General features: G+C 32.7%; 4 protein-coding genes, 2 long non-coding RNA genes and 1 pseudogene across 6 annotated transcripts; 2 read left to right on the top strand and 5 right to left on the bottom strand.

Moving 5' to 3' along the window:
- Window positions 1-6,507: 6,507 nt before the first annotated feature.
- LOC112490113 (sulfite exporter TauE/SafE family protein 2-like) lies at window positions 6,508-7,708 on the bottom strand (annotated as a pseudogene).
- A 6,147-nt stretch (window positions 7,709-13,855) lies between these two features.
- On the bottom strand, window positions 13,856-16,300 carry LOC107406722 (cytochrome P450 78A9-like). The gene is made up of 2 exons (XM_016013895.4): window positions 15,165-16,300; window positions 13,856-14,781 (listed from the first exon to the last, which is right to left on the bottom strand). Exons 1-2 carry the CDS (start codon window positions 16,170-16,172, stop codon window positions 14,158-14,160), a joined length of 1,632 nt encoding a protein of 543 aa, XP_015869381.2. The 5' UTR covers window positions 16,173-16,300; the 3' UTR covers window positions 13,856-14,157.
- A 20,569-nt stretch (window positions 16,301-36,869) lies between these two features.
- LOC107430052 (mediator of RNA polymerase II transcription subunit 10b) lies at window positions 36,870-39,423 on the top strand. Its single transcript, XM_048463995.2, has 6 exons — window positions 36,870-37,216; window positions 37,883-38,166; window positions 38,311-38,391; window positions 38,486-38,588; window positions 38,714-38,803; window positions 39,009-39,423. Exons 2-6 carry the CDS (start codon window positions 37,940-37,942, stop codon window positions 39,078-39,080), a joined length of 573 nt encoding a protein of 190 aa, XP_048319952.2. The 5' UTR covers window positions 36,870-37,216; window positions 37,883-37,939; the 3' UTR covers window positions 39,081-39,423.
- Window positions 39,424-40,088: 665 nt separating this feature from the next.
- On the bottom strand, window positions 40,089-41,191 carry LOC107430068 (homeobox-leucine zipper protein ATHB-12). The gene is made up of 2 exons (XM_016040854.4): window positions 40,643-41,191; window positions 40,089-40,518 (listed from the first exon to the last, which is right to left on the bottom strand). Exons 1-2 carry the CDS (start codon window positions 41,030-41,032, stop codon window positions 40,204-40,206), a joined length of 705 nt encoding a protein of 234 aa, XP_015896340.1. The 5' UTR covers window positions 41,033-41,191; the 3' UTR covers window positions 40,089-40,203.
- A 4,373-nt stretch (window positions 41,192-45,564) lies between these two features.
- On the top strand, window positions 45,565-49,127 carry LOC112493418 (uncharacterized). The gene is made up of 2 exons (XR_003057894.3): window positions 45,565-46,682; window positions 47,882-49,127. It is a non-coding gene; the product is annotated as an uncharacterized LOC112493418 (long non-coding RNA).
- Window positions 49,128-56,220: 7,093 nt separating this feature from the next.
- Window positions 56,221-58,577, bottom strand: LOC107430051 (WAT1-related protein At5g07050). Its single transcript, XM_048464182.2, has 6 exons — window positions 58,387-58,577; window positions 58,055-58,234; window positions 57,331-57,583; window positions 57,041-57,199; window positions 56,719-56,870; window positions 56,221-56,578 (listed from the first exon to the last, which is right to left on the bottom strand). Exons 1-6 carry the CDS (start codon window positions 58,557-58,559, stop codon window positions 56,419-56,421), a joined length of 1,077 nt encoding a protein of 358 aa, XP_048320139.2. The 5' UTR covers window positions 58,560-58,577; the 3' UTR covers window positions 56,221-56,418.
- Window positions 58,578-64,933: 6,356 nt separating this feature from the next.
- Window positions 64,934-69,451, bottom strand: LOC107417460 (uncharacterized). The gene is made up of 3 exons (XR_009639465.1): window positions 69,331-69,451; window positions 66,460-66,550; window positions 64,934-65,335 (listed from the first exon to the last, which is right to left on the bottom strand). It is a non-coding gene; the product is annotated as an uncharacterized LOC107417460 (long non-coding RNA).
- Between the last annotated feature and the right edge of the window lie 2,638 nt (window positions 69,452-72,089).

Consider the following 72,089-nt stretch of genomic DNA (forward strand, 5'->3'; position numbering starts at 1 on the left):
AAGTTACCCCTTTTGGGTAGACTGTGTTAAACGAGTCCTTTTAACAATGGGAAGTAGTCCAGGATTTCTTCAAAATTTTGGTTGACACAGATGAGAAATAGACTTTGCTTAGAAAACAATTTGAATCTAAAACACAATCTCGGAAGCGTTTTTGTATTTTTATAATCCCGTTGAGCAGATATTTTGGCCAATAATTGTAAAAGAGGTTATCTTTTACAAGTTCTTTCAAAAAAAAAAAAAAAAAAAGAAGTTACCAAAGGGATAATCAACCATGAGGATGGATGGTGATTAGATTGTTTAATTCATTTAGAGTTATACATGACCAATATGGCTCCTCAAAACTTCATTTTATACAATTTCAAGTTGCAATTGAACTTTCAGTTTTAAGTTTTCAGAGTGAAAATAAAGTTCCAACAAGGTAACTACAAAATCGATTTTTTTCAATTAGTTTTGAAATATTTGATGTAGTATCATTCAAAATCCTTGTAAAGCCCATTTGATAAGCCCCATGAATTATTTTGCGATTAGGCCTATTGTGGTTTACAAAAACCAAATTCATGATGGGTTATTTACATGTGCTTTAGAAAAAAGATAACAAATAAGTGTGTTTAGGGAGAATTTGTTGTGATATACTTCCAAGAACAGACTAAAGATGAAAGTTACTATTTTGTCGATAATTAATTATGCAAGCTAAAATTTCCCCAGCCACAGTGAAAAATAAATAAATAAATAAAAAAGTGTTAGTGAGGATGATGGTGGTTGATGTTAAAAAAGGGTCTACCTTATGAGTGCTTAAAATTTGCCCTGAGGTCAAGCTTGATCAGATAAATGGACTTTCTGATGGATATGCATGTAAATTTCACCTTCTTTTCTGGGTAGTTTATTGGATTATGTATTCTCCATTACTTTGAATCATTTATCCAGCTAGCTTAGCCCAAAAGGAAAAGAAAAAAAAAAGAAAAAAATAGAAAAATCTTAAAGTTTTGTGCATACTGAGAAACAGTGAGAACTGGAAACGTAAGAAGGGAAAAAAAAGAAAGAAGGCTATCCACTTTTTTTAACTGTTGCCTGCCTAAATTGTGAGGTCCAATGGTAACAAATTTAGTATATAGAAAAGTGGTAAGTAGGAATGTCAATTTGCCCCGCACATCTTGAAAATTGCGATACACTGCTTCTAACAAGGCGGTTGGGATAAATCCTTATGACCCAAAGTGGAGACTGACCAGGGAATAAAGAACTAGTCCAAACCGTCCCGTATATATTTACTTAATTTTTTTTTTATATTTTATATATTTGAACTATTGTAATTTTTAAGAATGTAGCTTATTATAATTGTAAATTTGGACTTTAATGTATTTCATTGTATTTTTATTACATTGTAGTCACTTTATTTACATTTTATTCATACATTTTTTTTTATATAAATTTCTCAAAAAAAAATTATATCAATTATATATAAAAAAATAAACTGGGAAAACTGCCCTGCCCCGTTCCCGATTGAGAAATCCCCGTCCTCACCTCGCCTCTAAAGAAACGGAAAAAAATTGTGGGGATAGGATGAAAAATTTCCCGCAAGGATAGAGTCGGAATTTTAAAAATCGACTTCGTCCCTTTGACATTCCTAGCGGTAAGCCTTATGTTGCGTGCCTAACTATGGCATAAGAGGCGAACAATAGTGGGTCACAGCTTTGCATAAAGTACCAGAACACTCTATTTGAACACTCTATTTCTTCTTAAAAGAGAGGCAAGATTGTGTCCCTTCTCAACCATATTTTATTTTCAAATAATCCTGTTGAACAAAATATTTGGCCCGTAAAAGGTGAATTTGTTGTATTTAAGGATTCCCAAGTTTCAAAAGATAGTGAATCATGAGGATTGGTGATTAATGGATTGTTAATAGTCACTGTGTCTGGCTCTACATATTAACTTTTTTTTTGTGTAAACTTACATATTACCTATTTGGTTTCTCAAAATTACAGTTTTTTTTAGCAAAAAATACTACAGCAAGGTCACCACTCACCCAACAACAATCCCCCTTGTTCAATAAAATCTTTTTAAAACATATTTCATCCACTTAAGAGATTCATAATCCCTATTAAGCCTGATGGGTCTTGCACCCAATTGGTTAGCTCCTATCACAGGCCCCTTAGAAATCATGGCCCATGTACAAGGTTTGATACAACCCAAAGACCCAAAATTATCAACACAATTGAGGTTGGAAGCCATAGTTATCAAACCCAATAGCTTTCAAATATTTTCACGAGATACACGAAAATATTCCAATCCATTTCGACCCAATCAAATATAGCTAAGCAACAAAAAGTTATGTGAAGCATTAGCACAGCTGTTTAAACAACCACATGTAGTTTCCAGATGTATGGTTCTCCAAACATAGAGAACCCCTTAAGCAGTCATGAAAATAGTACCCAGAGCCATTGCAATACTAACCGAGAATATAATAGAAGGGTCTCTTCTATGTCCTTGAATTGCTTTCTGCACAACAAGCACTCTAATAAGTGATGCAGCACAACAGATGGTATCAAAGACAAGGGCAATTTCTTTGTGTTCCATTCCCAACAGTAAATATTGTAATGCGAAATGGTTGATGAGAATAAAATCATGAAAGAAGTAGTCGCGGTTGTTACCTGAACCCAAAACCATTGAAAGAATAAAACCATGGTTGATAAGAGAAAAACCATGAAAGACAAGTACAGATGGATCTTAAATTTTATTTTTTAGAACCAAAATAATAATAATATGTGAAAAAATAATCCTCAAGAGCTGAGGAAATATAAGATATTGCCCAGCTTCAGATACTCGAACTTGTAATCTGAAGAAAGAAGGAAAGAGGATGAAATGACGGCATTCTGGGAGGAGTTTAAGTGATTCAAGAAGGAATGACAATGTTTTGGAATTTGTTTTAAAATAATGAAACACGTGAATGGCAGGTGTGGGTGTTAAGTCAGTTATGAGATGCTTAACTGTGATTGGTCCACGCCAGCGAGTTTTTCCATGTCAGCTCTAAACAGTTACATATAAACAGTTTTTCTTCTTCCTAGATGATCACAGATTTTGCAGAACATATATTGAGTTGAGTTTAGGGTTTAAGAGAGAGAGAAATTCAAGCTTTTTCTTTACTGGTTCAATTCATTGAAAGGTTCTGTAAGTTTTCTTTGTAGTTTTTTTTGTGAAAACATTGAGAGATTGGTGAGGGTGTAAAGGGAACACAAGGTAGTATTTGGGTGTTCTTTGTATAAACACCATTAGAGACTTTGTGAAGCTTGTACTTCCTCATCAAATAATAAGAGCAAAGGCTCAGACTTAAGCATCAAGGACGTAGACACTTTCTTGGCCGAACCTCGTTAAACTATTTGTGTTATTGTTTTTGTGTTCTTGATTCTCTGAATTTCACAACAAGTGGTATCAGAGCTTGGTTCTTTCGTATCCCTCTGAGTGTTTAGAAAGATTCAACTCTCGGAATCTTGGGTTTCTTGTATAAGCAACAATGGCTTCGAAGATAGAGGTGGAGATCTTTAATGGCAAGGGAGATTTCTTGCTATGGAGGAAAAAGATGAGGGCAGTTCTTGTGCAGATGAAGGTTGCTAGAGCCATAGATGGGTCATTCCCTGCCGATCTTCCAGAGGAAAAGAGGATACATATGAAAGGAGCATCCTGAGTCTAGAACCTCTTAGGTTATTCTCAAGGTGTTAAAGGTTATAGACTTTGGGATGGGGAAACCAAAGGATTCAAAGTCATTATCAGTAGGGATGTTGTTTTTAATGAATATGTTATGCCCTACAAGGTTACTAACAGTGCAGGTCTTAGTGATGGACAAGAACTGGAGACACGACAGATGGATATACTTGCTTTAAATTTGAGATGCTAGATCATCAAGCAGAAGGGGCATTAAAGGAAAAAGAGTCTGAGGTTCAACATGAAGGTACTTCAATTCATACAGGATTTGATTCAGATGGTGAAGGTGAGAAGCAGCAGGATTCACCATAAAAAACAATTGCCTCACCTAGATATTTGTTAACTCGAGATAGAGTTAAAAGGAGAGTGATACCCAACAGAAAATATAGCTATGCTGACTTCATTTCATATGCTTCGGTTGGGTTTCAGGATTTTTTTGACAATGAACCTAAGAATTATAGGGAAGCTATAGAATCCACATAGGCAAGGAAATGGAAATAGGCCATGGATGAAGAAATGAAGTCTCTGCATGACAATCATACTTAGGATCTAGTTTCAGCTCCTTCAAATCAAAGGATTGTGGATTGCAAATGGATCTACAAAGTGAAGGAAAGACTAACTAAGGCTGATCTACTGAGGTTCAAGGTAAAGTTGGTAGCAAAGGGATTCACACAGGTTGAGGGTGTAGATTATAATGAAATCTTCTCACCTGTGGTGAAGTACACGATTATTCGAATTATGCTCTCCTTGGTTACACATTTTGATTGGGAATTAGAGCAGTTAGATGTAAAAACTGCTTTTCTTCATGGAGGCTTGGAAGAAACCATTTATATGAAGCAGCCATAGGGATATGAAATTATTAGAAAGGGTCGAGAGCTTGTATGCTTGCTAAGGAAGTCACTCTATGGTTTAAAGTAATCCCCAAAGGCAATGGTATAGAAGGTTTGATATTTTTGTGTTGAAGGCTGGTTTTGCAAGGAGTAATTTCGACAGTTGCTTGTACTTCAAGGATAAAATGAGTGCAAATGCTGTATATTTACTTCTCTATGTAAATGATATGTTGTTGGCAGGGCCAAATGCAAATGCCATTAATTCTGTGAAGCAACTACTCAGTTCTACGTTTGAGATGAAAGAAGCTTGGGCAGGCTAAGAAAATTTTGGAGATGACAATCGCTAGAGAGAAGAAATAGGAAGATGAAGCTACAACAAACTTCATATGTTCAAAAGGTAATCACCAAGTTTAATATGAGGGAAGCAAGAACTGGTAGTGTACCGTTGGGTGGACATTACAAGTTATTTGTGGATTAATGTCCAGTTACTGAACAGGAAAAGGAAGATATGAATGATGTGCCATATGCTAGTGCTATAGGATCTGTTATGCACTTGATGATTAGTACAATACCAGATCTGGCATATGCTGTAAGTGTTCTTAGCAGGTTTATGTCAAACCCTGGAAGAAGTCACGGGGAAGCTGTGAAATGGCTCATGAGATACTTAAAGTTCACTATGAATGAAGGATTGTTGTTCAAAGGTAGTCAAGGTGATATTGAGTTACTTGGTTACACAGATGCCGGCTATGGTGGGGATCGGGATAAGAGAAAATCAATTTCTACATATGCATTTACTGTTTGTGGAAATTGTGTAAGCTGGAAGTCACATTTGCAACCGGCGGTAGCTTTATCAACCACTGAAGCTGAATACATGGCAGTGATAGATGTTGCAAAGGAGGTTATTCAGATCAAAGGACTGCTGGTGGAATTGGGGGCATTAGATATGACAGTTGTGATTTATTCTGATAGCCAAAGTGCAATACACCTTTGCAAAAATCCTGTGTTTCATGAAAGATCTAAGCACATTCAGATTAAATATCACTTTATTCGTATGGTGGAAAGGAAGGAATTTCTATTGGAGAAAATACAAACTGAGCTGAATCCCATAGATATGGGAACTAAAGTCCTACCCGTGAGCAGGTTTAATACATGTAAAACCTTGCTCGGACTTGGGGTAGGTTAGTGTTGAACAAGGTGAAGTTTGTAAGGAAGGTCTTTAGAGTCTCTGCTATAATTCATGCTCTTAAGGATTAGGTAGAGAAATGTGAAGAAATAATCCTCAAAAGCTGAGGAAATATAAGATATTGTCCAGCTTCAGATACTCGAACTTGTGATCTGAAGAAAGAAGGGAAGAGGATGAAACGATGGCATTCTAGGAGGAGCTTAAGTGATTCAAGAAGGAACGACAACGTTTTGGAATTTGTTTTAAAATAACTGAAACACGTGAATGGCAGGTGTGGCTGTTAAGTCAGTTATGAGAAGCTTAACTATGATTGGTCCATGCTAGCCAGTTTTTCCATGTCAACTCTAAACAGTTATACATATAAACAGTTTTTCTTCTTCCTCGGGCTAGAGAATCATAGATTTTGCAGAACATATATTGAGTTGAGTTTAGGGTTTGAGAGAGAGAGAAATTCAGTCTTTTTCTTTATTGGTTCAATTCATTGAAAGGTTCTGTAATTTTTTTTTGTAGTTTTCTTTGTGAAAATGTTGAGAGATTGGTGAGGGTGTAAAGGGAACACAAAGTGGTATTTGGGTGTTCTCTGTGTAAACACCATTGAAGACTTTGTGAAGCTTGTATTTCCTCATCAGATAATAAGAGCAGAGGTTCAGACTTGAGCATCGAGGACATAGGCACTTTCTTGGCCGAACCTCGTTAAACTATTTGTGTTCTTGATTCTCTGAATTTCACAACATAATAATAATCAAAGCATGAACTGTGCTAAAGGTTTAGATATAAACATAGGTCATGATATATTGTATTTATTACCTCAGGTAGTATTCCAACTTGTAGCAGAAGTGAACATATAAGCATTCCACCTCCAATTCCAAATTCACCAATTAAAACTCCTGCTAATAGTGTGCCATTACTGGTAAAGCCAGTTTGTTTGTTTCTACTACGCCTCCATTGGTGTCTTCTAGCTCGTCCTAATTTCACCAATTAATATTATTTAAAAAGTAAGTTAGAATTGTTAAATTGCAAAAAAATCGTCAATCACTTATGGAGAATTGTTAAATTGCAAAAAAATCGTCAATCACTTATGGCCCTCAAGTACGTAAATTAAGTACCTTGGGGTATAAATTTCGATGTGAAAGGCTGCTATCTTTTTGGTATAAGATCAGGCAGTATAAAGTATGCAATAGGAATTTGAAACGAGGAGATGATCCAATAAACCACTCCACAAGGCTCTATCGGTATAATACCCGGAAAAATGACTAATTTGGTTAGTTTTATAAATTTTAATTAAGACGTACTTCAGTAGGTCCATTATAATTATATATATATATATATATATATATATATTAATATATGTAGACACACACACACACACACACACACACACACACACACACACACACATATATTACCTGCCTGCCTTCATCTCGACGAAGAAGGTAGAGAAAACAAAAAGAACGCCAAACTAGAACTAACAGGACAAGTTTCATCGATGGAAATGTGATCAATTTAGAAATTCCTTGTGCACCCAAAAGGAGTTCAACCTTTTCATCAATATCATTTACATGATCATGAGCCACATTAATACTTCCGGCCAAATCATGATCTTCAGATTCTCCACGTGACGACGACGACCCATTTCTCCTCATCAACCGTTCTGATTCCTTTTCCCAACGCACCATGCCAGTTTTACAGGTCTTGGCGGTTGACCAAGCTAGAAAAACAACAAATAGTATAGTGATGAGCCACTCCGGGAACACAAGGTTGCATATAACACCAACACTCACTCCAAGAAACATAGAAGGCTGCAATTCAAGTGCTATGTCGAAGTCCATTAATGCCCTCGCACCATTTTTGGGACTTGTGGATAACAAATTGCAGAAAACATTTGCAACTGAGACCCCTGTGACCATGAAAGCTGTAAGGCTTGTGGCCTCTTAAGGTCTAATATGGGCATGAAGAGACCCCCACCGCCAATTCCACCAGCGCTGGACAAAGAGGCACATAGGAAAGCGTGCAATTCGGGCAATCACAGTAGAAACTGAAACTTTCATTTGGGTTTCCTTGAGGATATCTGAGATGGGTTGTGCTTCTTTGGCATTGGAATTATCCAAGGCAATGAAGATGATGAAGAAAACGATAAGTAGCCATGTACAGAAGTTTTGGCCCTTCATTTTCGTTTAAGTGTTTTTTGTTCATGAAAGTGTTAATTGTCAACCGAATTATATAGATATCACAAACATGCTGAAAGGAACACCCGAAGCGTCTGGAGACCACAAGTTGGATGCTAAATAAATATTTGTTTCGCTTCAATTTTTTTTTTTTTTTGGGTGAAATGTCTCGCTTCAATTTTTTTTTCCCTTTTTTTTTTTTTTTGTTTTTTGGGGTGATATGTCTCGCTTCAATTTTATTTTAGAAAATATGATTATTCTCTATATTCTAATTTATAACGAAGAAGAGATTTAAAGTCTAAAAATAATGGGCAAGAAAGCCTTTAATTAATTTTATATATTGACCATCTATTTTCTAATTATATAACAAATATGAAATATATTTAATTCACATTTGATTTTTCAAAAGCCAAATGTTTACCTGAGATCCAGTAGTAATAAAATAATGAAGTTTAATAGGAATTATATATATATATATATATATATATATATATATATATATATATATATATATATTTTATTTGATTTGTCAATTGCCAACATGACAATGTTAATTGGGTGTTGTAACTGGAAGTTGGATTTGTATGGTCTGAGGAAAAAATAAAAATAAAAATAAATAAATAAAAAGAATACAAGTGATATTGAAACTATAAAAGTTGGGTTTCTTTTATGTATTTGACATTATAATTATGTAGTTTTTAATTACTTGGTGCCTTCCCAAAATAATTCCTTGATTCCAAGTCAACTACTGCATATAATCGAAAAAAAAAAAAAAAAAGACTACTGCATATCTATCCATAGTACATAGCGTAACCAATTCACTCGTCAACATACGTGTTTTCAATTTTTAATTATTATTTTTTATTTTAAATAAAAAGTAAATTCGGGTAAGTTGCTTAGTTCTGGATACATTCTTCATATTAATTTTCTCAAAATAACGATAGCAGTATGGTGGACCTTAAAAAAGAAAAAAAAAAAAAGATTGGTTGACTTGGATCGTATGTGTATATATATATATATATATATATAAACAAGAAAAAAACTTAAAATTGGTCACAAAGAAATATGTTCTTCACGATGGATATGAAAGAGATTCAATTTAAAGACTGTAACTAATGTTATTGGTCTTGTGCTCAAAAGTTAGCAAGATTAGAGGTTGACGTTGAAATGAAAGATAGTGAATATGAGGTATTCATTAATTTGTTTTCTTAGAGGTTGACAGTTGAAATGAAAGATAGTAATTTGTTTTCTTAGAGGTTGATAGTTGAAATGAAAGATAGTGAATATGAGGTATTCATTAATTTGTTTTCTACTGCGATGTGGCTTCGGCTCTTCATGCTGAGGAGGAGATCAGAGGGGTAAAAAGACACTTCAGTCATCAATTTATAACGTTTGCTGAGCTTTTTTAATTTTTAAATTTTGTTTGTTCGTCCATTTTGGTTTTGGATTTTAAAAGCTCAAGCCTTAAGGTTGATTTCCAGAGTTGATAAAAGAGAAATTAATTAGTTGGAAATGGGGTCTGCTCAGTTGTGCTGGATGCAAATTTTCTTTTCTATTTATTTATTTTTGGGTTAAAGTAAAGTTCTTTTTCTCTTCTACATATGTAGTTCAATGGGTTATGTTTTCTGCCATTTTCTCAATCAAAGAACCCTGCTCCTGTTTCATTCAAAATCATGTCAGTAAAGCCCATTTTTATAAGAATCTTGACCGGGAAATATGGGGCCCATAGTGATCCTCATGGAGCTCCAATTGTTTCTTTCATTGGGCCTATTTATGTCAGAACCCAACTTCCTGATGGGTCCTACAGCTCCAAAACATGCACCAGTTGGCCATGAGCTCATATCATAAGCCTCCGTTAAGAAAGCTAAATATCATTGTCATATCATGGTCCATTTACTGAAAGTACTCTTGTAATATTGATAATTCCATGGAAATAATTAGTGGAAGCCCCTAGCTACATATAGTGCTTTTCTGTTAATTTGTTTCTTTTGTCAAAGATTAGGATAAATTTGTGAGAAGATTCTCTGCATACGGGCTGCAATAATTTGTAAACAGAAGTCTGTGAAGATCCGTTTTGAGATATCCTGCAAATTTATATCTTCAATGAAATTTCTTTAAAAAGCATTCTTTGAGCAATGCCATGCTTCTTAGCTACTCTCATTTCGCAGCCAATATATAATCAATTTGGTTATTTGCCCATCATTAGTGATATAGTGGCCACTTTTTTTTTTTCTTAATTTTTTTAATTTATAATTTTCTAATATAGATATAAGTAACTTATCAATTAAATCGATATTATGATCATATTTGAAACGTCCATTTTTAAACATATATATCTATATATATATATATATATATATATACACATGAATATGTGGATTTAAACATTTCCGGTCCATGGGTAAAGATAGAGTAAGCCACCAACAAAAGTCATCATTGCATGCTTTCTTATTTTCATAAGCTGATTAATTTAAACCCATGAAAATTGAAACTATAATTACGCAATTGTTTTTATTTTTTATGGAATAATATGTATGTATGTATGTATATATATATATATATATATACATATGCAACTATTTAAGCCATCTAAATAGACCTAATGGTGTCATCCTGTGCTCAGAGGATTTTCTTTTGAATAACATTATTCAGTCAAGTCTAAGTGGGCATGTTATTGGTGGAATGGTAAAACTAGGTGATGGAATTATCTACTCCCTTTAATTTTAAATAGATTGTAATCCTAATTTTTTTTTTTTAAAAAAATCTAAGTGGGCATGATTACTAATTCTCATTAATTTTCAAAATCTAATTAAATCAACTTTCAATGTCGTCATGATCTACGACATACCACAATTTTTAGGACATGTAATTATTTTTATTTTTATCATATCTATTTAATATGAAAAAAATATTCAATGAAAGACTATTCTAATTTACCAAAAAAAAAGTAAAGACTATTCTATTATATATAAAGCTATAAATTCTCTCTTACAAATGATGCAATGCGAATGTGGAAACTTGACAATTAAACCCTGCCAATAATATTTACCGGAAGAAAAGTAAAAGTTCACAATATAATAATCTCAACTCTCAAAAATCTAATCTCAAAATTTATATATATATATGATTTAATATTTTCAAAATCTGGTTCCTTTTTATTATTTTATTTTATTTTTTTAGTACAACACATATATCTTGTTTCTTAAATCAAAAGATTAGCTCAAATCTCGAGTCCTCATTGATGCCCTCGTTGATTCTGGCAATTACCCCAAACCATATGCATATATCATGATTATTTAGTGGACAATTTACACTACTTTTATAATTTCTAAATTGGATGACTTTGTGTGGTCCTAAATGGCATTTTTGAATTTAAGCGATAATATATGAACCAGTCCCTCTCCCCCTCCCCCACCCTCAAAGCTAGCTAAAGGAAAGCTACGAAGGAGGACAAAAACTTATCAATAATCCGTATTATAGGCACCATCTTACATATTTATCAACTTGTTATCAATTGACATGATATTGTTTTGGTGGGTTGCTTATGTATTTAAGTTATCTCAACCATACACGTGCTAATACATAAGTTGTTATCACAATCCATTGGGAATAATGTTTTTAAACATAAAATGAAAGTACAAGTTCGTAAATATTAAAGATGTAATATCAATTAATAATTTAAAATTATGAACTTAATTAAATAAGTGATAATTTTTAACAGTTGCCACATTAATAAAATTCCAGCATAAAATGTTAACTGTATTTCTAAATGATCAAAATTCATGAGTAAAATATTTAAAACATTTATATAAGAGACTTGACATATTAAAAATATTAAGCAATATTAAGCATATAGGGATGATGAGGGCAGAAAACTGTACGATCGAATAATTTGAAGTTGGCAAGATGATATCTAAGAGCTAGATTGATGGAGAAATACCTTCCAAGCAACGTCTCTAAAATCTTAAGAGTTAGTAACAGAAAATTAGGCATCAGTTCTCATAGGTTGGGCGGTGCAATGAGGACAAAATGAAGCGAAGTTAGCCAAGTGAAACCACAAGCAAATACAAACCCTAGTTAAACAACGAACAGGAGGAGTCTACACATAAGCTAATGGGTTCAAAGATATATACGTATAAAGAGATCTAGTTTGTTTGTGTCCTAAAAGCACAATGATTTGGACTAGACAAAGATACGATCTTACAAAAGCGGACAACTTATGAATCACGAACTTATATGGGTTGGAGTAACGGACAAAGTGATTCTCAACGCATTTGTGTCTTTCAGTCCACGCGGAATTCACGTGCTCTCGTCTAGTTGTCTATGATAAGTGATTGTCGTATTTATTTTAAGGGTCAGAAATTGAAATGACTCAGACACTGATGCTTCATTCCTCATCACAAATAGGTGCCTACACTCGGCCATTGCATGTACTTGTCTTGGAGATGCATGATAGCTATCGTTGCAAAGGCAACCAACAAAATCATTTATAATAGCTTAATTCTTAACTCCTTCAATGAGAAAAAATCCATACGTTAATTTCTCTCATAACACTCTCTATCTCTCTCCCTCTCTCATTCTTTAAACCCACTTGCTACTCTATATAAGATATAAAACAACCAGCCTAGCTAGCTAGTTCTTTACTTTGTCTAGGACATTTTATGTTCAATGAATAGTTTTCTTTTTGTCCCTCCCACCAAAAGAAAACAAAAAATCTTTAGATTCCAAATGGAGAGGGCCATCATATACAATTTCTCATATATATATATATATATGATATTGTATTTGTTGATCAATCAATTTGATGCATATATATATATAGTTGTAAAAGTAGCTCCATTGGTTATTGGTGATTAAAATATTGACCTAGGTAGAGCTGGTCTTTAATGACTTATTATATCAGTTTCTATACATTAATAAAAGGCTGCATGCATTAACTAGTATTTTTACATTTAAAAACTTGAAGTTTTTAGCTAGATATTGGACACCTTTGTCAACATTTTAGTATCTCAATTTGTCATTTTCATCGAAACATGGCCAATTTTGAAGGTTGGGAGTGATCGAGCGTGGCCATTTCTTCGGACTTATCCAATTTCAATAATTTACATGTTATCCATTTCATGTAATCGATCTCTACTACCTACGAAAGTTTCATGTAGTATGTTGTATTACACATTATACATAAATTTTCTATTGGAGACAGCTGTGAAAATTTTATATAAATGTTGCCATAAAAAATTTCAAGTTTCTTTCAAAATATAAGGATTCGATCCTTTTGAGAATATTTACAATCTGGCCTCGTCTTATATCTCCTCTTGTTTTTTTAATAGGTAGGCTTATTTGTACGTACATGTACTATTGTAATAACTATGAATGTTTGAATATTCGATTTGGAATACTCTATGACAATTATTTTTATTTTTATTATTTCATTTGTTTTTACAGGGTATAGTGCATATTTATATTGAGAAGTTGTGTGTGCACAATGTATCACAACTCTTTAGAGTATTTCAGAAATAATGACCGCACGACGAAAATACAACACGTGCTAGGCATTATTGAGAGAAGTATCTTAGCACAATGCACATCAAAACACAATGCAAATTATATACATCCAAATTTAAGAAGATAAGCTGTTTCTTTAAGCAACGACTCTGAATTTTAATCATTTCATTTTAAACATAAAAATAAGCAAGCTAAGAGTTCTAAGGGGTTTTTTCATTTTCTTTTTTTTTTTTTTTTTTGAGAAAAAAAAATAGACCATTTAAATACAAAATCGTATAGCCACCCAACTCCACAAACTTCCATAATTACAGGGAAAAAAAAAATTAAAAAAGTATAAAATCTTAAAATTTAGTTTACCATTCTCTCTCTCTCTCTCTCTCTATATATATATATATGTATGTATGTATGCCAAGTTGCCAATGGCAATAGTCATCTTCATGTCAGATTATGGTCAAATTTCTTACTTATGAGCATATTCATTTGTAACGAAAAGATTGATATAGAATTCATGTAATGAGGATCTATTCACCAAGCTAATAGTTTAACAAAAACAAAGGCAGCACATGTCTTAATATATAAATAATAACTAATTGCCAAAATCCCAGTGGTAGTAGTAGTACCAGAGATCAACATATAATTAAGATGGAAGGGTTAAGATTCTAGGATATATATATATATATATATATATATAGAAAAACACCTTCACTCACGTATTTACTTCTTCTTCTTTTTTTTTCCTTTTTTTTTTTTTTTTTTTTAATATTATGGGTTTGTTTTTGGTTTATCTGCGCCTCGGCTGCACTTTGACAGTGAGAGGCTCGGCCATTTCGCACGACAGCCTTAGCACTTCGGATAGATTCACCGGGTTCTGATTCGATTGGACCCATTCGAACTCGTGCAACAAGGATCCGACCCAAAATGTAACGGTGGTCAAGCCCAATATCTTCCCCGGACATGACCTACGGCCCGACCCAAATGGAGCCAGCCTCAGGTCAGACCCCAACACTGAAAACTCCACGTCGGCGCTGCCCATGCAGGACATGAACCTCTCAGGCATAAACTTGAGTGGGTCCGACCAAACTTGCGGGTCCCTAGTAATAGCCCACATGTTTACGATAGCGGTGGTCCCCGCAGGGACAAGATAATTATCAACTGTAGTGTCCGTGATTGCCGAGCGTGCCCATGATAGAAGCGGGCCCGGAGGATGCAACCTCAGGACCTCCTTCACCACGGCCTGCAGGAACACCATTGACTGAATGTCTGATTCCATCAACGGTCGAGATCTTCCTACAACTTGGTCCAGCTCATCCTGCACCTTCGACTGGATATCAGGATGGAGTACCATCCTAGCGAGGATCCACTCGATCAGAACCGCTACCGTGTCGGTTCCTCTGAATATCATCTCCTACGATAATATATAAATGGTAGGGAAAATATGCCCAAATTAATTCAGAAAGTAAATTTACTTTATGACCTCCTTTATACTATGTTTCTTTTTTGAGAGGGTAAAAGACTTTACAACAAGAAAAAAGAAAGAAACGAAGGGGAGTGGTTTACGAAGACGAAGAAGAAGAAGAAGGAAAAAAGACAAAATTGAAAATTTTTGACTGATTATTATCAAAGGGGGGCAACAACTTGAATAAAATAGATTCTAATTACAGATTCTTTCTCGACCTTTTCTTTTTCAAGTTTTCACACCATGTCTCATTAGTTAAGCAAACAAACACAACATGCAGATATTAAATATTTGAATTTATACGGCATTAATTTGATTGATTGATTGCTTACCCAAAGAACTGCGATCATATCGTGGTCCGACAAGTTATCGGATGCGGGAAGAGAGAGAAGGACATCTACAAAGTCAAGAGGATGATGGTGGGCGTGGGAGTGGGCTCTGTGTTGTTGAATAATCCGGCTGACAAAGCGGTTAACTTTGGGGACAAGCTGGGAGCATCTGGAGCGAATTTTCTGAAGGTCCAAACCAGCCAGCCAAGGAAGATGGTCGGACCAGTTAAGCTTCCCCAAGAGCTCGTAACCCTCTTCCACCAGCCGGCCCAGCTCGTCGGCCTCAGCATTAGAAGAGTCCAAATAGTATTTGCGTCCGAACACCGACACCATCATGTTGTGAAGGGAAGCTCGCTTCAGCACATCGCGGATGCAGATTAAGTGTTCAGCAGCTGACACAGAACGGCGTGAGATCAACGACACCATTTGAGCAGCAATTTGGAGTCTCTGCTCCTGGGAGACATGGATTTGTTTGGGTGAAAAGAGATGGGTGGCGGCAATTCGACGAAGGTTACGCCAGTAAACGCCGTAAGGAGCAAAACCGATAGCTCTATTAAACATTAAGCTGTAAGCGGACTCTTTGATGGGACGGTCTGCGAAGACGGAGCTGTTGAGGATTTCTCTGGCTAGATCCGGATTGCATGTCATAATAACCCGGGTGTCACCCAGGCTATAAGCCATGAGCCGCTTTGCCTGGAACAGCTCCGCGGTGATAGCGAGCTTGCGGTGAGCCAGGGGGTTAGCCATGAGGTTCATACTTCCCAATAGTGGAAGCCCTCGAGGTCCGGGTATTGGATTGGTTTTGGTAGTTTTAGCTGCTCCTCCTCCTCCAGTGGCTCTCCAACAATATTTTCCCCATGCAGGGCCTCCGGGATATGCCCAGTACAGCAAGGCCATGGCTAACCAAGCCAATAAGATGGAAAGGAAGACAAAGAGGGTGTTGAAGGAAGAGAGGGCTTTGCATTTGGAAGCAAGAGCCAAAACCCACAAGCTGTCTGTGTGAGTTTCCATGGCGGAAATCAAAGAGAAACAGAGTCTGTGTGTTGGTGTGTTTTTGTGGTTTGTGTCCACGTACGCCGCAGAGAAGGGTGTGTGTGTGTGTGTGTGTGGCTTTCCTTTTTTGGGTTACTAAGAAGTGGGGAAGTTTGGTTTTTATAGAGGGAGAGCTTACGGCGGAGGATATTTATTTATTTATTTTTTATAAAAATAAAAATAAAAATAAATGTAAACCGTTAAACAGAGAGGATCGTGACCGTATAACGGAAAAAAATTTATAATGCTTGCGCCGCCATCATTACATAACGGCGGGTGGTGTTTAATGTTAATATCCCAGCATCCACCAAAACGCTCGTTTAATCCATCCTCTTTGTTAAATCCGCGAAAATTTTATATGGTCAGGAACGCCTCATATTTCAAACTATGAGCTTAATTCTCTTTCACTTTATTCAAAAAAAAAAAAAAAAAAAATCTCTTTCACTAGTTAATTTACTTTTCATTTTTTTTTCTTAATTTTGGTTTTCTTTATTAAAAAATATTATGTGCACTTGAAGGTGAAATTATATATGCTGTTATTTTAACATCACACGTCACCTCATTATTTATATATATATATATATATATATGTGTGTGTGTGTGTATGATAAAAAAAAATAAAAAATTACTTAAGTGTCATGTCTAATTAGAGTTGACATTTTAACTGTATTTATTTTTTATTGTATCCAAATGCTGTATTTTAAGACTCGCATGGGAGCTCAGTCCGGCCAGTCGACGCTGGCTTCGAGTCTTAGGGGGAAGGGGATTAGCAAACTTAAAAAAAAAAAAAAAAAAAAAACAAAACAAAACAAAAATCTCACTAAGATAATAATAATTTTCTTTCTGAATCAACAGTAAAATAAAAAATAAAAAACCAAACCTAGTTCTATCAAAAATTAATTAAAAAAGGAATAGAAAAACAAAGAACTATATCTCTTTCTATTCATAATTACATTAAATTACAGTAGTCGTTGTTAATCAACATGAGAATGAATTAAATAAGTTAGAGATTTATACTCGTGCTAAGAATATTAAAAATGTTTGGTTCATATAGAAATTGTAAAATATTGTTAATAATAGGGCATGGGATGTGAAATATCATAGCTATATTCAGTGAAAGTTCAAATCGTGTGGACCTTTAAATCAAAAAAATAATCATGTGGACATTAAAATTATGCAATATTTATTATTTGTATTTATTTACTCAAAAAAAGGACATTGAAAACGTTTGCCCAATCAAAAACATAAATAAATAAATACAAGACGTTTCAAATATTCGCATTAGCTATTAAGTCATCGGTATTGCATATATTTATTTTTAGTCATCTGGTTCACTTAGTTAATATTCCCCATTCATACACACATTATTATGAAATGGTAGGTGCCAGAGGCGCCTTTTCTTTTGTTTTTGAAGAATTATATATATATATATATATATATATATAAATTGTTCTAATGGTATATATATATAAATATGTTTGAATCAAGTAGGGCTGATGTTAGCATTTTCTTTTTTTTTTTCTATTAAAATTTAAAATTAAATTTATTAATTATTGATTTTTTATTTTTATTTAATAAGATTTAATATATTATTAAATTTATATTTTATTATTTTTAAACTTTAAATTTTAATCCTATAAAAAAAATTAATTTTAACATTATAATAAAAAAAACTACTAAAAAAAATCTGATATTAAAAATATCAAATCATCTCGGCATGTTTGAGTAATGGTAAAATTAGTGGGAATCTAATTTTTCTGGAAAATTAACGATTTTTTTTTGTTTGGATATTTATTTTGAGGTGGAAAAGTATGGGATTAGAAAATTAGATTCTCACAAATATAGAAAAATATGTGGAAAAGTTGTTCCCACCTATAAATGTTTCATTTTGAAAATCTCAAAGAAAATAGTTTTAATTTTTTTAAAAAATACATATTTATCATTAATTTAATATATAATATCAAATTTAATTAATTATAAATCACAATTTTCCTATTACTTATCAAACATACCAAGAGAAAAATTAATTCTCAGAAAACTAAATCCTAACAAGCTAAATCTCATGAATCAATTTCCTTGTCAATTTTGACATTTTTCAAACAAGTAATGTAAGAGCATCCCCAAAGAACTTTTTAAGGTAAAAGAGTATATTCTCTAAAATAAAGAGTATCTTTTAAAATAACTAGTAAAATTTAAAAATGTTTTCCAACAAACTTTCTATTTAAGCTTTTTATTTTTATTTTTCTATAAACTTTTATTGTTTTACTTGCAGCTTTTCTCTTTTATATGAGTTATCTATCTCTTAAATATTATAATAATGATATATAAAAATATATTACATTCAATTAAATAAATATAATATTGAAATAAAAAGTAGTTTTGGCTTTCTACATTTGAAGAGTCAAACCAATTTTTTATATTAAAAAATCAAAATAAATAATTCATTAGAATTTTTTTTTTAAATGTTATCTTTTTAAAATAAAAAAAATAACATATTTAAAAAATCTCTTGGAATGCTCTAAGCTTATCTATATATATATATATATATATATATTTTAACTTATCTTCTACATTACTTATTAGAGCATAATATACTTATAGGATCATATGTGGGTCACACAACTATATTAGATGGAATACCGAAAATTTAACCCAGAAAAAAGAGCGATAAAAAGAAAAAAGAGGGAGAGAGAGTAAAGAGATCGTTTCAAGTCATGGAGGTGCATTTACCAAAATTAAAATGTCATCGATGGGCATCCATAAAGAACTTTTTGAACTCGTTTTTCGTTTATTTGGGAATGCGATTTAGGACTTGATTAGTTTTTACATATATGAAAATATTTTTTTCCAAAAGTGCATATATTGCATAAAAAGTACATTATTCATTAAAAGAAAATTCAAGAAGTGATTTTTCAATTCAATTAGTGCAGGACGAAAACCTATGAAAGTGAGCATTATTATTATTGTTATTATTATTTTTGTCCAAAATTTTGTATTGCATTAAATTTGATCCTTTAAAGATAGGCTACTGGTAAAACTATTAATTTTTCCTACAAGAATTCAAATCCTTCATCTCCATTAATATATATATATATATATATTTATATGTGTGTGTATTGTAATATATTTGATAAAAAAAAAAAGGTAATTCGAATATATATATATATACACATATATATAAATATGCATATTAACTTTGAATATATCAAAAAATATACATTTTATGTTTTGCATTTAAAAAAAGTCTTTTTTTGCAAGAAACAAGCAATATATATGATAATCAATTTTAGATCGTTCCGAATGACCCAGAGAAATTAGATTCTAGATATCTGTGCTTTATTCAAAGAATAAATTGTTTTTTGATGGAGAATAATATTGAAAGTACTTCTCAACCTGTTAATGAAAAATGGTTTATGTTCTAGATCATTTTTACGAATGTTAAAAAAATGATATACATATTTTTTTTGGCGAATTAAAAAAAGATGGTCTTCATATGTGTAATTATCCCACAGAATTTTTTGAAGGTGTTTGCTAGACACTAATTAAGAAGAAACGCTTTAGCAAGACGTAGATAGCCGCATGATGTTTACACGTGTCATAATGCTGGGTGTCGGTTGGTAATAGTCGCATAGGAATGACCGTGGCTACTGATAACCCAGGCCGTCTGAATACTGTTGAGTGGTCGCCACGTGTAAAACGCAGCGTATTGCATGCAATTTTCCCGCGCATCAAAGCTGCCGGTACAGGCTCCACGCGGCCGTAAACGTCGATTTTAGGAGTTTGGTGCATAATGTGCAAAAACAAAAATAAAAAAATAAAAAAATAAAAGTATTAGACTGGGCCCCAGGAGGATAAAATGCTCATATTACCGAGGCAAATGCATCAGAAGAGTGCGAGTAGAAAATCCAATGGAGGGTCGCAATCACTCCAATTCAAAGTGGGTCCTACACTGAAAGCCCCTTCCGCACCGTTGGTCCCAGGTGGTCAAAATCTTGGATGATTATTGGAATATATGGTGAAAGCTTTTTTGTGCATGTTTTGCACAGAGAGAGGGACACATATTCTCTAGTACAGGATACCCAATACGATTCCTTTATATGTATTTCTCTTTTTTTAATTCCTTTCATTTTATTTTAATTTTTATTTATTTATATCTTTTTACATTTAATAATATATATATATATATATAGATACACACACAAATGGATTTCAATTCTTTCGTAGCGCCAAAAAAAAAAAAAAAATGGATTTCAATTTTTATTGTTATCATGCCTTACTTGTGCCTCAAGTACACTTTCACTTTGTATGATATATTTATTATTTCATTCGTTTGCTTTTAACGCTTTCAACTTTTCGGGATTCTTTTTAATGGAAGTAGCTGGAAAATGAGGAAGGTTAGCGAAATAGGGAGGGGGAAAAAAAAAAAAAGTGCTAAATAATTTTTTTTTTTAATTTTAATTTTAATTTTCTCCAAATTGAAATAATTATTTTAATTTTGATATTAATGTGAGTCCAAGATATAGTTAACGCTGATAACACTTTGATTACCTGCCTCATGAGATGAGTTGGCCAGTTAGGTAGTATGGAAAATGCATGGATTATATTTTGATAAGCTGATGAAAGAGAATGAGAAAGCTAGCTAGGTAGGTGGGAAATGTGGGAATGATATATAGGAATTTGGTTTTACTAGGAGAAAAAAACATAGTAATGGTGATTATGAAGCAAGGAATGAAGCCAAATTGAGTCCAATGCTAAGTTAAGCTAATTTGTTGTAATATTCCGCTGTTTCTACTAACCTTATCAAAACAGATCTGAACAACGATCCACATTGAAAAGTGAAATGACAATTGAATCGACCAGACTGTTCTTTATTAAATAATTTATGTTGGGGATTCGAGGAGAGACTTGGCCTTTAGACAGTGACGGACAAGAATCCTAACTGTTGATGGAGATCATGATACGGTAAGTTGGGTCAGTGCAAATGTGGAATTTTGTTGGTAATAAGTGCAAATGTGGAAATTTAATTCATGGAGTGTATATCCATTTATATGACACTAATAAATCCCAAAATTCCATTTCAAAAAATTAAATTTCTCCCTCTGTTTCTGACCACCGTTAAGCAACGGAGTTTGTGGGATTTATAATTAGGACAAGTTGAATGACAAAATTGAAAAAACAAGCACTCTAGATGGGGGGAGTAAAGAGACAAAGGGTATTAAAAGAGCTAAGCCAATATGTGGTTCAATATATATATATATATATATAGATTCAATACAGTGAAGAATTAATAAAGATGAATCATAAAGAATAATATAATTATCAAATCTATACAATTTAACGACTATAAAAATTATCTTTCTTTATAAATTTATCCTCATATCAAATTCATTTTATATCTAATTATATATATATATATGTGTATATATATATATATATAATTACATATGCAGAATTTATTTTACTTGACAGAGTTATGGACTTATAATGAAATATAATTGTGGGAGATATAAAACTAAAAATTGGATTATTAATATTTAACAACTCTAGTGATCATAGATTTATATATATATATATATATATATTCATAACTTGAATTACTGTCTATAGTCAAACTCAGAGAGAGATTAATCAAAAAAAGCAAAAAAAACAGAGAGAGAGAGAGAGAGAGAGATAGAGTTGGCTTTAGGAGTGACATCACACTAATAGGGACTAGTTACAATTTTTTAAGGTTGGATATACTCCTAATATTCCATGCAACAGTTTTCTTGAATTGCTCAAGGAATCTGAGGCACCAGTCTCCATTGATCTATAGCTTTAATTCAGCAAAAAAATAAAAAATAAATAAAGGGGTAGCTGCATCAGTCTTACTATGAAATAGGTGGGTCAATGCATACCCATTGAGTGGGCTGGTCTTTACCAAACAAGAGTAAAACAAATGTTTGGATTTGATTTGATTAAATGAAGGGCTTAGTGCTAAAGGTGGCAATGGAAGGTCGACATTCATTCAAATGATTCAACTATGAATCTTTGAATGTTGTACAGAAAAATTTAAAGTAATTTTTTTCTCTTGTTTTGTTAATTTTATATTTATATATTATGATCGCCGTACTGCCCTTCGAGAAGTTTTTAGGGCTCTTCCCAACTTGCCCAAATTGCTGATGTATATTAATTACCTCTATTCTCTCTTTATTTTGACTATTAATAGTTAAGAGTAACAGGACGAACCTATGTTTAGGCCCGAGGGGACCATGGCTCCCCTACCTCCTCCATTTCCTCTTAATTTTCTTTTAAAGATTTCTTTTTCTTTTCTTTTAATAACTAATTTAAATGAAAAATGCATGCATTCATATTTTTTTTTTCCTTTATATTGTGACTCCAAACTGACTATCCTGGTTCCGTTCACTAAGAGAAGAACTAGTTCATAGATTTTGCGAAACCACTGGACCACACCACATTAGACATTAGTTAAAAACTCACAACTACTTCCCTTTTTGTATTTATTATCTCAACTATATATATATATATATATATATATGTTAATCCACATAAAATAATTTAAACGGTCGCGCATGCAATAATTTTTAACACTAATAAAAATTGTCCGATTCGACAAATTTTTTAGGCCTTCTTGGTTGATCTCCTCTCCTTTCGACAAGTATTAAATATTTTTGCACTCTTCGGAATTGTTTTGTGCTTCTTGTCTGTAGATTCAAAAGGAGGAATACCATTCTTTAGTTTTTTTTTTTTTTTTTTTTTTTTTTTATGTATAAAAAAAATTTATAAATTTTTATGAATAAAAAAAATTGAGAAATACCACTGATTGGAGCAGAAGTTCGATTTCCACTAGAAGAATTTTTAGAACAATATCTGGTTCCATAAATAAGTTAAATTAATGAATTGGTGACAAAATCATTGAGCCCTTTATTCTGATATTTCGTATCAGAATATTTGAAGCAAAGGATAAGTATTCAGTTAAGTGATTAATTAAGATTTTTCTCTCAAGTTGATTGCCAAGTTAATCAAGATTATTGGCCGTTTTATTCACACAATGTCTATCCACCTCGATCGATATCATATTTGTTCATATAAATGTATAATAAACTGAATGATTGGTGACAAAAAAGCAACTTGTTTATAGTGGAGGGGAATCACTCATTTAGTGAAAAGGATTAGGAGTCATTCGGTTAATTTGGAGGAGCCTCAGAGATTCCAGGAAATAAACTATTCAAATATTTTACTGTGTCATTTTCCATATGCTTGTGTGTGAAATAAGATTTTAACTGCTTAAATGCTTGTCCAACTCCTTTTTTTTTTTTTTTTGATATATATATATATATTTATATATATTGTGGTGGCCATTAATTTCTTATTATTATATGTTGATCACGACAATTGCTCCGAGATAATCCCTGTAAAAATGCTTTTCAAATGGTATAAGCATTTTTTTAGTGAGGTGAAAATTAATATATAATATCATACAAAGTATTATTAAGGAATCTACTATTAATTAATCAAGAATTTAAACATATTTGAGCTAGCCATCACTACCATATGGGTCAAAATATAATTGTAGCTTCCTAGATGTTTCACATATTGTACTATTTTCTGGGTTAATTAATGATTTCACTTTCAAAAACATCTTTTCATATTATTTTAAAGAAAACAGAAAAAACATATATAATTTTTAACATAAGACGAAAGTATATTCCTACCAAATTAAAATGATATATATATATGTATATATAGATATATATATATATACAAAAATCTTATTATTGAGGGTTTTTTTTTATTTTTTATTCAGAGTTCTAGAAAAACACTTATCCACATATATGTGGTGAATAAAATTTTGCTTAATACCCCACCACATGTAGAAAGACATGAACCCAACAAATCCAGGCAAACAATGTCCAGCTCAAATAGAATTCCTATATATAAATATTAGTAGGCTAAGAAAATTTTTGGGAATTGCATATGCATCATAAAGAAAGAAAAACAAGACGCAAAATTTATCAACATCCGTTGTACATATGAATTAGGCTTCAATCATGTTTCCCATATGTTTCTTTTTTTGGGCCTGAATCGAAACATTTTATTTATATGAAAAAAAAAGAAGAAAAAAGAATCCCATATAGTTTACACGACCTTCATTTCAAATTTTTTTTTTTTTAATGAATACGCTTCGTTTTAAGTCATGTTGGATATTAATTTTGTCATCCTTGCATAATTTTCTCAAATGAATTTTTTTATCAGATATGTCAATTTTATTGTAGAAATTAGCAACGTGTTCTGTTTTCACTTTTCTTCTTTTGTTTGGTAAAATGTTTTGATCACCTTTCATCAAATGAAAACAAAGTTGGAAAAAAGAAAGGAAAGGAAAAAATGACATTTCATTGGTGGATAGATCTTTACCCTTATTCCATCACTAAATGATTGTTTTTTCTTTTTGGATATTATTCTATGCTAAAAGCTAATTAAATGTTTATCTTGCATTGGCTTTTAAGGTTCCTTTCTTCCCATTCAATTCTATTCAAATTCAAAGTTTGACCATCTGTACAACTTTATTAATGATGAGGCGCATCAATATATCTTAATTGACATAAATTACACATAAATGAATACATAAAAAAAGATGTAGTAACAGAAACACGTTATATAGCAGGAAGAATTGCAGAGCAAAAATACATAATAATTAGGATGATTTCGCAACAGTTGAGATGAATGATAGTCAAATTATTCTCTCTATTAGAACATCAATATGTACTCCATTTTTTATTTTAGCAACAAGGTACAAAAATAACTGTGAAATTTAGCAATTTATAAATCTGAGATGGGGAATATCTTTTGTATTTTGAAAAATAAAATTAATGAAACCCTTACGTTTTAAGGAGTATTTTATTTATTTATTTATTTATTTTTAGTGTCCATGTTGATTTCAACAGAACACTTATAAGAGAAGGGGCTTGCTTAATGCTTAACGATCCGAGAAGAGTGAACTTGTTAGATTATTTCCACCTTTGATAATATGATTATTTCCACCTTTGATAATATTCTGGTATTCATCTAGAAGTGGACCTCTTCATCTCCTTCATTATGTGTGGATTGCACTTGCACCATGTTGTAGCGTACCAATTCAAATTCAAATTAGTCCATATTCCTTTGAATGGGATGTGTGGTTCTGGAGGGATAAAAAACCGCCTTCACAGGTATTGTTTTCCTATAATATTTCTTATATTTTGCTCCGATTAAGTAATATATGTTTCTATACCAGGGAAAAATTGAAAGTTTGTACTTAGTCCATAGTTAGTGATCTCATGAATAAAACAAACCATGTCATATTTGTTGCTATCCAGAATTTGATGAACATATTTGTCAACTCTTGTATTATTGACATATATTTCTAAATAATATTGAATTTCATTTTTTTGAGAACTATCTTTTAAATTATAATAAAAAACATAATGAAAAGACAATATAATTAAGAAGTTAGGTTTATTGGAGTATATTAAAACTGTATATATTTTATAAAATATTGACATATTGCATAGATTTGCATCTTCTGCTTATTACTTGTCTTTAACATGTTGATCCCCATCTTCATTAAATCAAATTAGTTTATTATAGAGATCATCTGGTCCTTTCAGAGATAGAATGGGATTTGATTCCTTAAGCCAAATTTATTGAAAAATGCAAACAATAGCAACATTATTTATTTTTATTTTCTTTTGTCGAACAATAACAAGTTGACTTGAGATAATTTATATTATATATCCTGGACCATTTGCTAATTAAAACTGCATAAATACTAAATACTGGATCAAGTTTTGGCAACGTGGCCAGACAACTAGACAAGTGATGTTCTGCATATTTCTAACAAAGACAAGCATATATAATTAAGAAATTAATTAATTAGTCTGTTATCAGAAACCAAACTAAAAGATTTCAATTATTATATATAGTGCAATATCTTTGCTGTTGATATCTAGCTAGCTACCTGTCTCCTTTGTTCCCAAGCAAGTTGAAGGAATTGATACATAATCTTTTGGAAATTTGTCTTCAACTCATAATAATATGACAAGTACTAAGGTTAGTACTTTTTTTTTTTATACGATTTAGTTTAAAATCATTAATTAAGGTTTATCAATATGGTTTTTTATGTTACCATGTCATCGATAATAAAGTGGAAGTTAATTTTCAGGATGATTGTTCTTGTACCTTCTTGTTTCTTTTGTTCTGATTCTTTCTTTTTTTTTTTCTTTTTTTTTTTTAAGTTTTTCTAAGTGCACTGCCAACTAGGTCATGAGGAATCGATAATTAATTAAATTAATCTTTTCACAAAGACTTTAAATATGCTTGAAGGCGGGTAACGATGCACAAATTTTCACTGTCTCTTGTCTAATTAGTTTTATCTTATTGATCCAGACCTGCAATACTTCGGCAAAAATTGACTGCAACCTAATTCATTATGAATGATGCCAAATAAATTTACTAATTACTATGTTTCAATATTTAATTGGTTTATATTTAGTTACATTTATTTTTTAAAGATGTACTTACCCATAACCAGGTCCCATAACCAGGTTATATGAACATTTAAACCATAACTAAGTTATATTAACATTTAAACTAATAAAATATTGATATGTAATATTTATTATACATTTTTGTAGATTTATTTAGAACATCTCTAAAAACTTATCTATTGCTCTGTCAACTGCTAAAAAAATGGGCCAAATCAACTAAGATAGATAGTTTTTAGAAGGGGAAAAAAAAAAAAAAAAACTCTCTCCAATGTATGTGAGGAGGAGTTTTGTCAAACTGGTATGGTAGAAAAATAAAAATAAAAATAAAAACCATTGTTAACGTGACCTTCTATAACATGTTGTTTGACAATTTAACATTTATCTCCCGTTTTCTTCCAAAAAACAGCTTTCTCTCTCTCTCTCTCTCTCTCTCTCTCTCTCTCTCCTCTCTTTCTCTCTTCTACCAGTCTCGTCCAACAAGCAACTTTCTCTCTCTAAAAATATCATGAAGAAAGAGGTATTTCAACTGTCTATCCCTTGCCAACGTCAAGGTAGACTGATGGGGAACACTAGTATTTTAATTAAGAGAAACCTAAAAAAAAAAAAAAGAATAAAAATAACAAAATAAAATAAAGACAAACCATTTAATATACTACATATTATCAGTGAATTTTATTTTAAATAGAATTTATTAGAGATTAATTTTCAAAAAATATTGTCTATTAAATAAACATTATGCCACATCAATATCAACATCTTCCAACTTTTATGTTTTGTAGATTCCAATAGACCTAGTAATTAGAGATGCTCTTGATACTTCTATCATCTCTCATTCATTATAATCTCAAGGTGGTTCAAGTGTCACTATTCTATAGTTCTTTGTCCAAGGCTCCAAGCATATGCCTAAAAATGAATTTAAATGTAGGCTGGTTAATGAGTTCCTTCTGCAAATAAATTTTTTGCGCAATTGGTCAACGACAACGTGTAGAATAATTTTCTATGTTGTGTCAAATTAACAGCGACATTGATCACATAGCGTAAAGCAGCCAACTTTTACTTTTGATTGGGGCATAAGAAATCTTCGGGTTGTGTAGTGAATTCTTTATTTTAATTGTTTATAAAATTCAGCTCAAATTGTTAATATAGAATATTCTCTCTCTGTTTTCTTTGTGAGACTCTCTGCCATTCTTTTTTTAAATTAATGTTTTCTCTTCGTCTTCGCATTTTATGAAACTCTATATTGTTGATTTGTACATGTGATTATAGAATCCTAGCCTACAAAAAAAAAAAATATATATATATATATATATATACATATATACGGAAATTCTATGGTGAGGACGGTCCGTATGAGGATCGTATTATTAGTGATGGTTTTTCATAGTATTAACGACGGTTTTTTAGAAAATCGTCACCAATACTATAGTCTGCATGAAGACCGTCTACATCATAGACGGACTGTACATATATATACTTGTTGAATATACGCCCATTCTTTTTTTAAATTAATGTTTTCTCTTCGTCTTCGCATTTTATGAAGCTTTATCTTGTTGATTTGTACATGCGATTATACAATCCTAGCTTATATATATATATATATATATATATTTGTTGAATATACGTACACATGACATAAACAAAACAATGTTAGAGTCATATATAATTATGTAATGTATAATGTTATCGATAAATTAAGCCATTTGGTTTTGCTGGAATTAAGCACTACCTCAAGACAGAGACCTTTTACATTCTTTACTCCATGACATAAACAAAACAATGTTAGAGTCATGTATAATTATGTAATGTATAATGTTATCGATAAATTAAGCCATTTGGTTTTGCTGGAATTAAGCACTACCTCAAGACAGAGACCTTTTACATTCTTTACTCTATTCTTTTTTATTTTTCTCCTATTCCCTCTTAGAAAATAGAGTATAGATTTCTAAGCCAGTCCATCAAAGCTCATTTCACAACATATCTTGATTCAATTAATAAAATGTTCGTGTCTTATTTTGATTCAAACCCCATGCCCTAAAACAAAAGCAAATTGAAAATTACTTGCAGTTTGCTAATTAATCAAATTAACTCATTCTGATCTGAAGGATTTTATTTTATTTTTTTATTTTCCCCCCTAATTACCATGCCAAGCCCATCAGATAAGTACGAATCCCAACCAATATTTTTGGTCATATGGGTAGTAGTGGATTAATTCCACTCCAAACGTTTAAAGAATTGACAATATATAATGTTGTGGAATTTCATTACCAATATTGGCAATTACCATCATACAAGATTTGGTATATCATTAGCTAGTGATAGATAACTTTGTAATATATTAAGATTCGCTAGCCTTTAAACAATAATTCTTTAAACTAATTGTGACATTGGAAAGATGTGGCAGTATGTATATAGTATTTATATATAACAATATGAAAACGAAAATATATTGTATTTTTGTTACATGGATCGTCTAGTCATATGCCATGCGGCATGCACTTTTTATATACACTAATTAAGCGCACAAGCAATTCATTAATGGAAGAATAACTCATTTTATTTGAAAAAGAAACATAATAATGAATTTATATGACTAATATGCTTCTATATTATATATATTCAGATATGTTTATGTGGAGGTGCAAAAACCAATACCTGTTTTGAATTGCCACAAACCATTTAACGAATTATGTATTGCACGCTCTGCCTAGGCATGGCTTCAACTTTTTGCCTGATGACATATGTGGATTTGTTTACCAAAATTATATATATATATATAGTTCCTTTAGGTGCATACGTCCACATTTTATTAAAATAAGGATATGATATCAGTTAAAGGTTTTTGAACAAATTATCATAAATAATAACATTTTAGATGATAATTTTTTCTAAAGTCATCATCGTATTTTATTAAAATGCAGATATCTAAGGTGAAAAATTCTCATATATATATATATATATATACACATATAGTTCTTTTCAAATGGAATGATATATTTGATCAAAGTTATTATAATATAGTTTTACAATCATTTCACAAACATACATCTACATTGAAAAATTCTCATATATATATATATATATATATATAAATAAAGCTCTTTTAAAGTGGAATGATATATTTGATCAGAGTTATTAAAATATAGTTTTACAATCATTTTACAAACGTACTTAATTATCTTATAATGAGATGTGGTAAATAATTAATAGAGGAAATATGGGTACAAACATTGACATTATATAGTACATACGTGTAAACATATATATAGAAAAAAAGCTTGAATAATTTAAGACTGGCATCAAAATGGATAAAGACTTTTCAAGCTTGAATTCATTCCTTTTGAGAAGCAAATTTAGACCTGTTTCAGCACTAGGTTCATTAACATGCTGATGTGTTTACCTTAAATAAAAAGTTAGGCAAACTAATATTCAAAAGACATGGTCAAATAAGTTTAACTTAGTTGTTATGACTTTCAAACTCATACCAGTGAGTTCGTTCATTCAAGATACCAGTGTGCACGGGGTGGAGGGGAATATTCAAAATGCAAGATATATATTTAAGTATCATGTGTTAATTGGCTTTAACAATTTATCTACATTCTTTTTATATCTTATGTTGTGTTTAGGCCATAATTGATTTGGGTTTTAGAGAAAACTTGATATTGTGAATTTCAGCTCAATTTGGATAAAGTGAGAGTTAGGTATTTTATAATTTAAAGAACAATACTAATATTTTAGTAACTCTTAACATTTCCCCTCAAATGAGAGGGTGTGCAAACCACCCTGACTTTGTGTTTGAGCTATTGAGATCTATTCGTTGAGCCAAATAAATCTTCCTTCCAAACTTCTCTTGATGTGTTCATATCTATGACTTTAATGGCCACAGAAGGAGAAATGGACCCAAGAAACCATCCCTTGAGACATTGATCAAGTGTAACCCATTGTTCATAATTAGCGTTTAGTATAAGTTCAAAACCCAAACCTGTGTTGTTTTCGTTTGTTGGTGTAATGAACTTAAGTGGGCAAGGTTTGGTTTCAAGTAAGAAACCATCCATACGTTGCCCACAAACTAGAGGCAATACCATGGCAGAAAGTTAGCTCAATCTAAACTGACGGAGGGCTGAGAAGATTTCCAAATGGTGAAGAACCATTGCTTTCGGTGAAGATACAGTATCCCAGTGTTAGTGTTGGTTGAAGATGATGAAAGAGGCGTTGTATCCATCTTGATTTCTTAGTGTTGGTGATAGCCCTAGTAAGGCTCTAATACAAAGAAGCGATTTGGATTCTAGAGAAAAATTGATATTATGAATTGTAGCTCAATTTGGCTGAAGTGAGAGTAGGTATTTATTCCAGCTATCTACAAAGCATTACAATAGATAACAGATGTCTACATAAGTGGCAAAATTAGTATGCATAGGTGGCAATGGAAACAATAGCAAACAAAGGTATAATTTAAAGAACAATCCTAATACTTTAATAATTCCTAACAAGGTCTTGCATTACAATAAAACAACATGAATCTACATAATAATTTACAAGTTCAAATTGATGATATTATATCAAATTTGTATTAGAGAAACCATATGATGTAACACCCTGTCCCAAAGTACATCGGAAATTTCTAAAATTTGACCAAGGTTGACCGGGTTTGACTGTCGTTGACCGAGAAGGGGTCATATGTTGACCTTTTGCTCCTGATGGAATTTCATATTGACCGAGGTACCGTTACGAAGTACACATTGGCACAAGTTCATAGACTAGTAGCACATCAAAAATGGAGCTACGGTTTGAAAGTTATGAGCAAAACAAATTGAGGTCCAAACTGTCCAAGGAGTGTCGGAGTTGACTTTTTTTTATGTAAATTTGAACTTTGACTCATTCATGGTTGTGAATTACTCGTCGATACGAGTTCATAGACTAGTGACACGTTCGATTTGGACATGTGGTTTGAAAGTTGCGAACCTGTGAAGTTTTTCCGAGACAACATTTACTATTTATGGATCTGTATGTGTGTGAACAGTGGTGCCACGTGTCAAAAAACTGGATCCACCCATGAGTGCACAGTGGCATCCATGGGCGTTTTGATTGGCTGAGAAGGGGAGGGAGGAGAGGGAAGGAGAAGGAGGAGGGAGAAAGAGAGAGAGCTAGAGAGAGAAACCCAACCGACCAACCGCCGTTCACCTATTTTTGGCCACCAGAATAGTACACGCGCCACCCCACCTTGACGCCCACCTGAAAACCGGCTGGCCAGCCAAAAATCACGGCCAACCGACCGCCGACGAGCCCGGATCGAGATTTTTTTCTACGGCGGCGCCGATTACTTCAAACCCAGATTTCTCCCTATTCTAGCCTCCGTTTACCTCACCGCCGATCCCGTTGAGTCACCCATTCTCTGATCTGCCTTCCCACCAAAAATCATGGCCAGTGGCCACTAGACGCGCCTCCGGCGGTGGCGGATTCCGGTGACCACGGTGGCTCGTCGGGAAATCGACTTTCCGGCGAGTTTCCAGTTGCACCGCCCATTCTTTCCCACTAATTCTGACCCTCTGAACCCAAATCCGGTGTCCAATTTCCTTAATTCGCGATGGATTGTGAGAATCGAAAGCCTAAAATCCGTGAGCTTTTCGGCGAGATTCCGGTCACCTCGGGGTCCGATCTCCAGGATATAAGACCAGATTCGTAATCCTCATTTCACAAGCTTCAATTCGGTATATTACCCGTAAATTTTGGTTGTCGTTTGTGTTAGTCTCCTCGAGTACTGGATATTATTTACCCGAATAAAATATTAATTTATTTGAGTTGTATAATATTGTTATTCTAGGAGCACGTGTGCATCGTGAAATTGATCCCATGGAGGATCTTGGTTGGATTGCATGCTCGAGGTGAGTGATCCACCTTCAAAAATTAATTTCGGATGTCAATTTAATTATATTTCATTATATTTTAATATCTGGATGTTTATATTATATTAATTATGTGATAAATTGCAAATTAAATTTTGATGCTAATATTTGGACAATTTGAAATGTGTATATGTGTGTGCACCAAAGCATATTCCGATTTTGATAAATTATGGAAATTCATTTTATGAAAATTTGATATTTAAAGAAATTATGATTTTTAACATTGTTGATTTATTGTTGAAATTATTATGAGTTTATTTCAAGCAATAAAAATGCATTTATATGGATTTATGAATTTTGGAAATTTTATGGGATTTTAATGAAATTATGCCTATCTTGAATTTTAAGGATTTAAGGATATTATTTTAAAAATTATGCTTACGCATTTGAATATTGTGGATTGGAAAATTGATGCATTTGAAAGTTGATGGATTTGAAATTGATGGAAATTGTGCGATGGATTTATGACGATGATTTATAAAGGAATTGTGGAAAATTTACGGGTTTAATTGGATGGAATAAATTCGATGATATTTATGAAATTTTGAGATTTTGAAAAATATTGATTTATGATTTGCGAGTTTTTAGATGCACCATACACGTACCACTGTTCTGTGTATATGGATGTGAGTAGTGCGCACATGGATATGATTAGCACGGAGGTGGTTGTGAGTAGCGCGCAGGTAATTTATGGGGTTGTCCTGTGGTTGCCATCGGATGAGGGTAGGCCACCCCTTCATGGTCGGGACGCTTGTTAGCAGCAGCGCGGTGGGACGCCACGTGACTGTATGCCGGTTTCTCTCTTTAACCTCCTGTCTGGCAATGCTTGGGACACTGAGTACTATTGGCGCCACTGGTATATAGTGGGTGCATCAAGTGGTTTTCGGAACATGATTTTCAAAATAAATATTTTGAAATTATATTTAAATTAGAATGTATTTAATGTTGTTTTTATTATTTATTTCAATTGGAGATTTTAATACAAATTTTATGGAATTTTATTATGTTTTTAATTACCTATTTATATTAATGTTTTAACAATGCATTTTATCTTGATTTTACTATTTACATTGATTTGATGATTTTAAAGAGATCTTACTATGTTCTTACCATTTATTTTAAATGGAGGTTTTAATTTGATTTAATTATTTCTTTATTTAATTGTTCAATTAATTAATTCATTCTAATTATTTTAATTATTTCCTGAATTGTCTTAATGAAAGTTTCATTAATATTTTTGTATTATTTGTTTATGACATTATCAATCATTTAGTAATTGTTATAAAATTATTTTTATTCTATTTCTATTTTATTTTCATTATAAATTTTGGATCCTTGATCTATTATCCTTTAATTGATATTTAGTTGATTAATTGTTTCCTTGGTTTTCGGGGCATACAAATAGCGGATTTTGTAAAACGTTTTAAAAAGGGAAATATTTCTAACAGAGTGAATTGTGAGAGTTTTGAAAGAAAATATTATTTCAAATATTTATTATAATTATTTATCTAATTGTTTGGTATTGATTAATTAAGTTTCTTTTATTGTTATATTATTAATATTATTATTGTATAGTAGATTGGGTTACTCACTGAGATGATTAGTATCTTATATTTTTAAATTCCATTCCCCTAGGCCCAGGTTGGGAGACGTTGATCGTCCAGGGCGAGCCTGATGTCTTAGTTCATTGCCGAAAGTCCAAGAAGCATTTCATCCTTTTTTCCTCTCCATCTTGTATTGCTTCATCTGTCATTGTATTAATTTCACAATCATTTGTATAATGCTCTGTATACTGATTGGACGCATATTTATTGAATGATATATTGATTCCCTGTTATCATTTTGGAGTGCTGTAAATTTGTGAAATTAAATTGTAGTAATGTGGAAGGAATAAGGTGGTGTATATAGAAGTGTATTTTCAGTGCATAAAATTTGTGGTAAGTCGAATCCTTAGGGGAAGTTCTACCGGATTTTCCATTGGAAGGTCCGGTAGGGTTTCCCTGAGATTAGTATTTGTCTAGGGTTCCGGTGAGGAATTTCAGACGGGTCCTGACATATTATCTAATACATCAATGAGTTTTAATGGTTGAAACAAAATAATATATAATAAAACCAATAGACCCATCATGAAGGTTAAATTCTAACAAGACTAAAAAAGGAACATCTTATTATTTGAAATTAAGCCAATTTTGAATTTTTAAATTTATATATCATTAACAAATTAATGAATTTCGTGACATATTATATGATAATTTTGCAAACAGGTTTGAGTTTATTTATCTCTAAACAAAAGCTTAATGAGTCATGTTTAAGTAAACTAATTTTTTTATGAACAAGGTACGGTATGACACAAAAATGATTAAATATGACAATTGCAAGATTTAATATTGTGTGGTACAAATATAATCTTGTGAATTAATTTTTCTTTTGTTTATGACTGGAACTAGATTCCAATTTTGATCAATCTAGTTTGAAGCCCATTTTATTGCCCTCTTGGATATGTTTATCGTTGTAGTTGATTTAGCTTTGGATCCAACATAATCATCATTTTTTGTTCTAATTTGGGAAAAAAATAGAATGAAAAATGGAGGAATTTCTTTTTCTTTTTTTCCCTTTCTCCCTACAATTATGTGATGGATGGAGTGTCTAGCAATCAATAGAGATGAAGTGTATAGGTGAATGATGCAACAATGGGGATGGGAAGAAGAGAACATATAATGCTGTAAAATTTATTCATAATAATCTAATAAAATATTAACAATGATTAAATTTGATAATAAATTAGTGACAACATAACAATGATATGGGAATTTGAATTTGATTCCAACTCAAGTTTCATCATATTTTGGCATAGTTTTTTTTGTCCAGATTATTAATATCCTTAACATTATTCATATATATATATATATATATATATATGTATCATGCAAAAAGTGATGCATCATATTCATTTGGTATGTTAAATTATTTATGCCACCAACTTGAATTTAAATTGAATTAAAAATAAAGATTTTGAAACGAAGCTCGAAGAGTGCGGAAACCACACAGTGTTAAATGATTTAGGTAACGATGAATTGAGAGACTAATTTATTAATTAATGAAGTGTATTATTCCAGCTTCAAAAAAGGAAAATGATACCTCTTATTATTATTATTTAAAAAAAATAACAATTGCTTAATTAGAATTCTATTAACGACTTTACCAACTTGGGGTAATGGATGAAAATCTCCCTTTCCGCGGTCAAGTTTAACGTCACGCTATATACTTGTCTAGTTGGTAATAATATAAATTATATAACATAGCTCTTTAGGGGGAAAAAAATAGCAAAAAAGACTAGCTAGCTAGCTAGCTAGCTAAAATTTTATTCCACAAGATCATCATATATGTTCTTTCTCAAGAAGTGTACACACACACACACACACACACACACACACACACACATATAATAACAAAAAAAATAAAAAAGTCGAGCTTTAGACTTAATTAATATTCTTCCAACCACCAAAATAAAACAATGTGTTTTGAAAATCAGGACTTCCATTTTGGAGGTACCAGGTGTAGTGGTGGTGGTCTTTGCCATTTGCTTTCCATAAGACCTTCCAAATATTCTAAACCACCGCCTGCTCATTGATGTATATTCTTTGCATTCGACGGATTAGAAAACCTTCTTCTTCCTCTTCTTCTTCTTATTATTATTATTCTTATTTCTGTTTTCCTGTTTGGATTATGACATCTTATTGGATGAAGCTGGTCTGTTACTGACATACGGCTAGTCGTAAATATGTTAGAATTTATTTTACTTTGTTGTGTAGCTTACTTGGCCACGGTGGCATTGTTGTCTTGATAAAATATATTAGTTAGTGAAATATCTATTTTGGTGATATTTATTTGAAATTTATGTTGGCCTAAATTTACACTATACGTTATGCGATCGGGCCTTTTTATTCACAATACTCGGCCAATGACCACTCATGTCAAGAGAACACATGCTTCGGCTCTCATTGGGCCCAATGAAAGCTGGGCTCTAAGATCCATCAATATATGGTTAAAAGTGGCTCAAGCCTATTAGCCTAGTTTCGTCTACTACCAACTGTAATGGGTTGAAGTGGGCCTTCAAGTTTTTTTCCCTTGAAAAATTCAAGTGGGCCTTCAGTTCGCTGACCATTTTCTTATAGTTTTTTTTTTTTTTTTTTTTAATTTTTTGGGGGACAAATAACTACTACCAAATTGTCAAATTGGACAATTACAATAAATTTAATTTCCTATAATCATATATGTATTTTTATGAAAAATCAAAAATCGATTAGTTCCGTTTCCGCTAGCTCCTTGGGAAGCGTGGAAGCCGTAACGCTGTCATTCGATCTCAGAAGGCGTTGCCGTTTTGAGAACCACCACATCCAGATTCACCGTTCTAGCAAGCCGTTGCCGTTTTCAGAGTAAGGCAGAGTCGTGGTTGTTCCATTTGCAAGCACTCAAAGCCTTGCTCCGTTGTCCGATCTCGCAATCCTCCCTCATCCGCGGTTGTCTGATATCACGAGCCATCCCCACTCGTCGTTGTTTAATCTCACGGTCCTGAGCCGCCTCGAGTTATCGTTGATTGGTAAGTGGCCTCTTCCATTGATTTTTTACTTAGAAATGTTATTTTACTTCAATTTAGGGTTTTCTAGATATGGTTTTTTTTTTTTTTTGGTTTTTTTTTGGGTTGGGGGGTGGGGTTTTTTGAAATTTGGTTAAATTGTTCTATATTTTTGTGGATTTGTTGGAAATCTGCTTGATTTTGAAAGGAAATTAGGAGATTTCGTGTATGCATTCATTTGTAATAGAGGGGCTCATTTAAGCCCCAAATATAAATAAATAAATAAATAGAAAAAAGGAAATAAAAGTAATAGAGGGGCTTTAAGATTGGACTATTGTAATTTTGCAGACCTATTTCAATGTTTAATTAAGGAACTGGTACTGCTGTTGTTGTTAATGTTATAAAGAATTGATCTTGACTATTTGGTGTGGTCAAATTTGTCTTTCTTTGGATAAAAATGGCTGCTTTGCAATTGGATTATTGTAATTTATAGACCCGTCCCAACTGTTTATAAGGGAATTATTGCTGATACCGCTGTTTCTGTTGTTAAAAATATAAAGAGCTGAGCATGTATGTCTGTTGTGGTGAAATTCGTCTGCTTTTTATTGTTCTCTAATTTGGATGGTAGACTAGATGTGTTAAGTTTGAAATTTAGAGAAGATGATGTGTGTGATCTGTGTGAAAATACAGATAGAATAGAGGGAGGGAGAGGTATAATTGGTCAGGATCACTAGAGTGGATTTCCAGATGGATTCATCGCAAAATGCAACAGGAACTGGTGGAAGTGGAGGAAATGGGATTGTGATACCTCAGGCTAATGATACGGCCACAGGAACAAATGCTGTGGATGATCCAAAGCAGAACCTGAACCAGGTCATTAACTCTATCCAGAAAACTCTGGGTCTTCTTCACCAGCTCTACCTCACTGTTTCTTCCTTCAATGCTGCCTCTCAGCTTCCCCTCCTCCAACGCCTGTATTTCTGCATCCTCAATCCTAGCTTTTGCAGTTTCTTATTTTGTGCTTGTTTCCTTGGTAATTCATCACAATAGGTTTCTGATTTTGGAAATATATATATATATATATATGTGTGTGTGTGTGTGTGTGTGTGTCTATGCAGCAATTCTCTGGTTATGGAGCTTGATAACATGGTTAAGTTGTCTGAGAAATGCAACATCCAGGTTCCCATGGAAGTTCTTAAGTGAGTTTGCTAGGTTCATTTTTTCTTTGATACTCGTTCATGGTCATATTTCTTGGATTTGTAATAGTTGATTTATTTGATTTGTTTTGTTTAGTCTGATTGATGATGGAAAGAATCCTGATGAATTTACAAAGGATGTGATAAACAGCTGTATTGCAAAAAACCAGATTACCAAAGGCAAAACTGATGCCTTCAAGGTTGCCCTTTACATTCTGATTGTATATACATTTAAGCATTTGTTTTATTTACAATTCAGTGCTATTTAGGTTTTTTTCAAAGCTGTGCATATATATATATATATATATATATTTTGTTTTTTCAGAGTTTACGCAATCATCTTCTAGAGGAACTGGAACAGACATTTCCCGATGAAGTGGAATCTTATAGGGAAATGCGTGCTGCTTCTGCAGCTGTAAGTTGTATTCTTTTGACCCACAAACATTTTATAGAAGGATTTATTGACCGAGAACCTTTTTCCTCTATGTTTTCTAAGTCAGCAGCAGTTCTTCGTTTTGTCCAAATTATGCTTTTTGCCCTTTTTCTTCATGATTTCTGACTAAATTTGTTAGGCTCTGCATTTATTGTTGTATGCTTCTTTCTCTTCATATGTAATGCAGGAGCTGAAACGGCTTGCACAAGCACAAAGCACAATGGCAAATGGAGATATAAAGGTCAAAAGTGAGCTTTAGGAGTCTGTTTCAGATGGTGTATGTTAAAAGAATATTGCGTCCCATCTTCATCATCTTAGGGGATTTAGATACAAGGCCAAATGGATACATTGATGTAGCTTAGAATTTTATGTTGCTTCACCCTACAGTACCTGATGAGCAAAATATGAGATTATAATGACTTTGATCATCTTGTCGTGATATTGATGATCAAAATTCTTTCGAATATGTAACTAAACAGACCTTGTCTCCACCCTTTTTTAATTATCATGGCACGTGTTATGTATTTATTACATTACTCCTAGCTGTTTTGGCAATTGTTATTACTTTACGTGTCATGTATGTAGCTGTTACTTTTCTTTCACTTGTTTTTGGTACGTTTGATTCTGCAATTATGGTGTTTTTATGTGCCATTGCCTGAGAACTAATGGTCTGTTATATAAAGGATGTTCTACGTCTGCCTCTAATTAGCAGCTTCCAAGAAAACAATATCAGGCAGAAAGGTAATCTATGGAGTATAGAATTTTGTGTTGGTCCCAATCATTTTGAGTTTAAATTTTTTTTAAAAAAAAAAGAAAAAGAAAAAAAGGGTAATTGGCCTTTAAACTTGTTTGCCCTTTAATTCATTGATTGGTATGTTGTGCAAGTCATATCCTAAACTGGGTAACGTCAAGTTTATCATTAGATGGCATAAGGAGTAACCATGGTTATCCTGGCTAAAATTTATTGCTTCGTCATAATGTTAAGACACATCTTGATGTTCATGATAAATCGGTGGTAATTTAACAGATAATTTATTATTGAAGGTTAACTAGAAGTGATAAAATTCGAAACGCTTGGATTAATAAGCCATGAGCTGAAACATAGTTTCTAGCCCTTGACTAAGAATTCATTATGTTTGTTTTAAGTACGTGACGTTGTTATCTGAGCAAATTTTGAAGAGAGAGAGAGTATTGGAAAAGTGATGGCTCTAACAGTGCTATACCAGCAAGAATCCTCGCTCGAAGTTGAAGCAGCAGTCTTAAAAAATAGTGAAAAGAATTACGCTGAGCTTTTATTATTATTATTATTATTATTATTTTCCTCCTGTTTTCCTAAAGACTTTCTACCCCCAAGTGCCAAAACATGATTGATCAAAGAAGAGTCAAGACCAGAACTCCCACCATTGCGAACAACTGGACTCATCAACAAAACAATCGGACTCGAAACTGCACAAGTCAACGGACAAAATATCAGCTTCCTTTTCGACCAAGTTCTCACCATTATTTCTGCTCATGTCGTCGCTGGGATTAAATTGAGCTTCATGTATACGACTTCCATATTGGCGGCTTTGCTCATTGTTGGATGCAGACACAGTTTCTTTGCTCTCGAATTTAACATCATCCTCATTTTCAGTTTCATTCAACCCAGAATTGCCAATTCTTTGATGATCTCCTTGCTGACTCTTCAGTCTCTTTACCTGTTTAAAATCACATAAAGTGTTTTATTTTTTATTTTTTATTTTTTTTCTTTTTGCGTTAGATGAGAAACCACAAATGGATGAGTTTGAGAGAAATACTAGAAGAATTCTATTAAACTGGTACCTGGGTGAGTAGTGTCCGATTCTCTGCCTTGAGCGACTCAAAGCTAGAAGCCAAGTTTTGATAGGTGGCTTTTAGTATGCAGTAGTCTCTCTCGATCTGTTTGGCCCTGGATCTGGCTCTCTTGTTCTGGAACCAGATGGCGACTTGGCGAGGTTGCAATCCAAGTTCACCGGCGAGCTGTTGCTTTGTGAGTGACTCGGGCCTTGAATCCGATTCGAACATAACTTCCAGCGACTTGATTTGTTGATCGGTGAATCTTTTCTTGTTCTTTCGAATACTAGTAGTCAATTTGTGCATGTCAAGATCCAGGTGTGATGCAGAGTCCTCTGGCTCTTCTTTAAGAGCTGCTGCTGCTGATGCTGGAAGATGTTGCTCTCTGTGTGCCAACATTCCCTTAGCGTTTTTGCCCACCCAAGTTGGATTTTGTCACTTCAAGTTAAAAAGAGAGTGTGAATTGAACTTGAAGTTGCTTTACTTTGATTAAATTAATATTAGATGTATTTAAAAATATATAGGTGGGAGTGGTGCGAGTATCTCATAATCATGGGGTGGAGAAACTCTCTGGTACAAACAACCAATTATTACTTACCACGCAAACCCGATGACTGACATGACTACAAATGGTTTTATTGTATCACTTCGTCTATACAACAGCTGTGTGTACATTTTTTTCCAAGGAGGATCTAAAAAGCTGATTTTTTTTTTATTTTTTTCTTTTAATTTTTTGTGAGAGTAAAGCAATAAAAAATTTTCACTCTTAAGTAAGAAAGCAATACCCTCTTGTTGTTCGCAGAGACACTTATACTGGTCACAAGTGTTTATCCGAAGCTTGGTTTTCAACCAACATGAATTATTGTTTATTGACACTCCTTTATAAATTTGGCCTCTGTTTCTGTAACTTGTTTTGGGGGGCATGTGTTTTACATTGTGGAACCGATTTGATTTTTCAACATCCGGATAAGTTAATAAATTAAGTTTATAATATTACTCGGAAAAATGTCCATCCTCCATGCAATGCTGCAGTGCCACGTTGTGCTAAAAGCCACTTGGAAATCTCAGTACTGGATCATTGCGTCAGGACAAAGTCAGGTGATCTGTCCTTGGTGGACCAATCATGCCAACCCACCTCTTGGTGGTCAACACTAGGTGGGGTCCACATTCTGTGACATCCTTACTTTTTGGAAAATTTATTGGATGTTTCACATTAAAACGTGGCACCAGAATGCTGGTTTATGAACACACGGCGCTGCTTATTTGGACGCGTGAGACCAAAGGTTGGATTAATGGGGTTTCTGTGCAGGGCTGCGTGGGGACAAGCAGTGGCGGTCTTAGGCTTTTGATAATGTTTTTGCAACAATCCCGTGTATTGAAAATACGAATTCCATACAAAAGAAGCGAAAAAGAAGATTTAAAAAAAAAAAAAAAAAAAAAGGGCTTATCCTTAGAGATTCGATCTTCTTTTGTCACTCTCAGTACAACTTCTTGATTTTTTTAATAATTATTATATTCCACGACGTATGGGGTGGTTTATTAAGATATATATGTATATATATATATATATATATATATTTAGCAACTGTGTTTGATAATTGAAAATTTGATACGGTTATGAAGATACATTGAAAATGGAATGTTAAGATGGTAGGTACTAATTAATAAGTCTTTTGTTTTGTCTTATTGAAAATAATTCAGTTTCTCAAACGTCAGAATTTGGCGGTGGTAATTTGCTAATATATCTCTCTCGTGTAGAGCAATAGCTAGCATGGCCTTCAAATCAATTCAATTTTGTAGCATATAATATAAGCATTCACACTAAGCCAGGTTCCATTTTTCTAACTCTACTTCCTGATTTTATTGAAAGCAAAAGCTTTCAAATCACTAAAAATACTCATTTTTGTATTATATCCGCTATAAATGAATGGCGAAATGCTGGTATTCAATATTATAGCATAAGAAAAGAATTCATGCTGCAGTGGCAGAAGAGAACATAATTTTATACTTGTCTTTTTAAAGTCTTTCTTTTGAACAGTAGAGAACAAGGCTTTTTTTTTTTTTTTTTTTTTTTGGGTGAATAGCAGGGAACAAAAGCTACTTCTTATTCTTGGCATGTTGGGGATTCAATTAGTAAACGTGGAAAGGGTGGGCTATCATCAAAAATTCTTTAATCTTTTGGAGGCCTATAAAGATATTCTCATTCACAAGCCCAAAAGCTATCCTTCCTTTATGTAAAGCCTGCAAAGGATCATGGACACTGTCCTCAAGTATGGCCCCAACACCTGCCAGCCCTCTACTGTTTGTTTGCCTTTTTTAATTTTAATTTTAATTTTATTTTATTTTTTTAATTTTTGATCCATCAGGGACAGCCTTTCAGGAAATAATACTGAATTTCAAACATTCATCAACTAAAGATTTCAGGATTAATAAAGAATATGCAAAATAAAGCCAGCGACAGGTACAAGAACAAAGTTCGTTAATTCTTTGAAAGCAAAATCAAAAGCAGCTACATTAATTCCTGTAGAAACACTAAACCAGAGCTTGCCATAGCTGGAACTTGGTTAATTCCTTGTAGCTATGAAAACTAAAGAATATTTGCCATAAACTATCCCCCAACTGCACACCTGCTCATGGATTCTTCTTTTATTAAAAGTTAAGGCCGAAATTCCAAGTGTCGTGGTATAAATGTATGTATGTATGTCCCATTTCAATGTTCAAATAATATTTATCTGTCATTATTATTTTAAGATAAAAATAAAAAAATAAAAACAGCCAGCAGAAACAGAGTTTTGGTTTTATTTTGTACGTTGTTTAGTTTGCAAAATAATCTAGTTTGCTCAATCAAGACCTACTTGGGACTGTGGAGGCATGAAAGGTTGCGCAAAAGGGCCCTTGCCTTTTTCACTTTTCAACCACTCTCGCACAATATTCATTTTCTTTTAGTTTCTTTGTAGCAGAAAGAGGTTGAGGATTTGAAATTTTTTTTTTTTCCTTTTATTTTAAGCATGAGAGAGCACGTCGAAGTTGTAATAAATTAATGTGTACAACAAAATAATTAAAGTAAAAGCTTTAGGTCTTTAATTAGAATTTTAGCAAATGATCAATCATCTTTTTATTATTGTTAGATGTGTATCATCCTTCATGGTTAAACTAGAAAGGCAGAGCTAGACCAATTGGTGTATGCGGATGATGACAGGTGGAAGGTGTAGATAGGTTGATTCAGATGGACGATGATGAATGGGTCTGTGACTGCAAATGGTGACAGTAGGGGGCTGAAACTGAAATGGAGCAGAGGTATTTTCAAGAGTAAATTAATAATTAGTAATAAAGGGGCAGGAGGAGACAATGCCGTTAATACGCGTGGTGGGAATTGCGAAAGAACAAAAATCTAGGTAGAAGTTTGGTGTCCCTCTAAAAGATGCTTTTAGGTCAATCACCATGAAATTAGGGCGCTTGGGAACAGAGAAAATGCTTATAATTTCAATTTACTTTTTTTTTTTTTTTTGGCCTTTTTGATTTTCATCTGATTGGAGTCAAAGAGGAGACTTGAGGTCAATTGTGGCATAAATGTGAATCAGAATCCAATGACCCATTTGATATTTTTGCCTAATTTTACATGTCTTTCTTTCCCCCCCTTTTTTTAGACCTAAACTTGCCTAATTCCTAGACATTTAGAAAACTTTCACATGCTCAATATATAATCCTCTACCCTTTTTTTCATATTTAGATAGAGATTATAATATATTTTAAATTAAGAGGGATAGAAGATTATATTTATTTGTTAACATTCTTTTTGTAAAATAATCATTGGTATTGATCAATGTAAGTTTATAAATATTTTTGAGTTTGAAAATTAAAATTTATGAGTTAACGTTATCAATCTATATATCTTAATTAGATTCTCAAAATTTAAAATCAAATTAATTTGAAAGATTATATATATATATATAGATATATATTGCAAGTATTCACAGATTATATATAGATTATGTGGTGTTTGGGACGCGCCTATGTATTAGTTATTATTATTTGGTTCGAGGGAAGGGTCTTTATAAAGCTGGCTGCTACTGACAATTGTATTAACTAGGTGCTATAGTATATGTTAAATTATTATACGAGATGTCAATTTGTAGTTGGCAAGGATTTGACAATTTGTATCTTTCTTCTGTGTATATATATATATATATATATATATATTTTTTTTTTTTATACTGACAAATTTCTCCTAATATAGACAAATAAGGTAATAAATTTTCATAGCTGCATAAATGTAGGTAACCCCTTTGTTTCTAATTAATACGAATAGGTATGGTATGATACAACTCAAATAATAATAATCTCTGTGCACGTAATGGTGGTTCTTATTGTTATATATATATATATGTTAGTTATTTCTTGATGTGAAATATTTTCTGTTATATATATATATATATATATAATTATAATTGAAATGAAAATGTTGTTAATTGGTGGACATATTTGAAAAAGGTTTGCAATAAATGAATGAATATGTAGGGTTAGATTAGATTAGGAATTGAGAATAGAATAGAATAGAATAGAATAGGTAGGTGATGTCGTCGTTGGAATCAGGATGGGAGGAGCACATTATGAAGAGTGGGGGTGAGAGCACCTGAAAAGAATGCGAATTAAAAACGCTGACTCGTCTACACCTCCACACAAGTTTTGATTTGTCTGACTCTCGTGTCGTCATCTTGAATCCCCCGCGACCGTAGAAAAACAATCTGTGAAAGAAAAGAAAAGAAACGCACTGAACGAGGGATTCCCTTTTCATGATATAATTATTTTATTTATATATATATATATATATTAAAAAATAAAATTTGCCAAATTTAAAAATTTTACAGCCCCAAAATAATGTTAGAAAGGCTGGCAAAAAAGATAAGAGGAGAGGAGGACCCAGTTCAGTATTTGCCTTAGAGGGGTCGGTGAATTAGCTCAACTAAACCCACTCACTCTTTTCTTTCTTTTACTAGTTTTGTGTCTCATCCTCATCTCCATCCTTTCTTTCTTTCTTTATTTCAATCCTCTATATATATATGGTTTTTAAAAGTGGCTTTTTTTTTTTTTTTTGGTTTACCATAAAGCACCTAGAAAAGCTAATTGTTAAGATTGAAATGTTTATATATTTGGTAGCTACACATTACATATATATATATATATAGATATAAGTGATGGGATGATTAGGTCATGATGATATATAAAATCTCCCGGTAGATGTGGGATTTGGGATTAACAGGTGATAAAAAGCGAAAAAAAGGAAAGTTACTTGAGTGTTTGAGAGGGCCTGGCTATGGTGTGTGTGTTGTGTATATGTTATATATTTGCATGGTTAGATTAGATAGATCAGAGAAAGAGGAAGAGAAGAGAGAGAGAGAGAGAGAGAGAGAGAGAGAGAGAAGAGTGGGGGTCGTGGTCATTTCTGGAACCCAAGACGCAGTTGGTAGGGTCAGAGGGGGGTCTGCTACTTTTATTACTTTGTTTGTCCTTTTCACCCCTCCTTCCTTCCCATCTTTCTCTCTCTCTCTCTCTCCCCCCCTTCCCTCCCATCCTTTTTATCTCTATCCCTTTTCCTTCATTTCTCACTCAAACACACATTTCAATTCCTTTTATTTTTATTTTTATTCTTACTTTTTCTTTCTTCCATTCACCACCACCACCACCACCACCTCCATATGATCGAAAAGATCCAATCTCTTAATTTCTCTCCCTCTCCGCCCCCATGGCCATCTGAAGAAATTATTTATGTGACTTTTTAACTATATAAGGAAAGGAAGGAAGGAAGGAATTGAAGAGGAAAGCTATGTGTTTTGAGGGGAATGTTGTCTGGCTCGAGGCCATTAACTAGATGTTACTTACATCTCTGATTGATTATCTCAATCTGCTTTTGATAGATTTTTTTTTTTCCTTTTCTTTTCTTTTCTTTCTTATTTAGTTAGCGACGTCGGACCAGGCTTCATTCCCCCCAATTATTGCTTCCCACTCATATCTAATTCTTTTCTTTTGACATTGTTGCGTTGATCCAAAGGTAAGTCACTAAAATTATTTCCTTTAATTTGTTCATACAGATTTAAAATTTTCAGTCTAACAAATATATTTATGTGTTAGATCTTGTTCATATATGTTTTATTTTCATACGGTTTTTTCTTTTTCTTTTTTGTTTTTATTTTTATTTTTTTCTGTTTTTAGTCATTAGTGAGAAATTGTGGTACCTCATTGTGCACACGAGCAGCAGATTGGTGTAATGATGATGGTATTTGACTCGGTTGTTTATTTTTATTTTTTTCTGACGGAAGTAGGAAAAGATCATCATTACTCTTTTATTTTATTATCTCTACTAAAATTCATGGATCAGTCGGCAGGGGCGTTTGTTTTTTCTTTTTCCCCTCTGTCAGTCCCTTTTAAGTCTTTTTAGTTTCATCATTGGGCCGATTTCTTTCATGATGGCTTCAAGAATCTTTTCTGTCTGTTTCTGCTCTATTCACCCCCTATTAATCTACTTACTACTCCCTCTCATTTCGCTCTTTCTTTCATTTTACTCACCCTTCTTGTACTTTCTACTTAATTAGGGTTTCAGAGTTTCTTCCTACCCTTGTTTTTGTGACTACATTTATCTCTTACTTAATGCACTATTGACATCCATCTTTCTCTGTAAAATTCCATATTGATCGCAACGCTTTTCTTTTTCAATGGATTAAAACGCTTGAAATATATGTATATAAATGCCGTCGATCCTTTTTTTTTCCTCCTGGTTTTTGTTTCTGCATCTTTGTTACTAGCGATCAATGTAGATGGATTGTTGGAGCTCAGAGCTCTATGACCCTCATTGTTTTAATTCAATTTCTTTCTGCTATAGTTTTCAGTAATTAGATTATTTATGTGATTTATTTAAATGGGCCGGATCAAGAATTTTCTTTTATCCTGGCTTACGTATATGTTAGGTCAGCTAGCTAGGAGTCAGTGATTTAATGGATCGTTGGAGGAGTACTCTAGACCTTGATTTCCCTCATTCAGATTAGTATTCCTTTGTTTACCTTTTTTTTTTTTTTTAAATCAATTTTCTTTTGATTTATGTACAATAATATTTGCACGATTTACTCCATATATATATACATATATATATATATATATATTTTTTTTTTTTTTATTTATTTATTTATTTTTTCGTCTTTTATACATTTAGTCACTTTCTTTAGAATTAAAAAAGGTGACAGAATGATCTTTCAGATGACCTTTACCAAGATGAAAACAAAGTAAGCTTCCAAGGGTGAATGAGAGAGACAAGATGAATATGTGAAGCAACCAAGTTGCAAGCAACCTCCTGATGACCATTTTGAATGTTCATTATCATGATGTTGTGGCATATAAAAATTGATTCATAGATTGAAAGTATATTTTTCACTAAAATGAAATAAGATGTGATAGATCGGACGCATCTCTGACTTTGGCTGCATCTTCAAGTCTTGTCATGTGCATAAGCAAGTTGTAGTTCAGCAGCTACAGCTGAAACTTCATTGCTTTTGATCTGATACGTTACTGTTCAGAACACTTACTTCAAAATCCGAGCAGATCTAGAATGAGTGATAATTATTTGAAATTGATACCTTGAACTGTATGCATTTTCATTAGCATATATTAGGTCCAGATCAAGTCTTTGTTTATTTATTTATGCAGTTCTTCTCCTTGAGGTTTCTGCTAGTATAAAATTTTATAATTTAATGTGTATATATATATATATATATATATAGATATACAGAAAGAATTAGAAATAAGTTACAATTAGATTCTGAATTGAAGTACCGATAAGGCGAATATAGTATATGATAATGAGCCAGTGATGCTGGTGTGTGTATATATATATAACATGCATTACATATATGTATATAACATGCATTACACATATAACATATTTCAATAGCTTGGTTTGTGTTCCTTAACTAGTCAGAGTAACCGCTAGCATTTTGGGAATATTAATTCAAAATGAATGTGGAGGAGAGTTCAAACTGTTTGGAAGAGATGATGGCAGTTGCAGAGAAAAGGAAACTTATTATTAAGAGTAATAGAGATGAGATTTAGAAGGCAATGGACGAGATGAGGACAAGGGGCCGGTGGTGGGAAGTGTGAGTGTAAGGGGGGCTGCATTTGCAATTGCATCGTGGAGTGCTTCATTCTGTCATCAATTTCTGAAGCTGTTACATATGAAACACTGAAGGCCTTTAATGGTCTGACTCTCTCTCTCTCTCTCTCTCTCTCTGCAAAAATATCTGAATCATTTACCATAATACGCTTGAGTCACTTTCACCACTTACTCCATGGACTCCTGTTTTTCTGACTCACCCATTAATGCGGATGGTGATGTTTCTATATGCAATTTCTAATTTGACATTATTCTATAAATTTCAAAAACTTGTTCGTGTTCTTGTAATTGAATTCTTCATAATATGTGAATTTGATTTGGGTTTAATGTTAACAATGTACGACTCATGTGATCAGTACGCAAAATGTCAGTCGACCAACGCTCAATTTTTCTTTTTACCCATTAAATCCATATAAGCTTAATTAACAAGATGGTGAAAAAACGAACTTCATTGTTAGCTTATCATCGTTAACCTTTGCTTTGTGGAAATGCTTATTAAGCATATCAAAACTCAAGACCTGTTTACCATTGCAATGGAAATGTTTATTTTGTTATATATTATTTAAACAGTTTCTTAATTAAAGATTCCTACTCAAATTAAGGCAAACACAATCCAGTATCAATATTCAAATACCCCCATATGTAAGGTTCTAGGTTTAAATAGCGTTAATGATGAAAAAAAAAAATTAAAAATTAAAAAATCCCCATCCATCCAAAAACTTGTTGAATTACTAATATTGGTATATAAAGCGTCACCCTAAAAATATTATCTTTGAAAGTTATCTAGACCTATTATATAGTGATTCAATGCTGAAGTTTTTGAAATTAACATTTGCCGATCACTCTCTCTCTCTCTCTCTCTCTCTCTCTCTCTCTCTCTTTCTCACTCTATATACATATATATATACACACACACACACAACAATAGGTGCGTCATTTTCACGCATAAATATATGTATATAATATATAATAATTCACCTATTATGATGTTTTGGTGATTTTTCTACCAAAATCTTAATTTTCACCTTCTAAATTATTTCAAAAGTTGAAATATAAAATTATTTTTTAAATTTAAATAGTATAGACAAAGTTTATTTTGCTCTTCCAGGATTTTAGTTACTAACTAACTCATATAGATCACTAGGCCATCTTTAAATTTAAACCCTTAAAGTAATCCATGAATTCATGATAAAGATCTTAATAGAAAATTCATCGCTAACTGGTATATGTATGTTATATGTAGTGTAGGAACCTATAGACTTTTAAAGGTTGAAGATGCTATGTTAATTAAAAATTTAATAGTAAAACCCTAGTTGGACTTTTACCAACACTTAGGACTTGTAATCTTAAATCATGTTCCCAACAAATTAAAACTTCATATATATGCTTTGCGTTATTGGAAACATAATTTAAATCATGTTCCCAACAAATTAAAACTTCATATATATGCTTTGCGTTATTGGAAACATAATTTCCACATAGTTACGTACTAAGTGTTAAAATTTGCTAGTTGTCCAATTAGGGTTTTTAGTGGCACCATTAGCATTTAACATATTAACATGTTTGCATCTTACATTGGGGATATATTTCCAATATAAAAATTATATATATATATATATATGTAACAATGATCTATTAGGTATATTTCTCATGTAAGATGAGAATGTTTTAATAAGTTAAATACTAAAATTAAATACTGAATGTGTTATCTTAATTAATGATTTAATAGTGAAATTTTAGTTGAAAAAATGGCAACCCTTGTCTAATATAAGACGAAACTATATTTTTTAACATATCAAAATTATATATATACATCCACTCATGTAGATTGCTACCTTATAGTTATAGAGTGACCGTTTACACATCTTCTCGGACCAGTGTAGTGGAGTGTATATATATATATATATATTATTTAAAAAGTACATTAGAATATTGTAAAAGGCTGAGAATTTTGTGCTTTGGTTCCTTAATGACGTGTGTGTATGCATTTATATATGCCTCCATGTCTGTAGTGGAAGAGAGAGCTTTTCGAAGCGTTGGTGTCAATACAACATGGACAAGTCATGGACATAGGTTCTAGTGGACCATATTTAATAATATAGTCCCAAAAGTGAAGTAAAAAACAACAAAGAAAAGGTACTCCTACATAAAAGCGGGCTTAATGGCAAAGGTTGTAATCTTCATATATCCAAAATAAAGATTTACATAATTAAATATTTACCTAATTAAAATTCATTCATCAATCCAGGCTTTCCCCACTCACAAATATAGGTATTTTAATATGTTTGAGTGGGTATATGTAATGTATATTATCCTTGTGAATTATATATATATATATATATATATACGTATGTATGTATGTATACGGTTTTATTAGAGCGAACCACTGTATTATGAGTGAAAACCACCAATGTCTATCTTTTTAAAATAGAAATTGGTCATCCGCATCCAGTGGTCCATTTTAGCAAAATCCTATATATATATATATATATATATTTATTTTATTATTATTATGGTGGTGGAATAGTATGAGTTCAACATAAGATCGGTTAATTTATATTCTATACCTCTTTAATTAATTTAATATATATGTACATATGTATATATGTTTTTGCATATGTTACTCGCTATAAAAAAAGGAAAAAAAAATTATCTACAAATATATATATATATATATATATATAATCTCTCTAAAATGAGAATTTTTTTTTTTTTTGTGAATATCTAAAATGTTTTCCATATTTCAAACTACATGGATTCCATATGTATATAGTATTAGGATTTGAACGAAACTCCAAATTAAGAGGCCAATTAACAGCGTACCTTAGTGATAATTTTCTGTTTGTGAAAGTGAACAGTATACTCAAGGTCTCTATATGATAATAAGGTTTTTTCAAATCGGGGCAAATTCATTTAGCTCTCTTCTTTTTTCAATATATAATTACACTTGAATTTCATATTTTTGAAAAATTATCATTAACTATATGTATTAGAATCGAGTAATCTATTTGTTAGTTCTTGCAAGTTAATATTAACAATTAAAGGTTAAAAGGAAGTATTTTATGATTGAATAATATTGTAAAAAAATATAATTTTAGCTTTTAATAGATATAGTAACTACAAAAAAGGGTTCATAATACTTTTCTAAAAGTGTAGTCTAAATAAATAAAACCTTGATAAATAAATGTTTGATAAATGTAACATTCGTCCCAAAGTACAACGGAAATTTTCCAACTTTGATCAAGGTTGACCGTTGACTGTCAACCGAAAGGGTCAAAAGTTGACTTTTTGACTCAGATGGAATTCTAGATTGACTGAGGTACCGTTATGAAGTACACATTGGTATGCGTTTGTAAACTAGTAGCACGTTAAAAACGGAGTTACGGTTTGAAAGTTGTGAGCAAAATAAATTGAGATCCAAACTGTCCAATGGCTGCCAGAGTTGACTTTTTGTTCATGTAAAGTTGAGCTTTGACTCATGCATGGTTGTGAAGTACTCATCGATACAAGTCCGTAAACTAGTGGCATGTCCAATTTAGAGATGTGGTTTGAAAGTTATGGACCTGTATAGTTTTTCAAATACAATATTATTTTAATATTATTTTTAAATATGTGAACGGTGTGCCACGTGTGACTTAATAAAAGGTGCCATGTATCACAACGGTGAGATGCCACATGTCAGCTATGGTTAAATACCATATTATTTTATTATTATTTTATACAACAATATTATTTTAATATTATATAATTATTTTATTTTATTTCTTTTTATTTCTTTTTCTTTTTTCTTTTTTTTTCTTTTCTCTTCTCCCCACGTGGAAAAAAAAAAAGGGAAAAGGGGAAAAACATGGGGGGGGGGGGGGGGGGGGGGCACGATTTCTTCTTCTTTTTCTTCCTCCACCCCCCCCGCGACGAGTCCACCTTCCTCCTCCTTCATCTCCGGCCGATTGACCACTATGCGGATGGTAGCAAGCCACATGCGCTGGACAGACCGACGACCCATAATGGCACGACCTCAGCCACTCAATCTCCGGCCTGTGGAGTGGCTAACGTGCCAGGATCGGCACGTAACGCGGGCAGTCGGCTTCCTCCCCGTCGACTGGTTTTCTGGCCACTAGCAACCGTGCAACCAGTCCATTCCCATCAATTTAAACCCCTTGAGTCCGTTTCCAAGCTCAAATTGGCTCAAACCTCACTCGTTTGTGGGATATTGTGGAGTTCAAAACCGGCCGTGACTCCCCGATGGGATTCCGGCCATCTCCGGCGGTGGTGGGGCAAATTGAAGGTATATTCTTGATGTCCTCGTTATAAGCTTCGATTTGGTACCTTATTTGTGAATTGTGATCGAGTATTTTGAAAGATGCCATTTTTGGATAAAATAATATTATTTTAATGTGGTAATCTGAAAAATATATGTGTGATGTTTAAATAATTGTTATTTATATTGATGATGTCCAATTGTGTTGAATTACATAAATATGGGTTGAATTAATGTTTTCTTCAGTTTGGAAAGCTGTAGATTTTAAACTGCTGTTAAATTATTGTTAACTTTACTAGTAAGTTACTGTGAAGTTATGACAACTAATAAAATGTATCTTTATATGCTTAATTATTTGTGGAATTGTATGTGGTTCTACTGACATTTAGTATGAATTAATTTGAAAGTTTACGGAATTGATTATATTGAATTATTGTGGAAGAGACTAATTTTATGAAATTATGATTTAAATTTTATTATGTTTATTGATGCTAAATGGAAATTTGGTTTATTAAGGAATTCTTGATTTTTATTATTATGATTTAATTGTATTCATTACGTATGAGCAAGGTGTTTTTATTTAATTAAGTGTACTTGGATTTTAATATTATTTTTGGGCATGATTTGGCTTTAAATATTTCGAGGAAAATATTGGTTAAGTTTGGTGGTTTCAAATTATATAATTATGCCCTTGGAATATTATTTAATTGATTTTATGATTTGGGAAAAAATTATTTGTATAATTGTATTGATGGATTTTGTGATGTGAGAAAAATTATATATATTATCGGTGGACTTATGCTGAAAATATTAAGGAAAAATGTGGGAATGTGAATTTGAAAAATTGTATAATTTCCACGGTAAATTTTGGAAAAATTGCGTATTTTAATAATAAATATGGTTATTTATTTTAGATGCACTCATACACGTACCAGTGTTCTGTACTGTATATGTGATTATGATAAGCGCGCAAGTTGTAATGTCTCCCGTGAGTTGCCATCGGACCGAGGGTAGGCAAGTTTAATATCGGCCATAAGCCGCCCCCATCCATGGCCGGGATGACGGTTTAAGCAGCGGCGTTGTCGGGACGCCGAAGCGACCGTATGCAAGTTTCTCTCTTTAACCTTCCGTCAGTCGATGCTCGAAACGTTGGATACTTTCGGACACCACTGGTATATAGTATGGTGCATCAAGTATATATATATATATATGTGTGTGTGTGTGTGTGTGTGTGTTCGTACATATATTTATATGTTATAGTATTTGATATTATACTGTATATACTGCACCATACGGAGGCGGCGAACAAAGGTGGTCCTTGTAGAGCTAGCCTCATAACCATGTTACCTACAAGTCTAGGGGATCAGACGGCCAATATAGGTAACCACCCTGGTTTGTATTGGTAGCAAGGTGCCGGCGACAGCTGGAATCATGGATCACGTAGCATGTCAGAAGGTATCGTACGTATCTCCATTATGAGCGTGCATATTTCATTTTATGCTATGGATTTTAAGATATAATTTTATGTATTTATGTTATTTTATCTATTTGTGATTTAATTTCCTTACTAATATTCTTAATCGATGTTATTATATCCTTATTACTATTAATGGTATTTGACTGTTTATTTAATCATTATTGTCATTGTTATCGGGATTATTATTATTATTTATAATGATTATTTTTATTGTAATTCCAATTTCTATTATTATCATTATTACGATTATAGTTGATATTATTGTTATTATCAATGGTATTTATTAATAAAACTATTATCAAGTATCATCGTTGTTGCTATTCTCAGTTATTGAGATTTTAGGAAATAATATTGATTATTATTTTTATTAACCTTATTATGAGATCTTTAATTTTAATTTTGTTATTGTTTGTATTATTATTACTACCATATGGTACCTTCGGATAAGTATCATAGCCTACGGGCAAGAAAGATAGCCATCAGACAAGTATAATAGTCCTCGGACAAGTGGTAGCCTCTGGGCATGTGAGATAGCCTTCAGGCAAGTTGCATTACTACATGTATGGGAATATAATAGCCCTCAGGCAAGTTACCTCAATACCATCATCGTTAAAACGTTTGTTATTGTTTTTTTTTTATTGTTAATGTGATGTAGTTTACCTTTCTTTCTATGTTACGCATTAACGTATTTGTAAAACGATATTTAAAGTGTATTTGACATGTGCAGCATTCAGTGGGTGGTGTGAGCGGACGAGAATCTGTGATGGTATATTTTAATTGGTTATTTACTAAATTAATTCCATTATAAGCCTTTTTATATAGTTTGTTATCGAAGTGCTACCATTTGTGGAACTTAAATTGTAGTAATGTGTGAGGAATAAGATGGTGTATATAGAAGTGTATTTTCAGTGCAGGAAAATTATGGTAAGTCCAACCCTTAGAGGAGGTTCTGCCAGATTTTCCATTAGAGAGTCCGGTAGGATTTTCCTGGAATCAGGGTTTGTCTAGAATTCCGGTGAGGAATTTTGGATAGTCCTGACATAAATGAATAATTTTATTAAATAAATAAAATTATTTAGTACCAATTTGGAATAGTATATTAAATAAATAAATTTATTAAATGTATAAGATAATAAATTTTTTTAAATTTTTTTAAGATCCATTGAATATATAAATGTATAATTGATTAACTTATAACAAAATAAATAATATATATAAACATTTACCATATATAATAAGAAAGTTTTACTTAGTATTTTTATTTTTTATATCAGTAGACTTTGTTGTATGGTGAAATTGTCTATTAATTTTTTTTTTTTATTTGTTGATTGCGTTGTGATCAATCTCATGATTATAGAAATGATCAAGCCTTATTGGTTTTTTCCTTTATTAACATATATTAGAAAGTTTTTAAAATTGATTCTAAAAAATAGTATAAAATTTTTTAAATTAATAAATATTTAGATAAATCAATAAATTATTTATTTATCAATAAATGAATATGAATGATTCTTTTATACTATTATGGATAATTATTTATAGAGGTTTTACTATAATTAGAATAAAATAGGATAAAATTGAAAGGATATGATTGATATTTCCTTTTTAAAACATTGTTTAATTGAGCATGTGCATGTTTGTATGGAGGTTTACAAATTATTAGAGAATATCATGTATGTATGCATTCATGGAGAGCACTTATGATACATGTATATATACAGGAAAATAATGCGAAATTGAAACAATATATTTTTTGATGTTTGATATATATATATATATATATATATATATTTGGACAGAAAAACAAGATTCCATGGTGACTAATTTGTTTACACAATGGATCAAATTAAAGTTTCCCCAGTTAGTACTCCTTCCGTTTGGAGAGGCAAGATTCAGCATTGAGACATCCTTGGGGAAATCTCCAGCACTTTGCTATCATCAGATTGATGTTTTCCAATCTGATCGGATTGTCCAACCACAAAATTATTATCTGCCCTTTTGCCCCACAGTACAAAATACAGTCCCGCAACGATGAGAAACGCTCCAATTAGGCTGCATTTATCACCCATTATATTAAGAAAAATCTATTATTAGCCCAATTATTAATAAAATATGTATTCAGATATATAATTAATTAGCAGACATCTAAATTACTTATAATAATATAAATTATGTAATCATCTTCAGCACACCTCCCGAAATGAAGTCTCTCTGCAAAAGCAATTGCTGAAAATATTCCCACGAAAATTAGTAGTAGTGGACTAAACATTGCAGCAAAAACAGGTCCCTTGTTACTAATGCACCATGTTTGCAGGTAATATACTAAAGCTGAGAGCACGACTCCCTGTAATCAAGTAACCGAACCACATGCATCAGATTATGAACCACTGCAAATTTCTTTTATTTGATTAATTCGATTGCTTCAAACAAATGTAACTTATTATATATATATATATATGGACAAAAAACAAGAATGTCAGAACACATGGTCCACGAATAGAAAATACTACTCACGCTGTAAACTATGGTTAAAAGATTGACATCCCATTCCAGCTTCCATGAAGTGGGTTTTCTATCAAAAAACAGGGCAAGTAAACATGACTGCAGTGCGGCGAAGAAGCAGATCATTGTAGTCAATGATAGTCGAGCCGGGTACACTTTCGTGACTACGGCCTGTTAAATGTTAATTATTATAAGCCAGTAGTTTTCTGAGAATTAATTAAATAACATTAATGCATGAATTAATGCGTTTTTATGTGCATACATTGAAAAACAAAAAAATTAATTAATTTAATATTAATCACCTGGAGAATTAACCATCCACTCCATGCAATGTGGCTAATGAGAATAAGAGCTGAGCCTTTGATCCAGTTTTGTTTACTATGCTTAAAATCACCTACAGATCCAGCATGGATGTTTATGAGTGGCTTTTCTACAAAACCTTTCAAAAGGTGTCCTCCTTTCCAGAACGTAAAAACAAGAGACCCACAGATGCAAATTACTGTGCCCAACACCTTTGCTTGACTTCTCATGCTTGCAATCTTCACTTTCTCCATCCTTCAAATTACAACAAAATTACCAAATATATTTAATCAAATATTTATTCTTTTTCTGATGATTAATTATGAGCAGGGCTTAATTTTCTGAATTGATGAGTTGTAGTCATGACGTGAAAGAGTAAGAAATGAACAGAACTTCCAAAATCCAATCGGACAAATGAAGAGGGAATAAGTCCTGTTCTTTTGAGTTGTTAACAACCCTAATATTCTCATATTCCTATAAATGACAGGAAAAGAAAAAGTAAAAAAAAAAAAAAAAAAAAAAAAAAAAAAAAAATTTCAATGTACGTTTCAAAAGCCACCATTTCATTTTTTTATGACGATTTTGTAAAACGAACTTCATAATAACCATCGATATTTTCAAAATTAACAAAGGATTTAATCACTCTATTTCTCTTTCTCGACGATACAAAGACAATTGCATATATTAATTAAGCAATAGAAGATGTTAGCTTGAAATATACGGTACCGAAGAAGAAGCGCAATGATAAATGTCAAACTTGGGGAAACATTGCTTAAGGCACTTGCAACAGTTGGAGAAGTATATGCTAAACCAGCATAGTACACATTCAGATGGATTGTAGTCCCAAGTGATGAAAGCACAAAAATCTTTGTAATTATTGAAAATGAGAGTGAAGGCCGCTGCTTCCTGCATGCATTTAGCAAATACTCATTCTAAGTTAATAATATTATTAGAATTAAATCCAAAACCCCCAAAAAAAAAAAAAGAAGTGTCTCTGATCAAGATAGAGAGACAGAATTAATCAGAGCTCTTTTTCAGGGCGAGAGTAGGTCGCTTACCTTTCAAGGACATAAGCAAAGGGTCCTAGCAAAAGCATGGCAATCAGATGCCTATATACCACAAAAACAAGTTGACTGAGTCCCTTGTCAAGCGAAATTTTGATGAGAATGTTTGATCCACCATATGCTAATTGAACCACTACCATTGCTATGTAAAAGGTGTATTCTTTCATGGTTGGTTATATATGCAGAGAATTAATGTACTCTTGCTTCAATTATTTATAGCAGTTTTACTGGAATTCGGATCAACCTCAGCCACTTATTTCTAGGAATATTTTTTAATATTTATGCGAAGGAATATTTATTTGGTTCGATATTGGTGGGAAGGCTGATATCAACTCATGATGGTTCAAATCAAATGGAATTTACAGTCACCCCCAATATATATATGCGCTAAAGCCTAAAGAAGTGTCGAATTTGAATGGAAGTGAACTAATTTTCGTGTCAAGTAGATTCTTATTATTGCAATTGTAATAATTATAAGTGTGACTTTATGAATGCAATTATGCATATCATTTTTCATATGGTTTATTATAATGCTGCATTGTTTGAAAAAAAACAAAAAAAAAAAAAAGAAAAAAAAAAGAAAAAAAAGAAAGAAAAAAGAAATACAATGTAGCACAAGTCTTGTTTGGGTTTGGATTGTACTATTTCACCTAAAGAGAGCCTGTCTAATCTCCTGGACCAGGCTGCGTTCACCAGCATGGGCAGAGTTACTCGGCCCAATTACTTGAGTACACATACTTGATCCCGCTTCTAACTTCTTCTATCCCAAATAAAATGGACTTTAATACACAGAAACATTGGACAAATGCAAAACAATCTATCAGGATTTAAATAAATCATCCAAATCTTTAATGATAATTAAAATTATTTTTATACATTTGATAAAATTAAATTATCTTTAAAATTTTTATTTTTCTTTTTGTAAAAATTAATTTAAAAAGTTTGACTTTTTTATTTTTAATTAAATTTTATTTAAACTATGCGATAAATTTTTTTTTTAAAAAAAAAAAACCATAATTTTAATCACATAAGATTTTTTAAATAAGTCATATATTTTACGAATATATTTAGTTAAATATATTTGAAAAATTATAATATATTTAGTTAAATATATGTGACAAATTATGATATATTTTAATACATTAACTTAAATTTATTTGACATATTATCACTTAGTTTTAAAAGGTTTTATCACAATCGTTACATAATTTTTTTTTCACAGAAAAACTATCACAGTTTAAATAAAATTAGTTAAAAGTTCGTATTAATAAAATTGTGAAGTCTTCAAATTAATTTTTACAAAATCATCAAAAAAACATTTAATTTTTGTGCATAAAGAAAAAAAAAACATGTAAAGGTAATTTAATTTTACTAAGAATATAATGGTAATTAAAATTGTCAACTAGTGGATGGATGATTTATTGGAAGTATTTATCTCAAATCTCAAGAGGTGTAAATGATATATTCCCTTAATATATTTTATGAACTAAAATCTTTACAAGTTTACATTATCCAATAAATTAATCTTATCTTTTTATTTCTAATGTCGTATGTTCAATTCACCTTTTTTTTTTTTTTCAATATGGATATACCTAATAACTAAGTGTTAATTGCAGAAAATGGCCAAAACAAATATTGAAGTTTATTATTTTTACGCTGCTGTAGGACCACTACTTAATGTCCACTTGCCATATGAGGTAAGATGTTTTTGTCTTTTTCTAAAATGTACATGTATTTGCATTCTCTTTTCCTTGAGAGTTAATACTAATTTCATATGATCGCTGCACATAGACAGCAGAGATAGAGATAGAGAGAGCTTTATGAATGATATTTGTTGTATTAGTGGAAAATGGACAAGTCATCCAACTTAGCTTTTTCTAATGGTTCAATTATCGCTCTCTGTATAACACAAGGTAAGCTACGACTAGTTAATAAAAAAAAATTGTTTATCTGGCTAGTTCAAATTTTCACATATCTAAATTTAAGATTAAATTTTTCTACACAAAAGAAAACAAAAAGGAGGGAAGATTCATTAAAGATTTGTGTGTGTGTGTGGGTGTTTTCTTTTGATATTGAAAGTAATGGGAATTTGAATCCTTTTTTCTTTTCTTTTTTTTTTATCAGATTACAATAATTTACAATCTAAAAAAGAGAAAAATATATTTCAGATCTATAACATCATCATAATATGAGTATGAGGGATACTTAAGAAAACAATAGTTTTGAGCCTTGAAATGTACTGAGGTAATTAGATTCCCATTATACTATAAATATAATAATTAATCAATGTATATTTCATAGACATGGGCATTGCAAGGAAGAGACAATGACAACGCAGTAATGTGACATTATTAATAACAGTCCAGTAACAAAATTTATTGTTTTATGTTGTGCATTTCTTCATAAATATAGACCGGAGTTTATCTACGTTAGGCTTGTACACGGGTCAGCCGGATCGGTCGGGTTAGACGAAAAATAATAATCGATCCCATCAAGTCGAGTTGATCGGATTTCCATCCGATTCAACCCATAGTTTATAACAACACAACCCAATCCAACCTAATAATTATCGGATTGGGTTGGATTGGATGATTGGATTGGACCTCAACTTGGACCTGCAACAAAATTAGGCTTTCGCTTTTGTATCTGGATATTTGGTCCAAACTCCAAACCACTCAAATTTGAAAGCCTGAATAATCCAATTTTGCTTTTTTTCTTTTTCTTTTTTTTTTTCCCTTGGTTTTGTTTTGTGTTTATCTGAAAAAATTCCTACAAATTAAAAAACAAGTATCAGAGGGGAAAAAAATAAAAAAAGCTTTTTGGTTAGAAAACCATCACAAACAGAAATCTGTGCAGCACCATCACAAACAGCACAGGCCGAAATTCCTTGATTCCAGAATTCACCTTCTCCTTCATTGAAGCCGGGGAAGGAAAGTTGCTTGGCAACCGCACTAGTAGCAATGACGACGGAATCGACAAGGAAGGTTTTAGAATCGATGAAGACCTTGAAAGGAGAGCCCGAGAAATCGATGTGCAAAACGGTTTCAATGAAAATCTAAGTGCCGAATCGGAAAGATTGGTTATGGAACGGGTCTGTGATTTCGATGCCGAGGATTCCTTCGAGAAAACCAGGGAAGTTCTTGACATTGAAAGTGGTGTTGAGCTGGCCGCCAGGAGCGATGTCGTTGGCCATCCATCCTTCAAAGAGGATTGGTTTAAGCTCGGCAAACTGCATAAATAGTGGCGGTGTGGGCTGCTGGACAACTTTTGATGATGCAGACCTTGGTCTTTAGGGTTTGGAGGTCGGCCATGGAGTTAGCAATGAGACAGAGTGAGAGAATCAAAACGGAAAGCAAAAGAAGGAGCATCAATTCGTAAGTAAGCCCACCATTTCAAAGCCCAATGTTAAACTTTTGCTTCTTTTTTGCTTTTTCATTTGGGGAATTTGGCCTAATACCCTCTTAAGAAAGGCCATGACGATATATAACCTTGCATTGGTGAACTTTTTTATTTTGCCCCTTAATATCAATTACACCCTTAAAAAAAATTTAAAAGACCTGGATGTCCTTTATTTTAGATCTAATACAAGGAAACCTTTTGTGGCTCCCCCGATTCGGCTTCTGGATTCTCATCCAAAACCAATGCTGAGATTAGAAAGAAAACCAAATCCAAAGACAACAAGTTTGAGTTCGATGAAAGCAATGCTCAAATTTTTAGGTTAATGCTCGACGATGCCCATCTTCAATCTCGCCTTTATTTCTATGAGTATCGAAATACTTTTACCTTCTCTCTTGTGGTTATTTCTTCTTTGCTACTTCAGAAACATTTGAATGGTGGATCGGAAGAATCTGGGTCTTTAGCAAATGGCGGTTTTGTTTCGATTCTACTAGGATTTGTTGGTGTTTTTAAGTTTTTGACGTTGCTCACCAAGGTTTCTTTTCAAAAATCTGCATCGAGGAGGTTGGAGAAGCAATTGAATGTTCTCTTTGGGGCTTTGGGAGCCATAGCTAGGAATATGGTTTGCTTCCTAATTGGTCCTTTGGTTCTAGATTTCAATTTTGGTCCACTTAATGGTTTTGGTAGATCTTCAATTGCTGTTTTAATGGCGAGCAATGTCCTTTGGTTCTAGATTATCGTATGGCCTTCGGTAATTACCGATAAAACCTACGGTAATCAATTTGTAGTTGCTAGAAAAATTACCGTAGGTTTCATCGATAATTACCGAAACTCCTATGGTTATCACATTTTACCAATTTTTTGGCGCCCACAAGTCCCCTAATGTGTGTTAAATGCAAAAACATGTAAAATGTACATTCTTCAATGATGCTAAGGAGAAAAAATCCCAAAAGTTTTGAAAAAGTTCTTAAATTAGCACAAAAATTTGATTACTGTAGGGCCTTCAGTAATTACCGATGAAACCTACGGTAATCAATTTATACTTGCTGGAAAAATAACTAATTGTTTTATCGGTAATTATCGAAACCCTTGTGGTAATCACATTTTAACAATTTTTTGGCCCCCACAAGTCCCATAATGTGTGTTAAATGCAAAAACATGCAAAATATACATTCTTCAATGATCCTAAAGAGAAAAAACCCCAAAAGTTTTGAAAAAGTTCTCCAATTGGCACAAAAATTTGATTACCATAGGGTCTTCGGTAATTACCGATGAAACCTACGGTAATCAATTTATACTTGCTGGAAAAATTACCGAAGGTTTCATCAGTAATTATCAAAAGCTCTAGGTAATCAAATTTTTATGCCAATTTGAGAACTTTTTCAGAACTTTTAGGGTTTTTTCTCCTTAGAATCATTGAAAAATGTATAGTTTGCATTTTTTTGCATTTAACACACATTAGGGGACTTGTGGGTGGCAAAAAATTGGTAAAATGTGATTACCACAGGGGTTTCGGTAATTACCGATGAAATCTTCGGTAAGTTTTCCAGCAAGTATAAATTGATTGTCATAAGTTTCATCGATAATTACCAAAAGCCCTATGGTAATCAAATTTTTATGCCAATTTGAGAACTTTTTCAGAACTTTTGGGGTTTTTTCTCCTTAAGATCATTGAAGAATATATATTTTGCATGTTTTTGTATTTAACACACATTAGGGGACTTGTGGGGGCTAAAAAATTGATAAAATGTGATTACCACAGGGGTTTCGGTAATTACCGATGAAACCTATGGCAATCAAATATTTTTACCAATTTGAGAACTTTTTTCGAATTTTTGGGGTTTTTTCTATTTAGAGTCATTGATGAATGTATGGGGTTTTTTCTGGTTATGTTTTTTTATTTTATTTTATTTTATTTTTATAATTTTGTTAACAGGCGATGTACAATGAAGATTGTGCGTTGCCTGTTCTCCTTTTTTTTTTTTCTTGTTTTAATTAATCTAATTTTATTTCAACTACAAATAACTAGTGAAAATATCAAAGCAACATAACTGAGCTATTTTTTTTTTTTTTAAGATTTTGGTAACAGGCGACACACAATGAAGATTGTGCATCACCTGTTTTTCTTTTTTTATTATTATTTTTTTTGTTCTTTTACTCAATCTAATTTTATTTCAATTACAAATAACTAGTGAAAATATCAGAGCAACATAACTGAGTTGTTTTTTTTTTTTTTTAAAGATATTGGTAACAGGGGATGCACAATGAAGATTGTGTGTCGCCTGTTCGCCTTTTTTTTTTTTTTAATCAATCTAATTTTATTTTAACTACAAATAACAAGTGAAAATATTAAAGCAACATAACTGAGCTTTTTTTTTTTTTTTAAGATTTTGGTAGCCCACAAGTCCTCTAATGTATGTTAAATGCAACAACATGCAAAATATACATTTTTCAATGATCCTAAAGAGAAAAAATCCCAAACGTTCTGAAAAAGTTCTCAAATTGGCACAAAAATTTGGTTACCATAGAGCCTTCGGTAATTACCGATGAAACCTATGGTAATCGATTTATACTTGATGAAAAAATTACCGAAGGTTTTATCGATAATTACCAAAGGGCCAATTTGAGAATTTTTTCCGAATTTTTGGGGTTTTTTCTCCTTAGGATCATTAAAGAATGTATATTTTGCATGTTGTTGCATTTAACACACATTAGGGGACTTGTGGGGGCCACAAAGGTGTCGAATGTGATTACCATAGGGGTTTTGGTAATTACCGATAATTTCTACGGTAATTTTTCCAGCAAGTATAAATTGATTCCTGTAAGTTTCATTGGTAATTACCGAAGGCCCTACGGTAATCAAATTTTTTTACCAATTTGAGAACTTTTTCAGAATTTTTGGGATTTTTTCTCCTTAAAATCATTGAAGAATGTATATTTTGCATGTTGTTGCATTTAACACACATTAGGGGACTTGTGGGGGCCAAAAAATTGGTAAAATGTGATTACCACAGAGGTTTTGGTAATTACCGATGAAACTTACGGTAATCAAATATTTTTGCCAATTTGAGAACTTTTTTCGAACTTTTGGGATTTTTTTTGTTTAAGGTCACTGATATTTTATCAACACAATATGGCAGATGAATTTTCCAACAAAACAACACATAAAACCAACGTCTATTATGCCAAAACACATGTTACACGGTTGAGCTACTAATTGCATTCTTTACTACATTGCATAACACACGCATACCACATAACATGCCCCCATTGTCTTAATATAGCGTAGACCAATTTATGGTCCTTCAGTTGAATGGTGTTGTTGGTTGGTAGTGTTATCAAGAGGTACGGCAGCCGAGCATGATCGGATGCTGTAACCAATCTGTTTGCACCTCTCGCATCTATATTGATGACGCTTCTTTCCTTGAGATTGAATCCTCTTCTTTCTTGGTCTTCTTGACTGTTTGCCAATCTTAAGTGGAAGTACAAGCTATGACATCATCTGGAGCATGCCACTGACATTTATCTCCAAGTGGATATATGGTTTCTGAATATACGTCAAGGAGTGAGTCAACTGAGTAATGTGCCGACCAAAGGATATATGGAGAAATATGTCGATGCTTACATGCTGCAATTGCATGGACACAAGGAAAGCCAGGTTTCTCTATATAGCATGTGCATTATCTATTAAATTTAAATGAATAATATGCTTTAGTGACTACCAAATAAGGGTGCTTACGAAATGAATGATGCAATCTAGAAAAAAATCAACTCTAATAAATTGAAAAGTGTGCAAAGACTTTCAGACAGAAATTTTACCAACCTAATCAAGTACACTCCTCATTCCCAACACTATGATAAAGAAAGGTTGTAAAAATGTCCCCAAAGAAAAAAGATTGTATCCATGTTCCCAAAGAAAAGTTTATCCAAAAGGGTTAGACAACATAAAAGAAAAGCTTTTTAGGTAAACAAATCAAACACCGATAACATACAAAACTACATTGTAATAATTTAGAGAAGGTCATATAAAAGAATAAAGCAAAAGGTCATCAAGTTATTTTCTCTCATGGACATAATAAAATCCATTTCCTCCAAATCATAGTTAACATAAGAGAGTTGCATTAGGAGGATAAAATGCTTTAAATTAAAAAAAAAAAAAAAAGTAAACAACCAAGATATAGTAGTGTATTTAGACTTTGAATATATAAAACAACTTACATAATATATTAAACAATATGTGAACAAAACTATGATCGATGCATATTAGATGTGAGTCTACATAAATATGAATTTTGGGGACAAAGATATTGCACGCGTGATATGCATTATGAGCTAATTCACTTAGAATTTTGCTTTAGCTAGTTGATGGAGAATATGTCAATGTCACCATTCATATGACCTTGTAATGCAAATAAACAAAATAAAACTTCAAGTTAAATAGAATATACAATTAAAAAAACCAAACAAAATATACAATTCTTCCAAAACTTCAATTTCTATTCTCCACAATTCAATCTTCAATCTCCATACTTCTAGCATACAAAAAAACACATAACAAATAATTCTTCCAGCATACAAAGTCCACATTCCTCAGCATAAAAAATTCACATTCTTCCATACTTCATCAAAAATAAAGACAAAAAATTAGAGAGAAAAATTTAGGCTATGTACCTTTGAAAATTTATAGCACTGCCCAAATTTAGTCAATCCTTCAATTAACTGGTTTTTCCTTTATTTATATGTGAGCTTCTTTAAGTTGAACCTGTCAAACAAAGAAAGAGAGCAACTATCGTCAGATTCTTTGTTTATAAAAGGAAAAACAAACAAAGAAAGGCATTCATGTAACCAAGTAACTAACTTTTTTTTTTTCTAACGTTATATGATCAAACCTAGCTACAAAGCGAAACTAAAGGTAGTTTAATCTCAAATTAAAACAAAACAGAATAGTTATAATATACATAGTATATATAACCAAAATTGTATATTATTAGTATAACTCAGCATTTAGCATATATAACCAAATTCTCTCTAACATGCTCGTTATCTACATGTTAAGTTATACACAAAATGCATTTATTAAAGACATTGTATAATTGCAAGTTCACAGATATTGGCACAAAAAAGTAAGTTGGAGCTCATTGTTTCTATACCAAAGAAAGAAGAATAAAATGAGGGGGATTAGACCCCCATAATCATTCATCACACCATCAACACATGTAACAAATCTAATATTGATGTTGAACTTCACCGGTAACAAAAAAACATGCATGACATTCTTCAATGGCCTTCCATGCCCATGTTCAATAAGAATTCGACTTTCAAAGGAGACAATTCCATTTCTTTGATCAAGAAACACATACTGTCTCCTATCTATACATACATATATATATATATACATGACAGATAAAAATAAGAATATCTAGGATCTGATTGTAAGGCATTTGAAGGTAAGCCTTTTAAGTAGTAATTTTAGTAAAAAGTTCTCTACTTGTCGTATATATTCTGCTAGCATCTAAATAACAGTAAATTTCCAAGCACATTAAAGATAGATACACAACTAATAAAACATGGTTAATGAGATTATGATTAAAACATGGTCAAAGAGATTATGATAAGATAATATTAGAATGAGTATCCATTATTGGCATAGAACATAATCAGATTGTACAATAGAGTTAATATATACATATATGCCTATCTACTTCAAGTGTGTGTATAGATATATATATATGCATATGATATGGTAATCTAATGTAAGAAAATGTAAAGTTGAACCAACTCACACGTATAGAATAAAAACAAGGTAATATGTACATGTTTTGTTTTGACAAGGTTTGAGAGGGGAAAAATAAAATAAAATCATAGCTTGTCCTAGCCAGACATAACAGTATATTTTAGCTGAGAGATGAACCTCTTTATGGAAAGCAAGATGCATTGAACAAGCAACAATTGTAATGTAAACACATTTACTCCTACATATATCTATATATTAATATTTAAAAGATATGTATGGATATGGAGTGAGAAAGTTTGACCATACAAGAGTCTCTCATGTCCCATATGCATCTGGTGAGGTTTAAATCCTACACATATCTATATATTATTCTTTCCACAAAAAGAGAACAAAGATCGATCTAGAAAACTTTGACAATGCAGCTACATGGTAGCTTAACAATCACAAGTAATTTTGATTCACTAGTTCACAGTTGATCAAGATATTGGCGAATACCATATACGATCAAGAAAAGAGTATCATTATCACATGAAAACCATGAAAGCCAGTTGCCAAGAAAAAGGTAGAACCATAAATACTATCCGAAACAGTGAAGGGTGCTTGATAATACTCCATTCCTTGAAAGCCAATGAATACTAGAGCCAGTGAAACGGTAGCTACGAAACACCCCAAAAGGGAATTTTGCTCTACTTCCCTCAAGCTTCACTTTACACCACACCGACTCCCCTTTCATCATAAGACGTGGAATAAGACCAGGGGGGAATCTCCATGGGACTCCAAAATTGCATCTATATGGTACAACGAGGATGAGTTTTATCTCGAACAGAAAATCTATGAACTTTATTGTTAAGCTCGATCCAACTGTGCCCAGGATCCTTTTTCACTTCTAAGTCTCTCAGTCTCTTCCTCTCTTCCATCTTCTCACTCCACTTCCAACATATATATTTGGCAAAATTAAATATGCAGGTATTTGCTTAGGATTTAAACTAAATATCTTCTCTGCTAGACAACATTATACAATGTTAAGACATTCAAACACAAGACCAGATAACATTCAATAATTGTCAACCTCACAAAAATTTAAACTTTAAGAAAACATATACGTTTTAGCAAGAATGAAATAGTAAATGGGATGCTTGTTGTTTATTTTTATCATTTCTCTGTTCACTATCATTATTATGGTTCTTTCAGTCTTTGCTCACAAAAAGAAAGAAAAAAAAAAAAAAAAAGGAAGAAGAGGGGGGGGGGGGGGGAATGACCTAAAATGGGGTCTGCAATCAAAAAATGAAATAGCAATAAAAGATTGAAACAAATATCTTAAAGTCTTGAGAAAATGTTCGACCAATAAGTGATGAGTTTCGAATTTTTGATCAAAAAAGTGCAAGGAGGTGTACCATAAACGTTTATAGTGTCCTGGGGTGGTTCCTTATCAGATCTCTTCACTATGAGATTAGCACAGATGATAGCATGAATTATCTTGTGCAATTCTTCAAGGTTATTTGCCTTAATTCTCTTTCTATGTACTCGACAAAGGATTTCACCAAAAAAAAAAAAAAAAGAAGAGAAACCTAGTAAGAACTTCAAATATGATTTTGACAGATGCATACAAACAAACAATAGATGGATTTGAAAAGAGAAATAGAGAAATGATTACCAAAAGAAGAATTAAAAATAGAGGAGGATTACTAGGAGAAGGATCAAAGTTTGTGATAAATGAAAAATGAAGAACATGAACAAACTTAACAAATAATCTCTAATAAACCTAACCCTTGAACTAAAACCCAAAAATTTGAACACGATAAACTTACCAATGATTGAGAGAGAGAGAGAGAGAGACGGGATCGCACCCAAAGAGAAAGAGAGAGAGAAGAGATCTTAGACTGTTTTGTCTTCCTATTTTCTTCATAGTTCGTTTTGGTTCAAGGGAAAAATGGACCATTTTCCTTCTATTTTTCTTTTGATATTTGAAACGGATACTTTAGGAATATTGAAAAATGAGGGGGCAATAGAAAAAGATTGAGAATCAAGTGGGTAAATTTCCTTAAGGGTCTTCCAATAGGGGTATTGGACCAAATTCCCCTTTTCATTTTTCCCTAGTTTTGTTTGTGTCCGTGACATCAAGTCAGTAAGTACTGACATGTGAGATACTTCTTTTTTGGAAGCCCATGACAAAAGCAGCCCATCAAAATGCACGGGTCGGGTTGGATTGTATCGGGTTTTAAATTGTAACCTGAAACTCGATCCGATGAACTAAGGTTGAAAAAAACCAACCCGCAACCTGCCAAAGTTACATTGGTTTCTTTTATTATTGAATTGGGTTGGGTCAACGGGTTTTTTGAACAGGCCTAATCTACGTTGTGGATGTATATGTCATGGGCAAAGCAAGGGAGAGACGCTTTTGTCTTTGTTCACCTGTTATATTAAAGATCTCATTTAATTGACCTTTCCAATAATTATTTTTCTACCCTTTTCAAGAGGAGGAAAAATAAAATGACAAATATTCATAAAATAAATAAAATAAAAAAATGACAAATAGTTTAGAGCTTTCATGGAGTTGTCCTTTTTAAGGCTGTAGACTAATACTCACTTTTTCTTTTTTTTTCCCATTAAAACCAAGTGAGTTTAATTAATTAGACAGTGCGAAAACCAACTTCATTGTTGGCCCATCATCGTTAATCTTTTCTTGGTGGAAAGGCTTATTGAGTAAATCAAACTCGAGACCAGTTTACTCATTGCAAGGGAAATCTGTATTTTGTTATATTATTCAAACAATTTCTTCATTGAAGATTTCTATTTCAGTCCGTGAGGGGACATTTTAGAGACAATGTTCATACTTGATATCTAGTTGGCTTTATTCCATCGAGATTGAAAGCTGAAGTTTTTGGAATTCGCATATGCTGATATTATATATATATATATATATAGTTTTGATCTGTTAGGATAAACAAGAGTCCATGATAAATAATTTTGTTTACGCATTGGATCATATTATAGTTTCTCTAGCTAGCTAGTAGTTAATCATGACACCATGTGAAAATCTCCAGCACTATGTCACGGGCCTAGCTTTTCCAACACTCCCGTGCGGCACTTAGCACCTCCCTTGCTAAGTAAGCCTTGCTCACAAGCTATGAAAATGCGGAAGCTAAGAGTGAGAGAGTAGGAAGTAGGAGAGTTTGAGAGAATATGAAGAATACTTGTATTGCTAGAATACTTGATGTGTTACAAATGAGAGACCAACCCTTTATATAGAGGGCTTGGCATGTAGGAAAGTTCTAGATATGTACACATGTCACCTATCTAGTTATGGTTCTAGATTATTCTAGGATTATGTACAAGATATTTACATGGAGTATTCTAGAGAGATTCCAATCTACATAAGTCTAGGTTGCTCTTGAATCTTCTAGAATCTTCCGGGTTCCTCTTGTATCTTCATGGAGAGTGTAGAGTCTTCCGGTTAAACCTCAAGGGTTTTACTCCTTTTGCACGGGACGTGACACTCTCCCCCACCTAAACTCGCGACGCCCTCGTCGCGCCTTCTTCCTTGCCCGCCGAATGTGATCTTTGAGTTGCCATTGTGTATCTTCGTGCTCCCCATTTACTTCACCATCCGGCAGGTCCTTCCCCTTCACCAAGTAGTTAGGCACGCCTTCACGTTGAACGACTCGATCCGCAGGTGTGGCTTCCACATCTTTGTCGGGTGAAGTCGCTATTACCATGGGTGCCCTTCTTGACTTACCTTTATTTGGGGCTTCCTTGCCCCCTTTCCCTACAATGGGAGGTGACCTCTCATAGGGTCCTATCACCCCCTCATGCATCTTGTGCGGTTGGGGTAGTGGTTTGACTAAGGCCCCGCCCTTAGCCTCCACATGCTTCCTCTTGTTGTCTCCACAACTTGAAGCCAATGCACGCAAGCTCCCTTGGTGCAACTCCTTTGGCACATCATGTACCTTAGGAGGTGTCTTGGCATGGCTTGGGACATCCTCACTAGGCTTTTGGGCAGCAACCAAGTTGATTTGCTCCTCCATCTCAACTTGTAGTGCCGATAAAACCTTGGTCTCCCGCTTGCTAGCTTGTTCCGTAGGCACCATGCACGTTGTTCCCCCATCCATGATGCATAACTTGTTTGCAAATGGGAGTGGGAAAGCCTTTACTTGGTTGAAGAAGTCCATGCCAAGGACAACCTTGTAGTCATCCATGGACACAACCGTTAGATTCAATTGGCCCTCCCAATCGCCGATGGTGGTTTTCACACCTCGAGCAACTCCTTGGAGCGGCTTCGCGTCAGAATTTACCGCCTTGACGAAGCCCCTTCCTTGTGTTGCCTTAATCCCAAGCCTTTGTGCCTCCTCCACCGATAGGAAGTTATGTGAGGCACCCGTGTCCACCAACGCCTTAGTGGGCACTCCATTGAGTTTTGCCTCCACAAACATTAGGCCACTCTTCTTGGTCTCCTTAGGAGCGGCCTTGATAGCATTCAACAATTGTAAGGAACCTATACTAGTTCCTTCCTCTTGCTTCTCCTCGTATTGGGTAGTCATGGCATTTAAAGCCTTCCTCTTCGGACAAT

Source organism: Ziziphus jujuba, chromosome 6, assembly GCF_031755915.1.
Source record: "Ziziphus jujuba cultivar Dongzao chromosome 6, ASM3175591v1".
NCBI lineage: Eukaryota > Viridiplantae > Streptophyta > Magnoliopsida > Rosales > Rhamnaceae > Ziziphus > Ziziphus jujuba.

What these genes read in the sequence shown, in the direction of transcription:
- LOC107406722 (XM_016013895.4), bottom strand. Translation starts at nt 16,172, where the DNA reads ATGGAAACTCACACAGACAGCTTGTGGGTTTTGGCTCTTGCTTCCAAA. An exon ending in ATATGATCGCAGTTCTTTGG is followed by an intron (nt 14,782 to 15,164) that starts GTAAGCAATCAA and finishes ATATTATCGTAG; the next exon opens with GAGATGATATTCAGAGGAAC.
- LOC107430052 (XM_048463995.2), top strand. Translation starts at nt 37,940, where the DNA reads ATGGATTCATCGCAAAATGCAACAGGAACTGGTGGAAGTGGAGGAAAT. An exon ending in CTTCCCCTCCTCCAACGCCT is followed by an intron (nt 38,167 to 38,310) that starts GTATTTCTGCAT and finishes GTGTCTATGCAG; the next exon opens with CAATTCTCTGGTTATGGAGC. An exon ending in GTTCCCATGGAAGTTCTTAA is followed by an intron (nt 38,392 to 38,485) that starts GTGAGTTTGCTA and finishes TGTTTTGTTTAG; the next exon opens with TCTGATTGATGATGGAAAGA.
- LOC107430068 (XM_016040854.4), bottom strand. Translation starts at nt 41,032, where the DNA reads ATGTTGGCACACAGAGAGCAACATCTTCCAGCATCAGCAGCAGCAGCT. An exon ending in ATCGGACACTACTCACCCAG is followed by an intron (nt 40,519 to 40,642) that starts GTACCAGTTTAA and finishes GATTTTAAACAG; the next exon opens with GTAAAGAGACTGAAGAGTCA.
- LOC107430051 (XM_048464182.2), bottom strand. Translation starts at nt 58,559, where the DNA reads ATGAAAGAATACACCTTTTACATAGCAATGGTAGTGGTTCAATTAGCA. An exon ending in TTTGCTTATGTCCTTGAAAG is followed by an intron (nt 58,235 to 58,386) that starts GTAAGCGACCTA and finishes AAATGCATGCAG; the next exon opens with GAAGCAGCGGCCTTCACTCT. An exon ending in GTGGATGGTTAATTCTCCAG is followed by an intron (nt 57,200 to 57,330) that starts GTGATTAATATT and finishes AACATTTAACAG; the next exon opens with GCCGTAGTCACGAAAGTGTA.